Below are 72,089 nucleotides of genomic sequence, written 5' to 3'. Positions count from 1 at the left end.
CCCTTAACTCAAGCTGAGTACAAATCAGTGTCCCAATATTGAGGTCGAAAGAGTTTATATGAATAGCATCACATATGCTATCATAGTAGGTTCTTTGATGTATGCAATGGTCGGTACTAGACCCGACATTCAATATGCAGTAGGTCGAAAGAGTTCACATGTTGTAATCGAAGTATGCTATGATTGTTAGCATATCGAATTGAGCATGTTTGTTATGCCCAATTGTTTAAGTTAGTTTGTTCTCTAAGTTAACTTGTCTAATACGCTTGTGTGTAAAAACCCATTAGGTTAATATGTTAGTTTTCTTATAAATAGTATACTAGTCTCTCATCATTGTACAAGGAAAATTCTAATTAGAGTGGGAGAGATTATTTTCTATTCTATATAACATTTGTAATCTTATTTCAAAGAGAAAACAAAGAATAATAGTTTATAATCAATTTCATTGTATTTTTATTATTTTTTTCTTTTCTACTCTTATGAATTTTTTACCGATTAAAAAATCAAATATAATTTACAATTCCAATATTATTTTTCTAATAAATTTCGATGAGATGAGGACGAAATAATAAAGTTGAACCACACTATAATGAGACACATCAAAACATATTTGGCAGCAATTAGCTGATTAAAGACAAGGAAAATTAGGCTAAAATTTAGTTAATTTCTTTAGACAATTAAAAATTGATTCATGATAGGGTAATATACAATTAAAGTATAAAAAGATTTGTTGTATAGTAACATTATAAAATTGATTTTGCAACTATAATTAGCCTATCTTTTATGGTTGGTCAGTTGGTGATTGATATGCCATCATGGGATTAGAGAAAGTTTGAACCGTGTGCGAGGTCCCAAACAAACTTTAGAGGATAACACTTGGTTTGTGTCGGCTATGGTTTGTGGTTATTATAAAAAGGTTAATATTCAACTCGTGTTGTAAATGTGAAAAACACCTCTTAAAAAAACACTGATTTTTTTTATAGTATGAGGTTTGTTGAAATCTTATAAATATTCGTAGGCCATATTAGTAATGTATATTAAAATTAAAACAACTAATACTAAATTTCAAAATAAGATTTTAGTGTTAGAATGATTGGAGTCCTAAAACTTTAGAGAAAAGACAAAAAGTCTTGTCAATTTAGCAATATCGATGTCATTTCTCTCAATATATTATATTTATATTTTAAAGCACATTTGATAGTAATATTTTAGATATCAATTATATAAAATTTAAAATCATATTTAAATAATAATAAATTAACATCGTATTAAATATAATATTATACAAACTGTTTAAATGCTAGAATATCCCTCCCTAAGAAATTGTTTAAATTTTTATTTGAAGATTCATTCTTAAAATGCTAGAATATCCCTCCATAACAAGAACAACAATATTTAGTTATTTAAATATTTAATTTTTTTATAATATTCAAATTGTTTAAATGTGTTTGAATTAGTTAAAAAATTAATATTTAAGTTTGTTTGAATATTATTTTAGTTTGTATTATTATAATATATTTGGAAATTGAATATAATTAAAAAAATATTTAAATGTGTTATAATGCTATTTAAAAAATTAATTTTATTTTGTGATTTTTTTGGAAATCAAAATACTTTTATATATTCCAAAAACGATTACAAACCAAGGCGATCAAAGATCCTGCCCTCAAAGAACACAAAGAACCTAAATGGGCTAATACAACTTATGGCATCAATAGCCTCCTTATGCGGGGTCTTAGCCTAGGTTTGGTTTATTTTCTATAAACAATAGAATCAATGATTTGAGTACAAACAATGTGACTGCTAGTATCACTACCAAAACAGGTTTGATTCCTATGTTTCCAAGTTCCATACAAAGTTTCAATGAAGGAACACTTTAAGAGTTGTCTTTTCCAGCCTTTACCTTTGCAACTATCTATCACCCAATAATGAAACTCCGTCATTGCATATTTTCGGTCGAAAAAACATATCAAAATAAGTCAAAGAGGAGAAAAAATGAAGAATAAAGACCAATGAAAGATGCAAAAATGACCAAGTATGAAGAAATAAGGACTTAGTGAAAATCTGATGGAAAAAATAGCAAAAAGCATGCAGCTATTAGAATAATAACGCAAAACATCGCGCATGTGATAGAAACGTTTTGTCAATATCGCGTGCGCGGTGAAAGCTATCACATGCACGATAGGTCTTTTTTTGGGCCTATTTTGATGCGTTACAGACTAATTTGACATCTATAAAAACAAAGTTTTTGGCATCTCTTGAAGGGCTTTGTTATTTTTTAGTAAAAGTGATGGAAAAGAGCACGAAGAGGGCGATTTTGAGAGAATTGGAAGCTATGGAGGCCGGTTCTTCAAGGATTTCATATACAACCCTTATCTTATCAAATGATATTTAATTGTATAGTTATGAGTAGCTAAACATCTTTAAGTTAGGTTTGTTTGATGAACTTATTTTTACCATGTTGGGACATATGTTTAATTTGTCATTGCATGAATAATTTGAGTTATATTTCTATTATATGAAAATATGTTAGGTAGTCCTATAGATAGGAAAATTGAAAGAGAAATCAAACAGGAATATGAGGTAGTTGATGAAGGAGAAGTTGAAAAAGAGAAATAAGAAGAAAAAGTGCGGACCATGTGATACAGAAATATAAGCAAGAATAGAAGACGCTGATGAAAGAGGAATAATAATGCAATAGGAAGATTATATGCTTATGAGTTATTAGTGAAATAAATGAAGTATTAGATGAGATTTATGTCTTGTTCGATACTATAAAGCTGAAGAGAATATGGAAGAAAATCTTTCAATTCCTCAAAGTAATACCAAACAAGAGGAAGAAGGAGAATGATGTGTTTTTCATGTCATATATATCATCGAAATAAAAAATTTGAAATGTCAATCTTAAGACCTTAAAGAAATGCTTAATGGGAGGCAACCCATCTTTTCTAACAAGTTTCTTTGTTTTTGCAGAATTTAATTTATGTTTGGAGTTAGATTCAATAAGAGGAATTAGCCGCTCTCGCACGTATCTCAAACACTATCTATGTTGTCTTTATTGAATGAGTTTGCTACTGTTGTTCCGGTCAGATTTACAAAAATTACAATTGTAGCATCGAACAAATGAACCAAAAGCACCATCCGAGAAAACTTGATCACCAGGAAAGTAACTTATAACTTGAAAGTAAATGATGATAAAGGAATCAAGCGACTCACGCTCAACCTTCAGATACCTCAACTAGTACGGTTTGAGCCAAGCAAATTTAATTGTTTATTGTTCCTTTCATTAAGTGTTTCCATGCATTATTACTTTATCAGGTTTGAAATATTTCCACTTTAATTTGTCTGGTTTGATTTACACATACATATTCAATTGTTCGCTTTGAAATCTGAGCCTTTTTTACCACCCTATAGTAATAGGTTACATCCGTTTCTAACCACTTTGAGATTAGCCCTTCTTTTGGTGACTTAGATTTATTTATTCGTCATATGACTTGAAAGAGTTCATCTCTCCACCCTCTCTTTGGAGTTAGGTAGAAATGTTTAGTTCTAAAGTTGTATGAAAAAGAATAAGATTGAGTTACTCTTGGAAGTGAGCAAAGTTTAAGTTTGGGTTGGGGTACTAGAGAAAAACGGTCAAAATTCAAAAATTTGAGAAAATAAGGAGTTTGAATTAACGTTATACTGCATCGTTTAATTTCACTTACACTGGTTAAATAGGGATATGAGACCTCGTGTAAGAATTAATGAGTTATACACAAATGGATTGAGTATAGTGGTTGTGATAGTTTGCCTTTAAAATATAATTACTTTCTCATTCATGTAATGCATTAAACATCAACAGGGGAGAAATAAGGGATTTTATACAAAATCTGATTGCTTTCATATAATTATATACCAACTTTTATTTTTCACATCCAAACTCGACCCCCCCCCCCCCCCCAATTGTTACTTTTTTATACTTGCACAATTATTATTTTGTTAAATAGCAATCCTTATGGAATCAATATATTTTTATTACTACAACACTATCGCTACACTTGCTGAGAAGTCCATCTAGTTTTTGGCGCCGTTGTCGGGGATTGTTGATAATTTCAAAAGGCAACGCTTGGGAAACATTTTGCTAATTTAGTTTTAGTTTTTATTTCTTTTTTATTTTATTTTATTTTTAATTTTATTCTTGTTTAATTTTTTGGTCTAGTGCAGTGCTACTAAGGTATTCTTATTTTTATGTTGTATGCGAGGTGAAGACAGACATGCAAGATGAAATCTATGCTAACTTGGAAAAGTTTGAAGCTTATTCAAAGGAACTTGCAGCCAAAAATCTAATTCAAGAAAATGCGAGAAATTATTCAGAGCCAGAACCTTGCATCAACACTAAGCATTCATGTGAGGAGGGTTCATCATCTCAACTTGAAGAAACCTTGACTCAATTTATAAAGACGGCTCAACTCAATTTCGAGAAAATTAACATGCATTAAGAAATCATGTGAAGTGACATGGAAATATCCTTCAAGATTTTGGAGATGCAACTTGGTCAAGTATCTAGCCAATTAGCATTAAATTGAGATCTAGTGGAGATTTCTATGAAAATATGTTAGGTAGTCCTAGAGATGCGAAAATTGAAAGAGAGGTCAAATAGGAATGTGAGGTAGTTGATGAAGGAGGAGTTGAAAAAGAGAAAGAAGAACAAAATTGTACACCATATAATAAAGAAATAGAAGCAAGAATAGAAGACGCGGAGGTGAAATATATATGTGGGAAAAGAATAAGAATGAAATATGAAGATTATACAGTTTTGGATGAAGCTCCATATTCAATAATTCGTTTAGACGTATATGTCCAACAACAAAATCTTCAACAAAAGAATATTCCTATTTCTAGCAAAAAGGTTGATGGAAGAGGAGAAATAGATGAAGTATTAGATGAGATTTATGCCTTGTTCGATACTATAAAGATGAAGAGAATATGGAAGAAAAACCTTCAATTCCTCAAAGTAATGGAATTCCTACCAAACAAGAGGAAGAAGAAGGATGACGTGTTTTTTGTGTCATATATGTCGTCGAAATAAAAAATCGAAAGGTTAATCTTAGGACCTTAAAGAAGCGCTTAATGGGAGGCAACCCATATTTTCTAAAAAGTTTCTTTGTTTTTGCAGAATTTAATTTATGTTTGTAGTTAGATTCAATAAGAGGAATTAGCCACTCTCGCACGTTTCTTAAACACTATATACGTTGTCTTTATTGAATGAGTTTGCTACTGTTGTTTCGTTCAGATTTGCAAAAATTTCAATTGTAGCATTGAACAACATAACCAAAAGTACCATCCGGGGAAACTTGATCATCAGGAAAGTAACTTACAACTTGAGAGCAAATGATGAAAAAGGAATCAAGAGACTCATACTCAACCTTCAGATACCTCAACTAGTAAGGTTTGAGTCAAAATGAATTTCATTGTTTATTGTTCCTTTCATTGAGTGTATCCATGCATTATTACTTTATCAGGTTTGAAATATTTCCAATTTAATTTGTCTGGTTTAATTTACATATATGGCTGCAATTGTTTGCTTTGAACTCTGAGCCTTTTTTACCACCCTATCGTAATAGGTTACATCCGTTTCTAACCACTTTGAGCTTAATCCTTCTTTGCTGACTTAACCTTATTTATTAGCCATATGACTTGAAAGAGTTCATATTTCCACCCTCTCTTTGAAGTTAGATAGAAATGTTTACTTCTAAAGTTGTATGAAAAAGTATAAGATTGGGTTGCTTTTGAAAGTGAATAAAGTTCAAGTTTGGGATTAGGGTTGGGGTACTAGAGAAAAAACAGTCAAAATTCAAAATTTTGAGAAAAGGAGTTAAAAAAATGACTTCTTAAAACGAAAAAGACAAAAAGAAGGAAAAAATGAATGTTGAGGACCAAAATAGTAAGATCTCAAGTACCCTTGATAATGAAAAAAGTGGAACGATAACAAGAGGAGAACTAGGTACCTAACTTGAAAGATTTAAACATACTTTCCCAAAAATTTCCTACCCGAACATAAGCCAAAATTTAACTAAAAAAAGCCCTCAAATGTGTGTGTTTTTGATTAATTTGAAAAATTCTATTAGAACATGACCAAACTCGGTATAAACTATTTTGCATGTTGATTGAGATATTACCCTATAAATTGAGTGAGTGAGATGAGAGACAGGTTTAGTACTTGCCAAAAATTGAAGATATTTTCTTAATCTACCAGATTGAAGTGGGAAGCTAGAATGATGGCCAAGTAAAGAAAATGTCATATGGTTATGTTCAATTATTATTTTGCAATTTGTTTTTCTGTTTGGAATTGGAAGTACAAGCAAGTTACTTGAGGACAATCAACTGTTCAAGTTTGGGGTTGTGATGACACTCTGTCATTGCATATTTTTGGTCGAAGAAACAAATCAAAATAATTTAAAGAGGAGCAAAAAAGAAGAATAAAGACCAAAGTAATATGCAAAAATGACCAAGTATGAGGAAATAAGAACTTAGTGAAAATCTGAGTGAAATAAGAGCAAAAAATATGCAACTACTGGAATAATAACATGCAGCATCACACGCGTGATAGAAAAGTTGACAATATCGCGTGCGTGATGAAAGCTATCACATGCACGATATGTCCTTTTTTGGGCCTATTCTGATGTGTTATGGAGTAATTTGACAACTATAAAAAGGGAGTTTTTGGCATCTTTTGAAGGGTTCTACGATTTTTGACTGAAAGTGACGAGAAAGAGCACCAAGTTGGCAATTTTTAGAGCATTGGAAGCCATTGGAGTCAAGTTCTTCAAGGATTTTCATATGCAACCCTCATCTTATTAATTGATTTTGATTGTATTGTTATGAGTAGTTAAACATGTCTAAGTTAGGTTTTGTTTGATGAACTTATTTTGACTTTGTTGGGACATGTGTTTAATTTGTCATTGCATGAATAATTGGAGTTATATTTCTATTCAATTGCCTCTTTTGCCTAATGATTTTTATGTGAGATACTCTTTTAATATGATCTTGGGCATATAGGGAATACTAAGGATTAGTCTATATGTTGGAACTAGGGCAATTGTTGTACTTACACTGGTTGAATAAGGATATGAGACTCCGAGTAGTGGCATTTGGATTAACATTCTATTGCATCGTCTAATTTAACTTACATTGGTTGAATAGAGATAAGAGACCCCAAGTAGGAATTAGGGGGCTATACACCAAGTAATTAGGTATAGTGGTTGTGTTAATTCACCATGAAAATATAATTACTTGCTCATTCATGTAATGTATTAGACATCAACAGGGAAGAAATAAGGGATCTTATACAACACGTGGCCGCTCTCGTATAATTATAGAACAACTTTTACTTTTCACATCCAAACTCCCCCCCCCCCCCATTTGTTACCTTTTTTACACTTGCACAATTATTATTTTGTTAAATAGTTGTTCCTTTGGAATCAATGTTTTTATTACTGCGATATTATCGGTAGACTTGCCGAGAAATACATCACCAATCTTAGATCCTCATTCCAAGCACCATGAGTGTGGGAAAGCTACAAGCAGTTTAAAACAAAAATCCATATATTTTTCAGGGATGTGCACTTGAAGAATAAGTGTTGTATGGTTTCTTGTTGTCTGCAAAAACTGCACATGTCATTATCTATTAGACCAAATCTATACAACCTCTCCTTTTATTTTATGATTTTAATTTAAATATTATAAATCTAATTTTAATTTAAAAATTATATAAATATAATTTTAGTTTGTATAATTAGTAGAAGAATAAGTGTTATATGATTTGTTGTTGTCTGCAAAAACTGTACATGCCATTATCTATTAAACCAAATATATACAATCTCTCCTTTTATTTTGTGATTTTATTTTAAGTATTATTTAAATGTAATTTTAATTTGAATATTATTTAAATATAATTTTAGTTTGTATAACTATTTGAATATTCTTCTCAAAATGTCTCAAAAGCCATCAATGTGACAAAAATATTAATAGGGTTAATACCATTTTTCCCCTTCCATATTAGGCAAGCGGAAAAAACAACCTTATAAAGAAACACAAATTTCATCCTTGCCCTTACAAGATTCCTCTATTTTGTCCCCTAAGTGGATTTGGTTAACAAAATGGGTGATGTGGCATGTACACACTGGCTTTTTATTTATATACATATCCACATTGCATGACACAAGCTTTTAATATTTTTTCTAACATAATTTTATTTTCCTAATTACTAAAACATTAAAACAATTAAATAAGTAAAATTATTTAACCAAAACAAAAGTAGAGAACTATTTACCCCCAAAACCTAGAAAAGAAATACAAAAGTGTTCACCGTCTTATCAACAAGGTTGCTATGTTTCCATACCTCCTTAGTGAAGGTTTCTTCATTGCTTCAAAGTATGTAGCACTTCTTATGTCGTATCTTGTACATTCTCGTTACCAATGGTTTATTGTAGCATTTTCATTGCACTATTTTAGATATGGTTCTATTCAATTTTATCTTGCACAATTCAAACAAATAGTCTTATTTTGAAGCTCTGAGCTTAGAAAAGAATAAAGTTATGATGATAGTGCTGTTAAAATATGGAGAAAGATTGAAGGAATTGATGAAGGTTTCTTCCACCTGAATGATGATTCTGATGTTGCAGAAGTTGCTAATCATTCCATTTCTAACAATATTGATGGATATATGTGGGTGAAACATAAACTTGAAGACAATTCGAATATAATGCTCATTCCAAAATATGTAGTGTTAGTGACAAAAGTGATGAAAGCAGTGATGGTGATGCTATAGGGATATGATTTGATGATAGCGAGGAAGAAATAGCTAATGAAAACAATGAAAGTTTTGTGGTTGTTGAAGTTAATGAACCACTTGTAGATAATAGGGTTGAAATCAATGATAGGAAATATAGATACAAGTTAAAAGCTAACAATATTGGATCTATTGTAAGATCTTCTTCAAAAATTAGGCTGGTTGCTCCTTCAAGTGTTGGTTGAAAGTTCAAGAATGGATGGGAAACCAAATAATCAAGGTGTGTAGAAGATGATGGTGACTATGAAAGTGAAGAATTGGATGGATCAAACCCAGATGATAGTGACAACGAAAGGATGCCCAAATATAAGAAGTTTAGAGGAGATTTGCTCAACAAAGAATATGAGTTTAAACTAGGTATGAAGTTTAACTCACTTGTTGACTTTAGGGATGATATTGGAGACTGGTCTATATTGAATGGTAGAGAGATTAGTGTCATACGGTGAACTGACTTTAATGTGTTTTTTTTTATCGCAATGTCGCGGTTAGCAAGAGTCGCCACCGACTTTTCTTTTATCCAATAAGGAAAGGTGGAAAAGAACAGGAAAGACCTTAATTTAGATTCTTAGGTTCGGGAGGTACATTATACAAAGGGAAGGTATTAGCACCCTTTGTATCCATGGTTATCCATGGGCTCTTAATTGCTCAATCATTTATGTTTTTCTAGTTTGAAAAAGTGGTTGAGAAATGTGTAGGAAGTGTTTTGAAAGGGAGAATTTAACTTTGTAATGATTCTTGTATGAATGTATACAAAGTGGTTATCTCGTTTAGTTTTGAAAGTTGTTCAGAAAAATATAACTCGGCAATGATCCTAGTGCGGATGTATGCCAAGTGGTGATTTTCTAAAAAGATGTTTGGAAATGTGTGAGGTGTGAAAAGTATTTTAGGTTATGAATGAGCAATTAAGGGTTATACCTATCCGAGGTCTTTCCGGGCATTTCCTATCCTTATGAGGGTAAAACTGTCCTTACTATTGAGAAGTAAGTAGTTTTATCCTTTGGATGTAAAAGGGTCATCGTAGGGTCATCGATTGGTCATTGAAGGCAACAGTTGTGAGGATACCTTAGCATTCGAAGGGACTATCATCATTTAATCGTAGGCTATACCGAAGGGTCATCGAGGGACAAAGGCAACATTCGAAAGACTATGATGATTTAAACGAAGGGTCTTTGCTAAGTGCATCCCCACATTCGCGGGACATGACCGTACTACCGTAATATCGTAGGGTAACAAAGAGAGGTCCGAGATCACTTATTTAAAGGCAAAGTTTTACAATTAATGAGGTAGCCGTAATCAAGTAGGTAATTAGGTCCATATTAAAATCAATACATTAAGAACCATTAAGCCATTAGGATGGATCTTCGCCATAAAATTAATACATTAAAATCAATTGAGTAATTCAGGGTGAATCTCCATAAGGGTACCCCACAAATAAAGGGGGATACCTAACAAGCAATCCTTTCCTGAGGCACGTGAACCTTTACAAAACTCAACAAAACATGTCAGAACACCAAATCGGGGTGTAATCGAGGATTACACCCCAAGGGAAAAAAAAGATCACAACAGTAAATAAGGTCGGATAAATGATGCATGACAAAACATGAGTAAAAAATCAGAACAGAAAAGTCGGCTACTGTCACGTTCGCCCCTGCCTCGCCTAGCGAAGGCTTAGCGAATGCTCGCTGCATGCTCGCTTAGCGATGTGCTAGCGAGCGGACGCGGATTCTGGTTTTGATATCAGTATATTTTTAACCAATTTTATGCCTTATGGCTTTCATTACCGCAATTATATGGTTAATCATTTAAGGTATTCAGATACATATTAAAGTTCACATGCCAAACTTAAGCTATTTTCATAAATCTAATCATGAAGCCATATGTAGATTAAGAACATAAGGCAGTAATAGTAAGGCAAACCTGTTGGCAACTGAATTGCGACTTCGAATCGGCAAATCGGATTGAATTGGGCAGAGGTAGACCTTGGTGCCGCCGAGTTCCTTCAGGGTTCGTCTCCAGTGAGTATCAGGGTTTGCTTGCTAGGGCTCTCCTTTCTCCGTTTTCGTTCCCCTTTTCCGTGACTGAAGCTTGGCTATTTATAGTGATTGTGATGACCTAATGGGCTCAGAATGAAGCCCAGAAACTCTGATATTCGCAAGCTTCGCTAGGCGAAGGAGTTGCTCGCCTAGCGAGCAAGCTAGTTTGGGCTTTTACTGGATCTGGTGCTTCGCTAGGGCGAGTGTCATAACGAGGGGTTCGCTAGGCGAAGGAATTGCTCGCCTAGCGAGCGAGCTAGTTTGGGCCTTTTTCTGGAGTGGGTCTGTTATGAGCTGGGCTTTTGTCCCTTTAAGGTTAGTGCCTTGCAGAATAAGTCGAAGTACTTCGAGAAATGTTTTGCAAGATTAATGGGCAAATTTTGGGGTATGACAGCTGCCCCTGTTCAATATTCTTGAACCGAGAGAGTTAGGACGGCAAGTATGTCGTTCGCGGTCTGGAGGTGGAAGATTATTGAACATTAGAATGCCCCAAAAATTTGCACTTGTCAATCGAGAGATGGGCTTAACGATGCCATCCAGGAAGTTCGATGATGGGAGCTTCAGATTGTGTCGTACGTTAGACGATATCTGAAGACATGGGTGTCATACCGGGTCGTACGTTAGACCGTATAGTGAGTCCCCCATTATGCTGTCGACTTCGCTGGGGAGTCAGAGTGTGTTATACGCTGCTGGGGATAAGGGATCAGAATGGATCGTACGCTAGATCGTATCTGAGTTGCAAGATGAGCCGTCCATTAGGCTGTATCTGAGGATGAAAGGGTCAGAATGGATCGTACGCTAGATCGTATCTGAGTAGTAGAATGAGTTGTCCATCAGGCCGGTGACCCCGCTGGGGATGAAATACTGGATCGTACGCTAGACTATATCCGAGTTACAGAATGGGCCGTCCATTAGGCAGTATCTGAGAGGGGTAGTCGTATACTAGGCTACACGTCAGAATGTACCGTACGCTAGGTAGTCTCTGAGAAATGAAAGGTCCAACTGGGTCGTAAACTAGACCGTATTGGAGTAGTTGAAGGTCAGAATGGATAGTTCGTTAGATCGTATCTGAGTGGAAGGAGTCATATGTTGAGCTGAATCAGAATGAACCGTACGTTAGACTGTATCTGATCGTATTTGTAGATGCTGTATTTGCAATAAATGGTCGGGATGGGCTTAAAGATACCATCCTTAGGAGGATAATTAACCTGAAAAATAAAGTCAGCTTCATGCCATGTCATGATGCATGAGATGTTTTATGCTTTCGACAATAAATGCGAACAATGTATGCATGCGTATGCTGTGAAATGATGTAATGAATGAATTATGCATCTGAAAAGTTCTTCCCGAGGACTCTACTGGGGGGAATAAATCTCAGTCTTCTGGTTGGAGATACTGGTATCGGTGATCCTTTCTTAGCTGGTGATACTTGATTCTTGTCTGATGGTAGAAATATTCGACAGAGCCTGGCTGGGGATGGAAGAGATGACCAGTCTGTCTGGTGATTCTGACCTCTTCTGGGAAATAGCTGGTTTTGCCGGGGAATAATGCCAATTCCTTCTGGGGAATAACAGGCTTGCCGGGGGAATAGAATTGGTAATCGGACTTGTTGGAAAGCATGGTTAGACCTTTTCCTCGATCCTGAAGTCTTTTAGTAATTGATATTGCTGTTTTATGTATGTATTTTTAGTAAACATTGATCATATTCAAATGCATATATTAATTCAAATTAAATCAATGGACGTTTATGCAAACAAAACAGAAAAAAGTAAAACAAAAGCATCTTTTGAAATAATATTGTATGGATTTTGAAAGAGGGCCTATAAACAGGCCATTTGTGTACAAGGAGACAGAAATCCTAGTAAGAAGAAATCGTCAAGAAAACAAAGGAAAGCTATGAAGAAGAAGTCCTATTGATTTTAATTCTGCCACTGCCACTATGTCTTCAAGCATCTCATCTCCTGCTGTCGGATAGAAGTGATTGGCTTGTTCAGTCCCTTTGACTTGGATAGAGCTGTCTGAGAACGGGACATAGTCATACGCCTTTTAATCCCTAATTTTTTGCCTGGACTGCCTTTTCAGGTTTTCAGTCCACCAGGATACCCTTTTTTGCCCAAGCCGCCTTTTCAGGTTTTCGACTTGCCAGGTGTACATTTTTATATGTTTATCCCTAATTTTTGCCCGAACCCTTTTGGTTCGCCGGGATGCCCTTACTTGTGCCTAGGTACGTCGACCTAGCGGGTCTCTTTTATGCGTAGTATTTTTTGACTATGTCTGCGTTCACGGGGTGTGGGAAGTCTTCGCCATCCATTGTAGCAAGTATCATGGCTCCACCAGAGAATACCTTCTTAACTACAAATGGCCCTTCGTAGGTGGGGGTCCATTTGCCTCTGGGATCACCTGGTGGTAGAATGATACGGTTGATCACCAAGTCGCCGACTTGATACACCTGTCTTTTGACCTTTTTGTTAAATGCCTGGGTCATGCGCTTCTGATATACCTGCCCATGGCAAATAGCTGCGAGTCTCTTTTCATCAATCAAATTTATCTAGTCGAGTCGAGTCTGAGTCCATTCATCCTCGTCTAAACCTGCCTCTTTCATGATTCTTAGAGAGGGAATCTGAACTTCCACCGGTAAGACGGCTTCCATTCCGTAGACTAAAGAGAAAGGAGTTGCCCCTGTCGAAGTGCGTACTGAAGTGCGATAACCATGAAGGGCAAATGGTAACATCTCATGCCAGTCTTTGTACGTTACTGTCATCTTTTGTATGATCTTCTTGATATTCTTATTAGTAGCCTCCACGGCGCCGTTCATCTTTGGCCGGTACGGAGAAGAGTTATGGTGTTTTATTTTGAACTGCGTGCAGAGTTCAGTAATCATCTTGTTGTTCAAATTAGTACCATTGTCAGTGATAATTCTTTCAGGGATGCCATATCGACAAATAAGACTATTCTTGATGAACCGTGCCACCACGTTCTTGGTGACAGAAGCAAATGAGGCCGCCTCTACCCACTTTGTAAAGTAATCAATAGCAACAAGGATGAAACGATGTCCGTTAGAAGCAGTAGGTTTAATCTCTCCAATCATATCGATGCCCCACATTGCAAAGGGCCAAGGTGCTGTCAACACGTTCAATGGAGCAGGAGGCACATGTACTTTGTCCGCATAGATCTGACACTTGTGGCAGGTTCTGGAGTGATGGTGGCAATCAGCTTCCATGGTAGACCAATAATATCCTGATCTCAGAATCTTCTTGGCCATCGTATGCCCACTAGAATGAGTCCCAAAAATACCGTCATGCATGTCTTCCATAATCTTTTCTGCTTCCTTTCTATCCACACAGCGAAGCAGAGTCGAATCATGATTACGTTTGTATAACCCTCCATTACTCAGAAAGAATTTAGCGGAGAACTTCCTCAGGAATTTTCTGTCATTGATGGACGCCCCTTCAGGGTATTCCCGAGTTTCTAAATATCTTTTTATTTCATGGAACCAAGGTTTCTCTTCTACTTCATCAGTGTTAAGTTCATAACAATATGCTGGTTCATCTAGTCGTTCAATGGTGATCCTGGGGGCTTCATTGTCCCATCTGACTCTGAACATAGCTGACATGGTGGCCAATGCGTCTGCCAACTGATTCTCCTCTTGTGGAATATGTTCGAATGTAATCTCTTCAAAGTATGGGATTAATGTTAACACCCGCTCTCGATAAGGGATGAGATTCGGATGTTTAGTGTCCCATTCTCCTTTGATCTGACTGATTACTAATGCTGAGTCTCCGTACACACTCAAAAACTTGATTCTCAGGTCTATAGCAGCTCTGAGTCCCAAAATACATGCCTCATACTCGGCCATGTTGTTGGTACACTCGAAACATAGTCTAGCAGTGAAAGGCGTATGGCAACCCTTGGGAGAAATAATTACAACACCAACACCATTACCCAATGCATTAGAAGATCCATCGAAAACCATAGTCCATCGGGATCCCGGTTCGGGTCCTTCATCCGGTCCAGGTTCTTCATAATCAGTAACAAACATGACATCCTCATCTGGGAACTCAAAATTCATAGATTGGTAATCATCCACTGCTTGATGAGCCAAATGATCAGCTAGCACGCTTCCTTTGATTGCTTTCTGGGTAGTATACTGGATATCATACTCTGTTAAAATCATCTGCCATCTTGCTATTCTTCCGGAGAGGGCAGGCTTCTCAAATATGTATTTGATGGGATCCATCTTAGAAATCAACAAAGTGGTATGATTCAACATATATTGTCTTAGTCGGCGAGCAGCCCAGGCCAAAGCACAGCAAGTTCTCTCGAGCAGTGAGTATCTTGTTTCACAGTCGGTAAAATTTTTGCTAAGGTAGTATATGGCATGCTCTTTTCGACCAGACTCGTCATGTTGCCCCAACACACACCCCATTGAATTTTCTAACACGGTTAAATACATAATTAGAGGTCTTCCTTCAACTGGTGGTATCAGGATCGGAGGCTCCTGGAGATACTTCTTGATTTTGTCAAAAGCTTCTTGACATTCGTCATTCCATATCATCTCTTGATTCTTCCTCAGTAGTTTGAAGATGGGTTTGCAGGTAGCAGTTAAATGGGAGATAAACCGGGCGATGTAATTCAAACGTCCCAAGAAACCTCTGACTTCCTTATCTGTACGGGGCACTGGCATTTCTTGGATAGCTCTCGCCTTAGCTGGGTCAACCTCAATTCCTTTACCACTGACAATAAATCCCAAGAGTTTACCAGATCTTACTCCAAAGGTGCATTTGTTCGGGTTCAGTCTCAACTTGTATTTCTTCAACCTCTCAAACAATTTGTACAAATGATCGAGATGTTCTTCTTCAGTATGAGATCTGGCTATCATGTCATCCACATATACTTCTATTTCGTGATGAATCATATCATGGAACAAAACTACCATAGCACGCTGGTATGTTGCTCCTGCATTCTTCAAACCGAATGGCATTACTTTGTAACAGAAAGTGCCCCATTGCGTCACAAACGTAGTTTTCTCCATGTCTTCAGGTGCCATTTTAATCTAGTTATAACCCGAGAATCCATCCATGAAGGAGAATACTTTGTGTTGAGCGGTGTTATCTACCAGAACGTCGATGTGCGGGAGTGGAAAGTCATCTTTGGGACTTGCTTTATTCAAATCTCTGTAATCTACACACATTCGCACCTTACCATCCTTCTTTGGCACTGGTACCACATTAGCAACCCATTGAGGATAAGAAGTAACAGCCAGAAAACCTGCGTCAAATTGTTTCATAACCTCGGCTTTGATCTTCTCGGACATTTCAGGATGCATGCGGCGAACCTTTTGCTTAACAGGACGACAATCTTCCTTCGTTGGCAAACGATGCACTACTATATCAGTATCCAATCCTGGCATGTCTTCATAAGACCAAGCGAAGATCTCTACATAGTCATGTAACATCTGAATCAATCTGTCTTTAATACTGTTTTCCAAGCCTGCTCCTATTTTGACTTCTCTCTTGTCCACTTCAGTACCTAGGTTTACAATTTCGATTGACTCTTCATGCGGCTGTATAGTCCTTTCTTCTTGCAGTAACAGTCTGGAAAGTTCTCCAGGTACTTCACAATCTTCCTCACTTCCATCCTCGGCTTGGTAGATCGGATTTTCAAAGTCATAATGAACAGTAGTAGAACTATTATCAACAGGATCCAGGGTGGGTATGGATCTGCAATTCGTTACGTGAGTGTGTGTGAGAAAACATAGCTTTTTTTTTTGAAGACGATAGGAAAGATAAAGAGCGCAATATTTGAATGCAAAACGTCCATTGATTTATTGAATATGAATATGCGTATGAAATGACAAACCCTTAACAATTAGCTATTGTACCCCGGGCATAGACACAATGCTTTAAGAAGTTCAATTGTAAAAATTAAAAAAAATGCAACACTAAAACAGGCAATAACAATTACTCCTGACTAAAGGAAATCGGGATAGTGTCTTCAGCCTTCCAATTATTGAGTCCGTCACCAATTGTTGGGAAAATCCAGCTATCCAGATCGCAATCGCTATCAGCATCTTCTACATCATTAATTTGATCTTTGACCATCCTTTCAGAGTTAAATCCCAGACCAGACTTGTCAGACTTGTATGGTACGTTGATCAGTTGACCCCAACCAGTACGACCACCATTTCCAACCACGGCTTGAGCGTCCTTCAGAGAAATCATGGCAGGAGGGGCACGGATAACCTTGGGCACACAGGAAGTCGGCTTAAGGACAGGACTGGTCGGAGGAACTACTTCAAATGACTGAGAAGGAGTCTCCAAGAATTCGCCATCCATCTCGACGTATCTGAAGGCCTGCACACTACTGACAATATACTCTTCTTCTCCACACACAGTGACGATTTTACCCTCTATTGGATACTTCAGCTTTTGATGGAGAGATGAAGCTACATCACTTGCCCCATGGATCCAAGGTCGTCCCAGCAAGCATGAATAGGCAGGACGGATGTTCATCACGTGAAAGGTAGTATTGAAGACTTGAGGTCCTATCTTGATAGGGAGAACCACTTCACCATGGACAACACTTTTCGCACCGTCGTACGCACGCACCACAGTATCACTAGGTTTCAATTCGATGCCCTTACAATCAAGCTTATCGAGTACAACTTTTGGTAGCACATTCAAAGAAGAGCCATTATCGATCAACACATGAGCCAAGGTGATCCCCTTACACTCAATGGAGACGTGCAGAGATTTATTGTGATTCTTTCCCGCTGGTGTCAGATCAGCATCGGAGAAGCCTAAGCCATTGTCAACAGTCAGGTTGGCAACATAGTTTTCGAACTGATCGACAGATGTCTCCTGAGGTACATGGGCAGTCTTCAAGAGTTTTATCAACGCTTTGGCATGAGATTCAGAAGATAATAACAAGGATAACATCGAGATCTTAGACGGAGTATGCCCCAGCTGTTCTACCACATCAAAATCACTCTTGCGGATGATTTTCAGCATTTCTTCCATTTCCTGTTTGGCAACATCTTCGGGAGTAACTTCGACCGGTGTCTCTGACTGAGAAGGATTGACTGGTTCCTTTCCTCGAGTTTCAAGGACAGGAGGTGAGATTTCTGGAGAGAAGATCCTTCCACTTCGAGTAATTTTACTAGTCCCAACAATGCCATTAGGATTAGCAGAATTATCGATTTGCTTTACGCCATGGATGTAAACATCACCTCCGTAATTCCACGGAATAGCTTTGCTTGAGGAATACGGTACTGGGCCGGGTGCAGTAATGATTAGGGGAGCTACCTTGGGCTCAGCGGTAATCTTCACGGGTGCTCTAGTAACGGTAATCTTCACTGGAACTTTGGACCTAGCAATCACAGATACTTCTTCAATAGGGTTCTCCGCCTTGGGAATCTTTTCGAAGAGAATTGTACGATCATCTATCAGCCGTTGAATACCCTTCCTCAACTTCAAGCACTCATTGGGTCGGAGTATGCAGAGATCGCAATTTTCAGCACAGCCGGGAAATAAACCAGCTTGTACTAAATTCTTCTTGATGATCAGGAGAGGAGATGCTAAGTCAGCTACATTAGAAATGTGAGAATAGTCATCCACAACATTAACAGTTTTGTCGTGATTAGGCATAGGTGCAGTGATGACGTTAGGAGTCTCCGGAGGTTCAAATTCAATTTCTCCAGCTTCGATCATATCCTGAACCTTATTCTTCAATGACCAGCAATCGTTTGTATCATGCCCGGGGCTATCGGAGTGATATGCACACCTGGCATTGGGATTATAACGAGAAGAAGTAGTGTTGGGTTTCGCAGGAGGATCTTGTAGCACCTCAAATTTGCACCTATCATTGTACATATCATCTCATATTAGGTCATAGCTTATCATGATCCATTGCATAACATTGCATTGCCCCCAGTTGCCTCAAGTGCAAGCAAGCCAGAATTAGGTCAAACTGATCAGGAGATCAGTCAACCAATCAAGCAAAGGTTGTTCCTCAAGGAATCAAAGCCCTGGGGTTTGTCCAACAAGTTCACATGACTTGGAGGTCTATTTGAAGTGTTCAGGTCAAGGGTTGAAGGCTCAGAGGTCAGCAGTCAATGCACAGGCAGGCAGAAAACCCTAAAAAGTCAACAGTCAATCAAAGCAATGGATGGTGGCCATTCTTGTGGAATTTGGGCACCATGGTCAAATATCAATAGTTCATATGTCTTGGGACATCATTTGAAGTCAAGGTCTCAAGGAATTAGGGTTTGGAATTCATCAGAAGTGCACAGTCAAGTCCAAAACCCTAGAAAGTCAAAGTTGGTCAACTGTGGTTGATTCTTTGGATTTGATGGATGGAAATGGTTTGAAGGAGTTTATTCATGTCCTAATAGGCCTCGTATGTCATGGCAATCAATATCAGGGAAGAATTTGAAGCAAATCAGAAAATTTCCAGAAATAGAAACTGGACCTGTAATTTCAACTGCCAAAAATGGAAACTTCTTGATCCTCAACTTGCATCATGATACAAGCTTCAAATGAATTTTTGCCCAACATGAAAGTTGAAGGTCTTGTTCTCCCATTTTCAAAAAGTCCAAGAACATCAAAATCCCATGTGTGGTTGTCAAGATATGATCAAATCATTTTCATCAATTTTTGAACTTCAAAGGGCCATATCTCCCAAACCATAAGGCCAATTTTGGTGGGGTTTTTTCCTACAAACCACATTTTTCATCCTCTTTCCAAAAATATAAATTTCATGACCTAAAACCTTGCCAATCAAAATGGCATTTTTGGACCTTTCTCATTTAAATTCAAAGTTTGACCAAACTTTGACTTTTTGAGTTTTTGACTTTTTCTTAAATTGGCCAATTGGGAAATGTTTTAAGTCATATTTGAGACATGTTCCAATTCCAAAACCATGATCATTTCACCATTACATCACAATTGTGGACCAAAATGCATAATTAGGCAAATGGTGCAAATAGCTGTACAAATGCAAGGCAAAGCTAGCAATTCATGTGCATATCATAAAACAGCAAATTGCTATGTCCTTTACAGCATAACCAAAGCCCAATTCGTGGCCAATTGCACCTCCACTTACACTTATGCAAAGATTAGCAAATTTGCATTTTGTGCTCAAAAGACAAAATCAGTTTAGCTTTTGATTAAGCAAGTTTAAACAGCACATATAAACCTTTTTTCTGACACTTTCAAAACCCTAGTAGCAGCTGCAGACCTCAGAAAATCTCTTTGTCTCCTCTCTTGCATTTTGGCCATATTACTCTTCTTGCCCACAAGCTCTAAAAACTCGAGTACCCTTTCTCGTTTTCATCATACAGTCAACATTGTGAGCTCAATTCCAGCATGAAATACCAACTGTAATGGCCCATCTGGTTCTGTCTTCCCAAAGCTCCTTCCATGGCATATCTCGAGTGGAGCCCTCCTAGAGACTGTTAAGCTAAAACTCAGTGATCATTCATCAAAGCAAACTCCCTTGAACATCTGTTGCAGCCTTTCGAGACCAAACAACACTGGTAGCATCACTGTCTTGCAGGTTGAGTAAGTTTTCGATTTACACTATTCTCTAAACCATGCCATGCTTTAGCTAGTTTGTGATTTGCTGATCCCAAAACACTTTAAACCACTGCAAATGATCAACTAGGTTAAGAGAAATTTGTTTCTGAAGTTCAATATCCAAAATTGTTTTTGTTGATTCTGCTTTTGTGTGCTCAAATTAGTGGTCATGGATGCCATATCATGCTTGTGTTCAATTTGATGAATCGATTAGCCTGCTTATTGTTTGATTTCTGGGGATATTTTTCTGTTGTGATTTTTGAAATTGATGGAAGTCATACCCTGTTGCACATGCCTTTTACCTGCCCAGAATTTGCTCGAATGATTGTTGGTTTGGTTGTTGCTAGGATGCTGTATGAACATTTTTGTTTGGTTGCCATGCTGTGTGAATAGGTCTATTGGAATTTTGTTTATGATTGATGATTTAAGTGATGAATGATGATGATTGCTGTGGCCACCTAAAACCCTAAATGCATGAGCTCTGCCCAGAAATTCCATGTGATGTGTTTTGTTTGTTTGTTAGCTACTGTTGTTTAAAACTGATGCTTAATGGCCAAGCTTGATTATGGAGGTTTGTTCATTGATTCATGTTTGGATGTTGATGCATGATGTTGTTGATGATACAATGTTGAAAACCCTGCTGCTGTTTTAAATATGTCCAGAAAATCTCATGAATACGCATTGCTGTTGTTTATGATGAAAGCATGTAAATGCATGATACATACTGTTTGTTGCTGCATAAACCATACTGCTGTGTTTAAACCCTATCATGCCCAGATTTCCCATGATTTATATTTTGTTTTGTCTATTGGTTGATGTTGCATGATGAAGTTCTTGCTATGCTGTTGTGTGGTTTGGTCGAGTCATGTTTTGTTTGATGTGGTCGAACATGAGCAAATGCCCTGCTATTAAACCTTAGGTTGTCCAGAAAATCCATGTTGAAATATGTTGAATGCTGTTGTTTGGTTGCTGCATGATGATGATGATGCATGAACATGCTTATACCAATGCCATATTTGTTTGCCTTGCTTTTCGAGTTCAACAGATATTGATTTGTTTGATGCTGCTGGACATTGCTTGTTTGCTTTAAAACCTAGAAACCTGCCCAGAATGCATGAACTCGTGTTTCATTTGTCTGTTGTATGATGCGTTGCAGTAGCATGTTGTTGTGTTGGTTTGGTCGAATTTTGCTTGGCTGGTGTGATTGCAATTTCCCTGTTTCCAAAACCCTAGGGTTTATTGCATGAGAACCCAGAATTTTAATGGTGGTTGGTTGTTTTTGCCATTGCCACTGTTTCATTGGGGGCAGGCCAATCAGGACATTTCCTGGGCGCCCCTGAAACGATGCCGTTTCAATTAGTAATGCTGAATATTACACAATTGCCATCCGTTGACCTTGGTTTGACCACTTTGCCTTGCTTTTTGCTCATGTTTCACCAATTATTTCACTCAACTTCAATAATTAATTTCCAATTCATTTTTCATCCAAAAATTATGATTCTTTTTCCATGATGTTCACAATTGAGTCTAGTATTTAAATGTGAATTTTAATGATTTTTCCATTGGCTGGATTTTTTATGGAAATTATTTTCCCAACATATGTGCATAAATGATACATCTCACCATTTCAATTGTGAAATATTCATGTTATATCCAATGCCTTTGAGATTTTTTGTGGTGAAGATAGACTCCTTGACCTTCATTTCCATATAGACTTTGTGCATTTATCATTGGTGGATTGAGAGTTATGAATTTTTGAAATTGTGTATTGCATTGGGTGTCATACCATGATCATGTATTTTCACAAATTTTGTTCACATGCTTCCTTGCATCTAAATGGCCCCAAATTTTGCATGAACCACTCTTTGTATGTCTAGTTGATGTATGATTTTTCTTGGAATTAATCTTGCTGTTTTCCATTTGATTGTGAATTTTCTTCCATGCTTGGTCATTTGTTGACTTTTTGGTGCTATGCCTTGCCAAATCCTTTGTGAAATTCTCAAATCATATTGTATATCCATGAAATTTCATATGTGATAACTAGACTCTTTGAGCTTTGCATTGGTGTTAATCTCATTCATTTCTCTTCTGTTTTCAAATTGATATGATTTTTTGAAGTTGACCCATGCTTGTTGACTTTCACCATGCTTACTTGAATTTAGTTTGACTTCATGATTTTACTTGCCTGCCTTCCTCTCATCCAAATACCATGAAATTTTACATGTATACCATGTTAGATGTTAGGATTGAGTGTGATTTATTTCATGATTTTTGAGATTGCTTAGGTTGACTTTTGATGCAAGTCATTCTGTTGACTTTTGTATGCTTTCCTTTGCCTTGTTTTGATTTCAAATATTCATGAAATGACAATGATGCATGATTTGAATGTGGGCCCAAGTGTGTTAGCTTCCCAAATGTTTGACTTTGACTTTGAGTTGACTTTTCCTTGCTGCCTTGACTTTTTCTTTCATGTTTGACCCTAGGCTAGTCCTAGTGGTCCTTTGGACTTATGTTGAGTTCATCTGTTTCAGGTTGAGCACAATGCTTCAAAGATCACTCAAACTTGTTTGAATTTGATTTGTTTATCCCATGCTAACCTTTGTTTTGCAGATGGTTTGACTCATAACTTAAGTCTTATGCTTTGCTCAGTTGATCCCCTGTGTTGACTGTTTGCCATTTCTTTTGATTTAAACTTTTGACTTGTTTACTAATAAGTTTGACTTTTTCAGGTACTTTAGTTGCTTAAGTTCTCTGAACTTGCTTGCTTTGCTATTTTAGCATTTGCTTTTGAGGTATAAACCTTTCTTTCTTCATGTAGTCTGGAGACCCGGTCTGTTATTTGACCGGGCAAACTGTCTGAAGTCCTCCTTAAGAGGCAATGCCTGTGTTTGTTTAAAATTGTCCCAAGCAGGAAAAGTCCTCATTTGAGGCAATTGGTGGAAGGTAGGGATAAGCAATCTATCCCCCACTATTCAGTGTGTCCTCTCTCTGCTCCCATTACATGGTTGAAGCATCGAGATAAAAACCCAAGATCTATCGAGTCAATAATGGGGAAGGAGTTCCATCTTTCTGAACTCCCCCACTTTCTATTATTTGATGCTCTCCCTGATTAGGGATAGAAGCAATGAGGCACACCCCTCATCTCCTTTCATCTGCTTCACCTTAGCCTCTCAATGGCAAGGTTAAGAGCAACACTTACCCCATTCCAGTTGGCCCTAGTGCCTAACCTTTGATGTTTGAGCCCCCTTGTTGGTGTGTTTATTCTTATGCTGTATGTGTTTGTGATTGCCTTGTTTGCTTCCTTAGGCTTTAGTTTGTGCTTGCCCTTGTGCAATAGCTTTGTGCTTGACTTGCTTCCTGTGCAAGTCAAGTCTGTGTGGCTTAACCCTTGTGTGAGCCATGTTTAGGGTTGTTTGGCCGAACTACGGCAACTCTGATTCTCATGTTCAGATGAGATACGTAGGCACGAGACGCGATGTCTTGCCGAGTTTGACTGACCACTAACATCTATTTCTTTTCTCTCACCCCTGTTGTGACTGAGATATCCCCTTTCTCTTGCCCTAGTTGCAATCGAGACTTTGCTTTTTCCTGTGTCTGTTCAGGATAGGTTGGCCCTTGTGCCATTTAGCTAGAAACCTTAACTTAGGGTTGACTTTGCATGACAACATCTAGGCTCGAGTTGTAGTCTCCCTAGAGTTGTGTCTCCCTTTGTTATCTGGTTAGGCTAGATCCTTTGTCCCTGCGTAGGGGAACTACATCGCCCTGATCTTCATACCAGATGAAGTATGTAGGCAGGAGATTGAGCTGATCTCTCCGGGCGCTCTTTTTCTTTTTTGTGTGTGTTGTCTGACCGTTGCTAGGCTCGAGTGCCTGACTCCTTAGCAATTTGTTGTCTGTTTGTTTGAGTGTGTGCTTGACAGTTATAGGCTCGAGTCCCTGACTCCCTATTGACCTGTTGTGTTGTTGTGTGCTTGGAAGCCGATGTAAGTCCATCGAGTGGCATTTGGGTTCCAGTGTGTGTGTTTAGGTTCGGATGCTGACATAAGTCCAGCGATTGGCAGTCGGGCTCCACGTTTGCCTGTGTGTTTTGTTCACTTGTGTGCGTGTCAGCCGAGCTACGAATGCTCTGATCCTTCTCTCGTCCGAGAAGATACGTATGCATAGGATACGACATCCTAGCGAGCATGTGTCGTCTCCCCAGTCCGAACTACTTCGACTCTAATGTCTATGCCTGATAGACTAAGTAGGCCCAGGATGCGATATCCTGCCGAGTCAGTTTCAGTCAGTCTCTTTCGTTTCTTTCAGCCAGTGTGTGTGAGTTTGAGCAGTGTTTAGCAACCAATATTCTTTCCTTTTGTGCGTGGATCCCGTAGAGTACTACGGATGCGTAGGGTGCCTAACACCTTCCCTTCGCATAACCGACTCCCGAACCCATCCTCTTTGGTCGCGAGACCATGTTCTTTCCTAGGTTTACTTCGAGCGTTTCCTTTCCCTCTTTTGGGATAAATAACGCACGGTGGCGGCTCTGTTGTTCTTTCTTTTCCCGCCGGTTTTTCGCGCGATGCGACAGCTGGCGACTCTGCTGGGGATGTAGAGAAGTTGACCTATGCTGGTCCATCTTCCCTGAGCGAGTCTCTCCTAGCGCTCTCTAGGATTAGGGCTTTGGTTGCTTTCTGCTTATTGTATTTTATTGCATTCATTGTATATATGTACATTTATTGTTTGCATTGATTGTGTGCATTGATGTTTGCATTTCATATTCATTCTTCATTACTGGCTGGCTGTCTGTTTTCTCTATTGGGGTGGGATTACTCGAGGTAAAAGGCCCACTACCCAGGCTTGAGTGTACACATAGGTGTTAGAGTGGATAGTCATGAGGCTTGCGTGGTATGTTGCTACGTTAAGTCGTTCATGAGACCCACATTCCATACGAGGTTTCTTTTGGATATATTCTGTCCTATGGGTGTTCCATAACGACAGATATTCCTTTAGAAATCGTCGACTCTGGTGACCATTTCCCGAGAACTCAGTCGAGGCCTCTCCTCCGAGACGTGATTATGTTAGCTCTGGTGGGCGCATTCTCGCTGCTCAATCCGAGGACCCCGAGACTGGGAACTTGCTCTAGGATATCCTGTTGAGGGGAGTCAGCAGAGGTCTTTTATCCCGTAATAATGCCAAACCTTCAGTGGTAAACGTATTATTCTCGGCTGAAGGGCCGAAACTGACAAACTTCTGTTCTTAGAACCTACAAGTGAGGGGCGGGCTAAATTCAGGAAACCTTAACCTCCAACCAACCCGGTTTTCGGGAGCAGAGTTTTGGTCTTATATTATATTCCTCAGATGGGTTCAGATGGCAGTTCCTCAGATGACCTTGGGTTTCAGATGAAGTTGTGATGCCAGAGTTCAAGCCGAAGCTCCGACCTTGTGCCTTGAGACGCACAACCTGACCAGTCATGTTCATATCATTTGCATCATAGCATGTTTATTTGCCAGAAAAAATAATAATGCATGAAAAAAAAAAGTTAACTCGCATACGCATATCCTTTTCAGGATCATTCATGATAAAATAGCATTCGCATCATACGCATATCATGCACATATCATCCTTGCATTACAGACATGTTTGGGGACGTGACTTCTCACTTTGGGTTTTGACTGAGACAGGATTGTTGATCACCGTCCGCACCGCGACCAGACTCAGTCATCAGAGAAGTATGGATCAGGTTCAGACGGAATTGGCCGAGATGAGGGCAAACATGGCCCAGTTCATAACAACGATGCAAGGGGTTGTTCAGGGGCAAGAGGAGCTGCGTGCCTTAGCCCAGAGACTGGAAGCCGTGATTCCACCAGTCCGCCGTACTCCACCAGCGGATGTACCCGTTCATGAGAATGCTGCTGTCGCTATTCTCGTCGATGATTATGCCGTGGGTGATGAATTGAAGGGGATCAGAATCAGTGAACAGCCTCTTGCTGCAGAGACTGTTAATGTCAGAGCAACCCGCGCTCCGGTTCGCCATCCTGGCTCTTCAAGTTCTTCCAGTTCTAAGAAGACATACTCTGGGGCACCCAAAAGGGGAGAGATTGAAACAAATGCTGTGCACCGTCGGAGGAGTGCAAACGGAGGACGGTATCGTCAGGCTGCTGCTGTGACTATTCCAGCAACTCCACAACAACAGAGAAGACCAACTCAGCAGCATCAGCGTCCACAACGTCATCCTCAGCAGCAGGTTTCCCAGCAAGCTGGTACAAGTAACGAGAGGAAGAAGATCACTTTTGATCCAATCCCCACGTCCTACGCCGAACTGTATCCCTCTCTGTTAGAGCGGAACTTGATTACTCCCAGAGACCCGCCGCCCATACCCGTCAACCCTCGGTGGTGGTATAGGCCTGAACAGCATTGTGTGTATCACTCGGGTGCTCCTGGTCATGACGTGGATAGTTGTTTCCAGCTGAAGATGAAGGTTCAAGACCTTGTGAGGTCAGGTATTCTGATCTTGGAGGACTTAGGTCCCAATGCTAATCAAGCCTGAAGATAACAAGTCCTGGGCTGGCGCCGACTTTTTCTTCAGAAGAGTTGTTCAGAAAGCAGAAGCTGCTGATGCAAGAGATATTGACAGTTGTCATCCCTGGGGGGATCTATCACAATTGGGTCACTGTGGGTGTTCCTACAGTTGTTCATAAGTCTTTGTAATAATCACTTGGTTTAAAAACCCTTCTCCCATGCCAAAAGGAGAAGTGATGGCATTGTTGGCAACATTTTGTGCAATGATATTTTCATTCAAATAAATTCATGTTGAAACATTTGTTTTCCATTTATTTTCCCTTTTCACTTTTGCATGAAATTGGTGATCACAAAAAACCTTAAAAACAAGAATAAAAGCAATCTTTTCATCTGCATAACGATTGTCTTGTTTGATTTTCAAAAAGCTTTTCATCTCTAAATCTTTATGCAGGTTGTTTCTCAAACCCATTGAACATAATGATCGGACGTCATCTCCCAATTTTGAATTCCCTGTATTCGAAGCGGAAGAAGATGATGTTGAAGGGATTCCCGACGAGGTTTCCCGACTTCTTGAGCAAGAAAAGAAGATCACTCAGCTGCATCTCGAGAATCAGCAGAACAGCCAACTAGGGCATTATATCAAAAAAAAAAAAAAAAAAAAAAAAAAAAAAGAGAAAAAAAAGAAAAAAGAGGAGGGTGCAAAAACCAAAAGAAACCAAAAGCAAATCAAAAGAAAGAAAAAGAAAGAAATAACAAAAGAAAAATAGCACCCTCAAAGTCCCAAGTTGACTGATGCTGAATTCGATCGAAAAGAAGAGATCAACTGCCATGTGTCATGGTCAGTCATATCAGCAGAGAGTGAAAAGGCATTCAACAAGAAGGTCAAGCCTCGTGTGTTCCGAGAAGGTGACCTTGTGCTCAAGAAAGTCTTGTCTTTCGTGCCCAATTCCAGGGGCAAGTGAACTCCAAGCTAAGAACGTCCATACGTTTTCAAGAAAGCCTCTTCAGGCAGTGTTCTGACACTTACAACAATGGATGGAAGTTCACTCGTCCTGGGAACTCTGATGCAGTCAAGAAATACTTCGCCTAAAACAAAAAATCAAAAGCTCGCTAAGTCGAACACCCCAAAGGGCGACTTAGGCAAAAAGGAGCGTCTCGGTGGATTGAAAACCCGTAAGGGCGATCCAGGCAAAAGTTAGAGACATTGACAAAAAAAGAATTTGCATCCCGCTAGATTGATCACCTCACACTGGGGCAATCTAGGCAAAAATTAGGGATTTGGCAAGTAACTGCATCTTGACAAGACTGTGCTCTATATCTGTCATCCGTCAGGGATTCTCGACTCGTCGTCGACTGAAGCTTTGAATATATCGAAAATTCAGAATGGTAGAGGAAAGGTCATTACGTTCAATGTAGCCCTCTCCAATATACATCACCGATTTCAAACTTGTACAGATCTATGGAGTCTCGCCCTTTGCAGATTACCATTCCATTACATCTATTTGAGCTTTTACCCAATTATTTGCACTCTTATTTGTTTTCAACTCAACGAATGTTTTGCATGTTTTCATTGATAAAGTATCATTGTTTTCAAAATAAACAAATTTTTCAAAAAAATTGTTCTTAAACAAAGCGAACCTTCACAATGATGGAAAGAATACTTAGGAGACCCACAGTGCTCTCCCGGGGGTGGTATGATTACCAACAGGTAAGACAATTGTTCGTATCTCGAACATGACTGTATCTTTGTCCTGCAGAACCTCGTATGGTCTCTCCTCAGTGATTTTGCCCGATGCAGTGTTGGTTGAAGTTGTTCACCTTCATGTTCCCGGCAGTACAGATTCTTCCTCCAAATCCCTGTTAGCTCTATTGTGGGGCATCCCCAGTAGAGTGCTGTTTGAGCCCTATCGTGGGGCATCCCCAGCAAGTTTGCCGTTTCGGACATTATTGTGGGGCAGCTCCCCTAGCAGAGTGTTTACTGAAGACTTCAACTTTCCTCTCTCCAACAGAGTAGTCTTCCTCTCTCCCCCAACGTGGGTGTTTTTCTTTGAAGATTTAGTATTCGGTGGATTGACATCCCAGTACTATGTCATGCCCTCAGATGGATCCCCGAGCGGAGTTGTTGGCATGATGAGCTTTCTCAATGCCTATCTATCCTCATCAGAGATCTGGTTGCTTCTTGGTCTCCCTGATTCCCAGCACAAGTTGTTGTGGCGCATACGCCTGTATGTTGAACTCTTTTCTCTGGTTGTGACCGACGATCCCTCCGGAAGCCTTTTATGGCTCTTCCTCCCCTGCAGGATAAGTGTTCCCTGATATCCCAGTCCCCAGTGGATTTTCTTTGCTCTCTGGTGGCTTTGGTTTTCTCTCCGGACGGTTGATTCCCGGACCTGTGGTTTGAGCATGTCTGTTCGTCAGCATTCATCATACATTCATCATGCATAATGCATACATGCATAATCACAACATTCAGGTACTCATGTTGCAGCTGTTGCCGTGTATCTGTTGATGGTTGTCTCCCGCTATTTGTTAATACAGATCACTCCAGTAGATTTTCCTTAAGCAGATATGGGTGTGTCTGATCTCTCCATGTAGAGCCAACCCCTTAAGCAGAAAGTGTCTATCCTTTCCTGCCATTTCCCCACTGAGATACATCCTCGTGGATGACGGTTGCTTCCGTTCCCTCCCTACACGGGATGGGTTGTCCCTATTGAGTTCTTTCCTCATTAGGATGAGTCTTGTTCAGTCTGCCTTTTTGGATCAATCCTAAATTGGCTTTCTGTTGTCTCCTGTTCTTCCCTGGGGCATAAATGAATAGTCGCTCACTAACCGGCACTCATTCATCTTATCCTCAGCAGAATTTGTTGGCCTCTACCTACAAACCGGTAGCTGTAAGTCCTTTCTTTACGGTCTTCTACCCGCTACCCGGTAGTTGTAAATCCTTTCTCTCACTCTGTCTCTCAGCAGACCGTTTGTTGGCCTCTACCCACTAGCCGGTAGTTGTAAAATCCCACTTTCATCCCCTGGCGGATATTGTTTGTTGGCTTCTACCTACGAACCGGTAGTTGTAAGTCCTATCTTTGTGGTTTTCTACCCACTAGCTGGTAGTTGTAAAATCCCACATTCTCCCCTTGGTGGAGTTAACCATTTGTGCTCATCCCGATGATGACTGGTTACTTTTCCGTGGTTTTCTGCCTACAAACCGGTAGATGTAATCCCCTCTTTGCAGTTATCAGTATCCAGTTTGCGGTATTGATATTCTTTTCCCCTCTGGATACTTGCCTTGATCAAGCAGTATTGTCCCCAGTGGGTCTTCCCCTTCTTTTTGGATACTTGCTCCGAGTTAGCAACTTTATCCTCTTTTGATTGGTCGTCTTTTGCATACCTAGTCTGGTACCCAGATGCCTTTCTTTTCGGTCGTTTATCCATCTAACAACCTACGACCCGGTTATGGATAATCTTCCATGCGAGGTTATTATCTACGTTTTGACGGCTGTAGATAATATGTCTCATGCACTCTTTGGTCAATCTTTCGATTGTTATCTCCAGCAGGGTAAGATTCGTATTCCTTGTGGAATCGAATGTTCATCCTTCAACAAGATTACTTTTCTAGCCCTCTTCAGGATGTTGAGTGTTTTGGAACACAAACCAATTCACACTTTGGTCGGTCACCTGTTTCATACCTACAACCCGGTATCCATGGTGTTCCTTCCTGATTGCTCGCTGTCGTGACCTTGATCCCCGAGTGGAGCGGGTTTCATGAAATATTTCTCCAGCAGAGTTCATCCCGCCAGTGGATTGGACAGGTTTCAGTAGCAGGTCGATACCTGCATCCCCAGCTGAGTTGATTCTACTCGTGAACTGTGTGGGTCGTCCCCGGCGGAGTAGCGGTTATTTCCCAAAGCATAGCCTATTCTATCTGAGGTTTGTATGAGCCTTACCCCCAGAGAGTCGCCTGGTTTAGTTTCCCCAAGCGGAATTTGTGTGGATTGATTGGGCTATCCCCAGCAGTTTACCGTTGTTTTCCCTTAGCAGAGTTGCTTTATTACTCCCCAGCGAGTTGCCTTCTCTTCCCCTAGTGGATTTGTGTTGTTGGTTCCCCAGCAGTTGTGTTGTTCCCCCCAGCGGGATTATCTTGAAGATTCTTCAGCACAGTCGTCCTGTGTACTCTCCCCGCAGAGCTTACATCATTTTGCATTGCATATAGTAATCATTGCATCCTCAAAACTGCGTAGCATTTCCATTCCATATGGAGCATTACGCCATAGAAAAATTCAAACATATGCATTCATGTGTTCGAAACCACATCAGACCGTATCCCCGGCAGAGGCGGATCATTTTGTTCAACATCAGCACCAAGTCAGCTACAGTTGCTTCGACAGCATTCAGAATTGATTATCCCCACAGAGGTATTTCCTCACCCGATGGTGACAGAGGTTTATTTCCTCACCTGATGGTGACAGATAGTCTGTTTCTCCCCAGTGGGACCCCCAGCAAGTGATCAGTCTTGCCTTGATGTATCCCAGATTTGTTCTTTGTGATATCAGTAAGTGTCATGTCAACACCCGCGTGTGTCTTCTTTGTTTTGGTGTCGGTAAACACCATTGCTTCGGTGTCGGTAAACATCGAGTTCCGCCCAGTCATCGGTAAATGTCTGGTCATTTCTTTTGATGTCGGTAAACATCATCTTTCGATGTCGGTAAACATCAAGTCTCACCCAGTCATCGGTAAATGTCTGTTCATTTTTGGTGTCGGTAAACGCCATTGTTTCGGTGTCGGTAAACATCGAGTCTTTCCTTCAGTCATCGGTAAATGTCTGATAATCCCCAACAGAAATCCCCAGTAGAGTCATCTGTAAATGTCCTATCTGGTTTTCAGTTGCGAATATTTGTTTGTCTCTCACCAATAAATTTCTCATCCCAGTCATCGGTAAATGTCTGGTCATTCTTTTGATGTCGGTAAACATCATCTTTCGATGTCGGTAAACATCGTTTCTCACCCCAGTCATCGGTAAATGTCTGGTCATTCTTTTTGATGTCGGTAAACATCATCTTTCGATGTCGGTAAACATCGTGTCTCATCCCAGTCATCGGTAAATGTCTGGTCATTCTTTTTGATGTCGGTAAACATCATCTTTCGATGTCGGTAAACATCGAGTCTCATCCCAGTCATCGGTAAATGTCTGGTCATTCTTTGTTCTCTTGCCAATGAAATCAAAATCCCCAGAAGTCGTCGGTAAACGTCTTGTCTGGCGTCACCACAAAGATTTTGTTCCTCCCCAAGCGGAGATGCCATCGGTAAATGGCCCAGTTTTCTTTCGATATCGGTAAATATCGAGTCCCCAGTGAGGTTGCCACCGGTAAATGGCCCAGTTTTTTTTTCTTCGATATCGGTAAATATCGGATTCCCAGTCGCAGTAGCCATCGGTAAATGGTCGTGCTGAAGGTGATATCGGTAAATATCAAGTTTTAACCATCGGTAAATGGTTTTGTTTTTCATCAATCTGTTTCCCAGCAGCCATCAGTAAATGGTCTGGCTGAAGTTGATATCGGTAAATATCAAGTTGTAACCATCGGTAAATGGTTTCGCTTTTCAGAAGTGTTTTCCCCAGCCGCCATCGGTAAATGGTATCGCTGAAGTTGATATCGGTAAATATCAAGTCTCCAGTTTCCAACCATCGGTAAATGGTTTTGCTTTTCTGAAGCTGTCATGCAGTTTGTCATCGGTAAATGACGTGGTTCTTTTTGTATCATATCCAGGCGGTGCAAATTTCTACGGTTCTTTTGTATTCAATCCCTGCTTACCCTGAAAGTCTGACAGCCATTGCTATCATCCGTTCGGGTTCCCAGCTGATTGAATAGGGGCAGCTGTAGCACCTCAAATTTGCACCTATCATTGTACATATCATCTCATATTAGGTCATAGCTTATCATGATCCATTGCATAACATTGCATTGCCCCCAGTTGCCTCAAGTGCAAGCAAGCCAGAATTAGGTCAAACTGATCAGGAGATCAGTCAACCAATCAAGCAAAGGTTGTTCCTCAAGGAATCAAAGCCCTGGGGTTTGTCCAACAAGTTCACATGACTTGGAGGTCTATTTGAAGTGTTCAGGTCAAGGGTTGAAGGCTCAGAGGTCAGCAGTCAATGCACAGGCAGGCAGAAAACCCTAAAAAGTCAACAGTCAATCAAAGCAATGGATGGTGGCCATTCTTGTGGAATTTGGGCACCATGGTCAAATATCAATAGTTCATATGTCTTGGGACATCATTTGAAGTCAAGGTCTCAAGGAATTAGGGTTTGGAATTCATCAGAAGTGCACAGTCAAGTCCAAAACCCTAGAAAGTCAAAGTTGGTCAACTGTGGTTGATTCTTTGGATTTGATGGATGGAAATGGTTTGAAGGAGTTTATTCATGTCCTAATAGGCCTCGTATGTCATGGCAATCAATATCAGGGAAGAATTTGAAGCAAATCAGAAAATTTCCAGAAATAGAAACTGGACCTGTAATTTCAACTGCCAAAAATGGAAACTTCTTGATCCTCAACTTGCATTATGATACAAGCTTCAAATGAATTTTTGCCCAACATGAAAGTTGAAGGTCTTGTTCTCCCATTTTCAAAAAGTCCAAGAACATCAAAATCCCATGTGTGGTTGTCAAGATATGATCAAATCATTTTCATCAATTTTTGAACTTCAAAGGGCCATATCTCCCAAACCATAAGGCCAATTTTGGTGGGGTTTTTTCCTAAAAACCACATTTTTCATCCTCTTTCCAAAAATATAAATTTCATGACCTAAAACCTTGCCAATCAAAATGGCATTTTTGGACCTTTCTCATTTAAATTCAAAGTTTGACCAAACTTTGACTTTTTGAGTTTTTGACTTTTTCTTAAATTGGCCAATTGGGAAATGTTTTAAGTCATATTTGAGACATGTTCCAATTCCAAAACCATGATCATTTCACCATTACATCACAATTGTGGACCAAAATGCATAATTAGGCAAATGGTGCAAATAGCTGTACAAATGCAAGGCAAAGCTAGCAATTCATGTGCATATCATAAAACAGCAAATTGCTATGTCCTTTACAGCATAACCAAAGCCCAATTCGTGGCCAATTGCACCTCCACTTACACTTATGCAAAGATTAGCAAATTTGCATTTTGTGCTCAAAAGACAAAATCAGTTTAGCTTTTGATTAAGCAAGTTTAAACAGCACATATAAACCTTTTTTCTGACACTTTCAAAACCCTAGTAGCAGCTGCAGACCTCAGAAAATCTCTTTGTCTCCTCTCTTGCATTTTGGCCATATTACTCTTCTTGCCCACAAGCTCTAAAAACTCGAGTACCCTTTCTCGTTTTCATCATACAGTCAACATTGTGAGCTCAATTCCAGCATGAAATACCAACTGTAATGGCCCATCTGGTTCTGTCTTCCCAAAGCTCCTTCCATGGCATATCTCGAGTGGAGCCCTCCTAGAGACTGTTAAGCTAAAACTCAGTGATCATTCATCAAAGCAAACTCCCTTGAACATCTGTTGCAGCCTTTCGAGACCAAACAACACTGGTAGCATCACTGTCTTGCAGGTTGAGTAAGTTTTCGATTTACACTATTCTCTAAACCATGCCATGCTTTAGCTAGTTTGTGATTTGCTGATCCCAAAACACTTTAAACCACTGCAAATGATCAACTAGGTTAAGAGAAATTTGTTTCTGAAGTTCAATATCCAAAATTGTTTTTGTTGATTCTGCTTTTGTGTGCTCAAATTAGTGGTCATGGATGCCATATCATGCTTGTGTTCAATTTGATGAATCGATTAGCCTGCTTATTGTTTGATTTCTGGGGATATTTTTCTGTTGTGATTTTTGAAATTGATGGAAGTCATACCCTGTTGCACATGCCTTTTACCTGCCCAGAATTTGCTCGAATGATTGTTGGTTTGGTTGTTGCTAGGATGCTGTATGAACATTTTTGTTTGGTTGCCATGCTGTGTGAATAGGTCTATTGGAATTTTGTTTATGATTGATGATTTAAGTGATGAATGATGATGATTGCTGTGGCCACCTAAAACCCTAAATGCATGAGCTCTGCCCAGAAATTCCATGTGATGTGTTTTGTTTGTTTGTTAGCTACTGTTGTTTAAAACTGATGCTTAATGGCCAAGCTTGATTATGGAGGTTTGTTCATTGATTCATGTTTGGATGTTGATGCATGATGTTGTTGATGATACAATGTTGAAAACCCTGCTGCTGTTTTAAATATGTCCAGAAAATCTCATGAATACGCATTGCTGTTGTTTATGATGAAAGCATGTAAATGCATGATACATACTGTTTGTTGCTGCATAAACCATACTGCTGTGTTTAAACCCTATCATGCCCAGATTTCCCATGATTTATATTTTGTTTTGTCTATTGGTTGATGTTGCATGATGAAGTTCTTGCTATGCTGTTGTGTGGTTTGGTCGAGTCATGTTTTGTTTGATGTGGTCGAACATGAGCAAATGCCCTGCTATTAAACCTTAGGTTGTCCAGAAAATCCATGTTGAAATATGTTGAATGCTGTTGTTTGGTTGCTGCATGATGATGATGATGCATGAACATGCTTATACCAATGCCATATTTGTTTGCCTTGCTTTTCGAGTTCAACAGATATTGATTTGTTTGATGCTGCTGGACATTGCTTGTTTGCTTTAAAACCTAGAAACCTGCCCAGAATGCATGAACTCGTGTTTCATTTGTCTGTTGTATGATGCGTTGCAGTAGCATGTTGTTGTGTTGGTTTGGTCGAATTTTGCTTGGCTGGTGTGATTGCAATTTCCCTGTTTCCAAAACCCTAGGGTTTATTGCATGAGAACCCAGAATTTTAATGGTGGTTGGTTGTTTTTGCCATTGCCACTGTTTCATTGGGGGCAGGCCAATCAGGACATTTCCTGGGCGCCCCTGAAACGATGCCGTTTCAATTAGTAATGCTGAATATTACACAATTGCCATCCGTTGACCTTGGTTTGACCACTTTGCCTTGCTTTTTGCTCATGTTTCACCAATTATTTCACTCAACTTCAATAATTAATTTCCAATTCATTTTTCATCCAAAAATTATGATTCTTTTTCCATGATGTTCACAATTGAGTCTAGTATTTAAATGTGAATTTTAATGATTTTTCCATTGGCTGGATTTTTTATGGAAATTATTTTCCCAACATATGTGCATAAATGATACATCTCACCATTTCAATTGTGAAATATTCATGTTATATCCAATGCCTTTGAGATTTTTTGTGGTGAAGATAGACTCCTTGACCTTCATTTCCATATAGACTTTGTGCATTTATCATTGGTGGATTGAGAGTTATGAATTTTTGAAATTGTGTATTGCATTGGGTGTCATACCATGATCATGTATTTTCACAAATTTTGTTCACATGCTTCCTTGCATCTAAATGGCCCCAAATTTTGCATGAACCACTCTTTGTATGTCTAGTTGATGTATGATTTTTCTTGGAATTAATCTTGCTGTTTTCCATTTGATTGTGAATTTTCTTCCATGCTTGGTCATTTGTTGACTTTTTGGTGCTATGCCTTGCCAAATCCTTTGTGAAATTCTCAAATCATATTGTATATCCATGAAATTTCATATGTGATAACTAGACTCTTTGAGCTTTGCATTGGTGTTAATCTCATTCATTTCTCTTCTGTTTTCAAATTGATATGATTTTTTGAAGTTGACCCATGCTTGTTGACTTTCACCATGCTTACTTGAATTTAGTTTGACTTCATGATTTTACTTGCCTGCCTTCCTCTCATCCAAATACCATGAAATTTTACATGTATACCATGTTAGATGTTAGGATTGAGTGTGATTTATTTCATGATTTTTGAGATTGCTTAGGTTGACTTTTGATGCAAGTCATTCTGTTGACTTTTGTATGCTTTCCTTTGCCTTGTTTTGATTTCAAATATTCATGAAATGACAATGATGCATGATTTGAATGTGGGCCCAAGTGTGTTAGCTTCCCAAATGTTTGACTTTGACTTTGAGTTGACTTTTCCTTGCTGCCTTGACTTTTTCTTTCATGTTTGACCCTAGGCTAGTCCTAGTGGTCCTTTGGACTTATGTTGAGTTCATCTGTTTCAGGTTGAGCACAATGCTTCAAAGATCACTCAAACTTGTTTGAATTTGATTTGTTTATCCCATGCTAACCTTTGTTTTGCAGATGGTTTGACTCATAACTTAAGTCTTATGCTTTGCTCAGTTGATCCCCTGTGTTGACTGTTTGCCATTTCTTTTGATTTAAACTTTTGACTTGTTTACTAATAAGTTTGACTTTTTCAGGTACTTTAGTTGCTTAAGTTCTCTGAACTTGCTTGCTTTGCTATTTTAGCATTTGCTTTTGAGGTATAAACCTTTCTTTCTTCATGTAGTCTGGAGACCCGGTCTGTTATTTGACCGGGCAAACTGTCTGAAGTCCTCCTTAAGAGGCAATGCCTGTGTTTGTTTAAAATTGTCCCAAGCAGGAAAAGTCCTCATTTGAGGCAATTGGTGGAAGGTAGGGATAAGCAATCTATCCCCCACTATTCAGTGTGTCCTCTCTCTGCTCCCATTACATGGTTGAAGCATCGAGATAAAAACCCAAGATCTATCGAGTCAATAATGGGGAAGGAGTTCCATCTTTCTGAACTCCCCCACTTTCTATTATTTGATGCTCTCCCTGATTAGGGATAGAAGCAATGAGGCACACCCCTCATCTCCTTTCATCTGCTTCACCTTAGCCTCTCAATGGCAAGGTTAAGAGCAACACTTACCCCATTCCAGTTGGCCCTAGTGCCTAACCTTTGATGTTTGAGCCCCCTTGTTGGTGTGTTTATTCTTATGCTGTATGTGTTTGTGATTGCCTTGTTTGCTTCCTTAGGCTTTAGTTTGTGCTTGCCCTTGTGCAATAGCTTTGTGCTTGACTTGCTTCCTGTGCAAGTCAAGTCTGTGTGGCTTAACCCTTGTGTGAGCCATGTTTAGGGTTGTTTGGCCGAACTACGGCAACTCTGATTCTCATGTTCAGATGAGATACGTAGGCACGAGACGCGATGTCTTGCCGAGTTTGACTGACCACTAACATCTATTTCTTTTCTCTCACCCCTGTTGTGACTGAGATATCCCCTTTCTCTTGCCCTAGTTGCAATCGAGACTTTGCTTTTTCCTGTGTCTGTTCAGGATAGGTTGGCCCTTGTGCCATTTAGCTAGAAACCTTAACTTAGGGTTGACTTTGCATGACAACATCTAGGCTCGAGTTGTAGTCTCCCTAGAGTTGTGTCTCCCTTTGTTATCTGGTTAGGCTAGATCCTTTGTCCCTGCGTAGGGGAACTACATCGCCCTGATCTTCATACCAGATGAAGTATGTAGGCAGGAGATTGAGCTGATCTCTCCGGGCGCTCTTTTTCTTTTTGTGTGTGTTGTCTGACCGTTGCTAGGCTCGAGTGCCTGACTCCTTAGCAATTTGTTGTCTGTTTGTTTGAGTGTGTGCTTGACAGTTATAGGCTCGAGTCCCTGACTCCCTATTGACCTGTTGTGTTGTTGTGTGCTTGGAAGCCGATGTAAGTCCATCGAGTGGCATTTGGGTTCCAGTGTGTGTGTTTAGGTTCGGATGCTGACATAAGTCCAGCGATTGGCAGTCGGGCTCCACGTTTGCCTGTGTGTTTTGTTCGCTTGTGTGCGTGTCAGCCGAGCTACGAATGCTCTGATCCTTCTCTCGTCCGAGAAGATACGTATGCATAGGATACGACATCCTAGCGAGCATGTGTCGTCTCCCCAGTCCGAACTACTTCGACTCTGATGTCTATGCCTGATAGACTAAGTAGGCTCAGGATGCGATATCCTGCCGAGTCAGTTTCAGTCAGTCTCTTTCGTTTCTTTCAGCCAGTGTGTGTGAGTTTGAGCAGTGTTTAGCAACCAATATTCTTTCCTTTTGTGCGTGGATCCCGTAGAGTACTACGGATGCGTAGGGTGCCTAACACCTTCCCTTCGCATAACCGACTCCCGAACCCATCCTCTTTGGTCGCGAGACCATGTTCTTTCCTAGGTTTACTTCGAGCGTTTCCTTTCCCTCTTTTGGGATAAATAACGCACGGTGGCGGCTCTGTTGTTCTTTCTTTTCCCGCCGGTTTTTCGCGCGATGCGACAGATCTCTGAGGGTGATCAGATTTGCCTTTAGCATTCCCTGCAGTGCCTGTGCTAAGGTCATATTGATCCTGGTAAACTGCCTTCTTGGCTTGTCTTGTTTGGGCTGGAAGTTTTGAGATGGCGGTGCTGCAATCGTAACCGCTCCAATGGTATGGTCACGATTTTTCTTGTTACGACCCTTTTGACCGTACACAGCATTTGATTCATTCCTCCCCTGATAGGACCTTTTGGTGCTTGCAGAGGTAGCCGCCTGTATCTTTCCACTTCGGATGCCGCTTTCAACACGCTCACCTGTCAATATAAGTTCAGTAAAACCTGATGAAGAACTTCCCAGTAGATGGCTGTAGAATGGGCCAGTCAGTGTGCCCATGAACATGTCCACTAATTCTCGATCAGTCATAGGGGGTTTGACTCTGCCAGCCAAATCTCTCCATTTCTGAGCATATTCTTTGAAGCTTTCTTTGGATCCCATAGTCATATTCTGCAACTGTAGCCGAGTAGGCGCTAGTTCAGAGTTATACTGGTACTGTTTATAGAAAGCTATTGCTAAATCAGTCCAGGTGCGGATGTCAGAGCTCTCGAGCTGATAATACCATTCCAATTGTGTGCCAGACAGACTCTCTTGGAAGAAATGGATTCATAGCTTCCTATCAGTGGTATGCGGCTGGATCTTTCTCACATAAGCTCTCAGATGCATCTGAGGACAGGACGCACCATCGTACTTAGTGAAAGTGGGGATCTTGAATTTGCGAGGAATGGTCACATCGGAGACCAGACCCAAACTTTCGAAATCCAGACCGGGCGCCTTCTGACCCTCCATAGCTAGCATACGTTCTTCCAACAACTTGTACTTATCATCTCTTGGAGAGTACTGTTCACCTTCATAATCCTCATCGTCATCCTCAGGGTTGGAGAAATCAACATTCTCCTCCTCTGAATCATTCTCCGTCTCCTCTTCTGGACCGTTCGGAATTCCAAACTTGACTCCCGCGGCCTGTCTTTTAAGCCTTCTTCCCGTGTTGATGTAACTCACGGCTTTCTTGTCTTTCTTCTTTTCGAGCAAAAGAGCCTTCAGTTCCTCCTGCCCTTTGGATAAGCTCAGCATCATCTCCTGGAATTGAGCATTCTGAGCCTGGAGATCTTTGACAGTTTGTTCGAGGTCCATTTTTCTGTTTAGAGGGAAGACCGTAAGAACATTGATCTTTTAGAATACCTGTTATGCAATGTTATGTTATGCTATGCAATGTATGAAATGTTTTCAAGGACTTTTGGAATTTAACTTTGCGTAAACCACCAAAAAGAGAGGAACTTTTTATTAATAATTTCTTTAATCAGTGTTCATTACAAAAGGGAAAAATAAAAATACAATGAAAGCTCAAGTCTCCCAGGGACGGCTTCTTTTTGGGCAAAGATATGCATTGAGTCTTCGTTCCTCATTAAGCTGGCTGGTGAGCTCGAGTACCTTCTTCCTTTCTGCACTGAACTGGGCTTCAAAAGTATCCCTTTCCTCTCTCAACTGGATCCAGGATCTCTTCAATTCTTCAACATCGGTAGGCATATCTGGATAAGGAATGATCTGAGGAGTACCTCCTTCAACTTCTGGTTCAACAATCAGCGGTCCGACTGCAAGGTACGGCATGATAAGTTCACGAGCTCTTGCGCGTACCCATCTGAGATAAGGCTCCATAGGAATAGAGTTTTTCTGTCCTAAAGTGCTTCTTTTCACCATGCCCCAGGCTCGTACAAACCTTTGATGGAGACCTTGAGAATCACTGTCATAGTCAAACACAGTGCCCTGGATAATTATTTCATGTGGACCATCTCTTCGAGCATAACCAAACTGGCGTAGGGCTAAAGCTGGGTTATAAGTAATACCTCCTCTTATCCCCAGGAGTGGTACATTAGAGAATTCTCCACAACGGTCAATGAGGGTAACATTTCCTTCGAGATGAGGACACCAACGGATGTCTGAATGGGAGAGTGACATTATCCTTTGAGACCATTTCAAATTTTGATCATTCTTCAAGACTGATTGAGGGAGGTGCGAAATAAACCACCTAGACAATAAAGGCATGCAGCACATGAGAATCCCTTGCCTTTTCATAGTACGAGCGTGAAGGGAGTGCAAGATGTCTCCAAGCAAGGTAGGCACAGGGTTATGAGTGAGAAATATCTTAATAGCATTCATGTCTATGAATTGGTCTGGATTAGGGAATAACACCAAGCCATAGATTAGCAAAGCTAGAACATCTTCAAAAGCATGGACATTCATAACTTTTAAGAACTCTCGGGCCTTATTTATCAGAAACTTGGCAAGTAAACCCTTAACTCCACTTCTTGTTACGTAATTGGTTTCAATATCGGACTTTGTCATGTGTAAAGCCGCGACAACTTCTTCGGACTTCAGAATCTTTTCTAAACCACTGAAAGGTGTTTGATCAAGAATAGGTATCCTAAGCAACTTGGAGAATTCTTCTAATGTGGGTACCAACTGATAATCTGGGAAAGTGAAGCAATGATGTTTAGGATCGAAGAACTGGAATAGAACTCTCATCATATCTTCTTTGAAACCAGTGGTAACCAAATTGAGGAGATGACCATGTTTCTTGATGAACTGAACCTGATCGGGAAGTTCTGACACTAAATCCTTGAGTTGAGGAGAGATTGCCACAAGATTAATCCGGATAGTCTTCCTGGGAGCCATAGCCTTACAAAACAGAGCCAAGTTAAATCCCTAAGTCCTTGAAATGGTTAGTACAATGCCATATGTTATGATGTTATGATGTTATGATGTTAAATAAATAACAAGCACAAACAAGTCAAACCACAATCATTCCTAAGTTTTAAGGCTTGCATGAGTTCCATAGGTAAGTACCCTCCCCACTGAAGTTTGGTTGGTTCAACCTGTCCTAGAATAGTAACCGGGTTCTAGAAGGATCTCCAATCATTGACCTTCCTTTAAGTCCACTTCAGTGCAACACCAAGTGGTTGACCAAAGCTTCCCTAAAGTCCAATCTCAAAGAGTGTAGTATCGAGTCTCAACCAACCCCAGTCGGAACCGAAGTCAGTTATCTCACTACTTTCTAATGGCTAGGATGAGTCAATTAGGGTTCTAAAGGTCTGGTTAATGCTTTGATGACACCACACGAATGCCAAATTTTTCCTCAAGTGATCATGAGGAACATCAGGACATCCAAAGTGTCACATTAACCGTAGCCATCATTTTAACCATTCCAGTATACGCCGGATAGTCGTGATGATCTATTGCTACTTACCTAAGGTACACTAGATCCGGGTGTAGGATCTTTCACTCAAAAATACCCTTAAAAGAAGGAACAATTTAAAAACATAAATGATTTTTTAAGGTGACCTCTCTTTGTCATCCCCAGCAGAGTTGTCAGTTCTGTCATACGGTGAACTGACTTTAATGTGTTTTTTTTTATCGCAATGTCGCGGTTAGCAAGAGTCGCCACCGACTTTTCTTTTATCCAATAAGGAAAGGTGGAAAAGAACAGGAAAGACCTTAATTTAGATTCTTAGGTCGGGAGGTACATTATACAAAGGGAAGGTATTAGCACCCTTTGTATCCATGGTTATCCATGGGCTCTTAATTGCTCAATCATTTATGTTTTTCTAGTTTGAAAAAGTGGTTGAGAAATGTGTAGGAAGTGTTTTGAAAGGGAGAATTTAACTTTGTAATGATTCTTGTATGAATGTATACAAAGTGGTTATCTCGTTTAGTTTTGAAAGTTGTTCAGAAAAATATAACTCGGCAATGATCCTAGTGTGGATGTATGCCAAGTGGTGATTTTCTAAAAAGATGTTTGGAAATGTGTGAGGTGTGAAAAGTATTTTAGGTTATGAATGAGCAATTAAGGGTTATACCTATCCGAGGTCTTTCCGGGCATTTCCTATCCTTATGAGGGTAAAACTGTCCTTACTATTGAGAAGTAAGTAGTTTTATCCTTTGGATGTAAAAGGGTCATCGTAGGGTCATCGATTGGTCATTGAAGGCAACAGTTGTGAGGATACCTTAGCATTCGAAGGGACTATCATCATTTAATCGTAGGCTATACCGAAGGGTCATCGAGGGACAAAGGCAACATTCGAAAGACTATGATGATTTAAACAAAGGGTCTTTGCTAAGTGCATCCCCACATTCGCGGGACATGACCGTACTACCGTAATATCGTAGGGTAACAAAGAGAGGTCCGAGATCACTTATTTAAAGGCAAAGTTTTACAATTAATGAGGTAGCCGTAATCAAGTAGGTAATTAGGTCCATATTAAAATCAATACATTAAGAACCATTAAGCCATTAGGATGGATCTTCGCCATAAAATTAATACATTAAAATCAATTGAGTAATTCAGGGTGAATCTCCATAAGGGTACCCCACAAATAAAGGGGGATACCTAACAAGCAATCCTTTCCTGAGGCACGTGAACCTTTACAAAACTCAACAAAACATGTCAGAACACCAAATCAGGGTGTAATCGAGGATTACACCCCAAGGGAAAAAAAAGATCACAACAGTAAATAAGGTCGGATAAATGATGCATGACAAAACATGAGTAAAAAATCAGAACAGAAAAGTCGGCTACTGTCACGTTCGCCCCTGCCTCGCCTAGCGAAGGCTTAGCGAATGCTCGCTGCATGCTCGCTTAGCGATGTGCTAGCGAGCGGACGCGGATTCTGGTTTTGATATCAGTATATTTTCAACCAATTTTATGCCTTATGGCTTTCATTACCGCAATTATATGGTTAATCATTTAAGGTATTCAGATACATATTAAAGTTCACATGCCAAACTTAAGTTATTTTCATAAATCTAATCATGAAGCCATATGTATATTAAGAACATAAGGCAGTAATAGTAAGGCAAACCTGTTGGCAACTGAATTGCGACTTCGAATCGGCAAATCGGATTGAATTGGGCAGAGGTAGACCTTGGTGCCGCCGAGTTCCTTCAGGGTTCGTCTCCAGTGAGTATCAGGGTTTGCTTGCTAGGGCTCTCCTTTCTCTGTTTTCGTTCCCCTTTTCCGTGACTGAAGCTTGGCTATTTATAGTGATTGTGATGACCTAATGGGCTCAGAATGAAGCCCAGAAACTCTGATATTCGCAAGCTTCGCTAGGCGAAGGAGTTGCTCGCCTAGCGAGCAAGCTAGTTTGGGCTTTTACTGGATCTGGTGCTTCGCTGGGGCGAGTGTCATAACGAGGGGTTCGCTAGGCGAAGGAATTGCTCGCCTAGCGAGCGAGCTAGTTTGGGCCTTTTTCTGGAGTGGGTCTGTTATGAGCTGGGCTTTTGTCCCTTTAAGGTTAGTGCCTTGCAGAATAAGTCGAAGTACTTCGAGAAATGTTTTGCAAGATTAATGGGCAAATTTTGGGGTATGACAATTAGGTTTGTGAAAAATGAAAGTTATAGGCTTAGGATGGAGTGTAAGGGTAAATGTAATTTTTTTAGAACTTTGTAGTAAAGTGGAAGACAAACACACATATAAAATAAATACATGGTTGGGGACACGCACATGTGCTAGGGTTTGAATAATAAGTCAATTAATTCAAAGTGGATGTCCAAGGTTGTGGTTGAAAACAGATAGTTAAGTGGGAAGGTTAAGGTATTATATCTAATGGCAGAACTAAAAAGAAAATATTCATTAGGGATTATAAAGAGAAGAGCATGGAGGGTCAAGAATATAGATGAAGAAATTATTGAAGGTGACTCAACTAAACAATATTCATTTTATGGAGTTATGGTGCATAATTTAAGAAGCAAAGTAGTGGAAATATTATGGAAATCAATATGGAGAGATTAATTCCAACCATTCCACCAAGGTTTGGTAGTTTCTATTTCTATTTTGATCATTACAAGAAAGAGTTTTTTTTAATGAATGCATACTCTTTATTGGTGTGAATGGGTTTAATTTGAAGACAAAGTATGATGATGAATTACTTAATGTTGGAATGTTGTGGCCATGGATCCAAATGACCAATACTTTTCTTTATCATTTGGAGTTGTGGCTAGGGATCCAAACCCATTTTAATATAACATGTTAATAAATGCTTACAAATGAGGGTTTAATAAATATAAACTATTGTGGTTGAATTGGAATGACCATATGTCTTACCTCACCTATGGTTTAGGGTTTGAACCCCTAGGCCAAAATTTTATTTTTATAAATTAAAAATGTAGTAATATTTTTTTAGTATTAATTATTATTCGAATTTTAACTAATTAAAAAAATAAATAAATAACACATACATAGCCACATTACATATTGAAAAGAAAACTATGAAAAATGTCATGTAATAGTGTCACATTGCTATTATTATTGATTAATTTTTATGGACTTTTAAATGGAAGAATCTTCATATTAAAAGATTTTTTTTGGTTTTCTTACCTGAGCATTTTTCAAATTCGCCCAATATTAAGTTTGATTGATGGATCACAGGAGTAGAAATCAGTTTTAAACCAAGTAAGTCTAAGTATATTAATAGATCAATGAAGTGTTTTCTTTAGTCCAAATATATTCCTTGTTTAGTTTGTTCCATCTCCAAACCTAATAAGTATTTATGATTTCAAATATCTTCGGTCTTAAATGCCTGATTCAAAATATTTTTCATACGTTGAAACTAAAATAGAGAGATTCCTACTAAAATGACATCATCAACAAATACAAGAAAAATTGTAAATGGTAAGGTATTTCTCTTAATAAATAAAGAATGATATGAAGTAGCTTGCTTGTTACCATGATGAGTGAGAAGAGAAGCTAGTTTCTCATATCAATGCTTTCTTTTCTGTTTAATACCATATAAATATTTAATCAATTTTCACACTTAATTATGTTTATAAGGTTTGGCACCAAGTGGAATTAGCATGTAGACATCTTCATGTAGCTCACCATGTATGTTCCATTTGTGGAATTATGATGTATCTACAATTTGTGATTTTATGCTAGAGCTGTAACAAGCCTGCCTATGATGAGTTTGGAAACCGGTGAATAAGGGCCCTTTGAAAGGTTTTTAAAAGCTGTTTTTCTGTATTTAAAAACTAAAAGTTTTAAAATTTATTTGTTGAACTTATTTTTAAAATTTGTTTTTCAAAATTGTTTTTAATTTTCTATTTTTAAAATTGAAAATAAGAAATAGCTAAAACATATTTTTAGTTTTATTTTCAATATTTTACCTTATTGAAAACACACAGAAAATACGATGAATTCATTCATTATATTGTAGTAAATAAATGGAAGAATATTATAAATGAATATAATGTTAAAACTGATTTAGAAGTTGCTTCCTCTACAACTTGTTTTTCTATAATAATGAATAATAAATCATATTCAATAATATTTTTAAAAAAATAAACAATCGTTATTGTTATAAATTTGTTATAAAAATGTTAGTTAATAAAATTAATATTTTTTAAAAAATAAACAATCGTTATTGTTATAAATTTGTTATAAAAATGTTAGTTAATAAAATTAAACTTTTTGATCAAATTTTGATGACAATGGAGTTGAACGTGATTTCTTAAAAGAATAACTAATATAAAATATCAAATTGTTTTTAAATGTTTTTAATTAAAACTTACATAAAATTCTTTTTTAACATTTATTTGAATAGGCACACACTCGCACATACACATATATATACCGGACAAACCACAATGATCCTCAGACGACCACTCTCAAAAGGTTACAATCCTTTCATGATTTTCTTAACACACGAGAATTATCATATAGAAAAGTACATACAATCCAATTCTCAAAAATAGATAAGTGTGACATTATTCCCATTATTATTTCGCTTAATAGCCTAAACGCGTTATAGTGAAATCGGTTTTCGCTAACTTTTATATATATATATATATATATATATATATATATATATATATATGAAAGCGGACGCCTTGTTGAGTTGGTGTGTTTGGTTTGTTCTTCAAACTCTGTAGTTTTAATTGCAGTCTCGTCGTTACTATCTCCGATTGAGAAGAGTTATTATGCTTTATCGACGTCGCTAGGACCATCTCCGCCCAAAGATTTTTTAAACTCTGAATTTATTAAAAAAATTGTTTTCAATCAACAATTTTCAAATATCCACAATTCACCTCTCCTTTTATGTATATAGTCTCATATCCAAAACAATGTGCCGCTATCTAAAGTTAACAATCTAGATATATTATGTTTTTTTATCTCTCAAATATTAATTATTTATAATAAATATTATAAAAGTCAAAGTTTAAAGTTATGAAAAAAATGTAAAACAAATCATATATGTTTGATAGGTTTCAAAATAAAATTTTAAAATAATTTTTTCAAATAAATTTTTCAATTTTCAATTTGTAAAACTATTTTCAAAAACAAGACTACCAAACAGTTTTAAAAAAAAATTGTTCTTAAATACAGTTCTAAGGAATCTATACCTTCTATCTGGTTATATAATTTGGCAACTAATCTTGCTTTGAGTCTCTTTATACTCTCATCTAGCCTATGTTTAATATTATAGAATAATTTATATCTTATTGGTTTAAGATTGGATGGAAGATCAATCAGTTCCCAAGTTCCATTTTTATCAATACCATCGAGCTCAGCTTCCATAGGTTTATTCTAACATTTAAATTTTCTTGCTTCATCATAGGATTTGGGTTTAATATGGGTAGTTATTGAAATGCTAAAACTAAATTGAGAAGGAGATAATTTTGAATAAAAATGAAATTGGAAAAAGGATAAAAAATATCTAAAGAAGATTGATTTGATGTGTCATTCAATGAAACACATATATAATATTTGATATGTGATTGTTGGTGCTTTAATTTTGATGATACACGAGGATTTTGAAGTAATATATAAAAGATTTACCATTATGAGTAATATGATTAACATGATCTATTATAGGGTTTGTAGGTATGGAAAATGAAATATGTGATTCAGGTATATAATTATTTGGTAAATCATGTAAATGGAGACTTGTATTTGACTTGTTGTGCAAGTCACTAAATTCTACTGTATTTTTTGTGGGGGAATGACCTCTTCTGTTACAATATGTACAAATTCTACTGTATTTTTTGTGGTGGCTTTAAAGCCATTAGAGATAAAGGATTTACCATGACCACGTGGTTTCCTAAAATCACATGCATTAATGAGTGTATTAGACTCTACAAGAATAATACTATTATAAATTTTAGGGAGAAATGCCACATTACTATTTTCTTCTTAAATAAACATATAATATATTTTGTTTATTGAAGGTAAAAGTTTCTCCATTAACAATGCTTGAGTTTTAATAACTAGAAATTTGTCATTCAAACCTTTCGAAAATTGAATTATTTGGTTTTCAAGATGAAAGTCACACGCATAACACATTTCTTCCCATATGCATTGATTAACGTACATACAAATTGGCATAGGTCTATAAGAATCAAGCTCTTCCCAAAGTCCTTGCATCTTAGTGAAATAATAAAGAACAAACTTGGATCCTTGCTTGAGGTTGCTAATTTCAGCATGAAGATTTGAGACACGAATTCTGTCAGCTTTGGCAAAATGCTCCTTAAGATTAACCCACGCGTCAATAGTTTTTTTCCCAAGAACACAATTGTTTAAGATATTATGTAATGACATAATTCAATATTCATGAGTGAACAAGGTAATTACATCTTTCCCACACACTTCTGTTAAGATCGACATGGTCATGAGCAATAATGAATCGATCAATGAAAGCTAACTTGTTTTCAGAGCCAAAAGCTTGTTGCATTGGTCGAGACCATGAAAGGTAGTTTAAGCCATAAAGTTTAGGTTTAATGTTTACAGAATTTGGACCTTCAGTCGAGTGGTCATAATAGACATAATCAACATCTCCATTTGAGATGCGAGTTGCAATAGCGATAACTCATTGTGGCACAATGTTGGATCAAAGAAAAATTCATAGAGAAATTTAGAAAAGACAAGAAATCAATGGAAAATTACAAATTATACCATATTAGGAGTTAACAAAATCAAACAACTCATAACAAACTTGGGCTTTAATAGTGAATGAAAGCAATTATTTTCTCTTTTATTGATCAAGTAAGCAAATATATATATATATATATATATATATATATATATATATATATATATATATATATATATATATATATATATATATATATATATATATATATATATATATATATATATATATATATATATATATATATATATATATATATATATATATATATATATATATATTTTACATCCCGTAATTCTTAAGGTCGAGTTATTAAAGTCGAGTATGAAGAGACAACATGTTGAGCTGCATAAAATGAATAAGTCGGACTCTGGTTATGGGAGTGTTGGAAGATGACATGATCAGGTCGGATTCGATCTCACAGGAACGCTGATAGACGACCTGAGTAGGTCGGACCCGGTCTCATGAGAGTGTCGACAGACGACATGAATAATCATGCATAATGATTACAAGATAGCTCTATGATTGCATGGGAGTTACAGAAAATGATGGAGGAAGTGTTATATGATAGTAAAAACGGACGAAAGATATTATCAACACCATTTAAACATGGGATTCAAAGGAACACTCTTTAAATGGGCCTTGAAGGCATGATAGGTATAAAAAGGCTACCCATCAATGAAGTAAGATGAACGAAAAATACCCCCTACAGACAAGACGATTGTGATCTCACATGACTCGCCTAAATGAGATTAACCAAATAGTATTTATGATGAACATTTGACTCCCACCATGGGGCCTCGGTAATACTTTCTCAGTCTCATAAAATAACACATTTCACCATAGCAATACGATGCATGGATCATCTCCTAGCAGGAGTGAACCTTGTACCTTACCAGAAATGGCATAACTCCTTACAATTGTGGACAATCTGTGTTAGCAGAACCAATATTTGCAAGAAAGTGTCCAAGCACTAAAAATGTCACAAATCACTAAGGAAGATGAAGAGGAGGAGGAACTTCTTGATCCTCAACCATTTTTAGAGGTAATTTGGGGTGATCAAGTCCTAGAAAACTTCAAACCACCATATTTGTCGTCCTTCAATGGGAAAAGTAATCTGTGGGAGCACATAATATCAATTAACAATCAAATGGAAATAGTTGAGGCTTCCGAATTTTTAAATGCAAGCTTATGGCGGAAATGTTCAAAGATGTGGCATTTCGCTGTTACATGAGTCTTCCACTATTATCAGTCATAGGTTACCAAGATCTAACCAGGAAGATAGTACATCATTTCTCTATCAACAAATATAGAAAGGTGACCACTATCAACTTGTTCAACGTCCTACAGGGACCCTCTAAATCCCTTAGAGAATATATGGCGTGATTAAGTGAAGAAAATATAAAAGTCTCCCAACCGAATAAAGAGTTATTCGTGGGAGGCTTCCAAAATGGCCTAAAAGTCGACCATTTCAATGAATCATTGCACAGAAGCCAACCACCAGCATGGAGAACGTAATGAACAAAGAAAAATGTTATATCAAGGGGGAGGAAAGAAACATGGAGAAAAGATCCTGAGATTCTAAAGAAAAGACACAATCTAGGCATTGACGAATAAGGGCTCAGGAAAGAACATCACAAGAAGGGGTCGAGGGAAAGGATGACGATAAAGCCTTCTCGGAGGCCATACGACAATTCACCAAGAAATTTACCCCACTCAATGCAAAACGTGCTGATATTCTGCGAGAAGTATATAATCTCAAGCTAATACCAAAACATACTCATCCTAAGAGAGTCATTGATGTTCTAGGAAAAGATGAGGAAACATGTTGTGCGTATCATCATTTGAGAGGCCAGCATACTGAAGATTGCCATTATTTAAAAAGAGATATCGAGATCCTGATCCAAAGAGGCCAGTTGTTGTCGTATATAAAATATGGGATATGACAAGTAATGAGGATACTAGTGTCCACCCTAAACCTAACCCTGAACCCACCCAGTTGATAATTGGAAATATTTTTTATAATTTATAATATTAATTATTTGGTTAATATATTGATATTTTTGTTTGTACTTTATTATTTTAAACAAGAGTTTGAATTTTTTTAAAGATTATTGTAGCCGTAAATTCATGACCATCAAGCTATGGATAAACTTGACGTCAATAAAACTAGAGTCGCAACCACGCTTTTATTGTTTCCAAAGGAAAAGGGAAAAGTCCGAACAAAACCCAAAGATAAGAAGTTTTCAAATAAAAACTAATAAAAGGCCATAGATTACAGATAAGGGGGTTGGTTATACAAAGGGAAGGTGTTAGCACCCAAAGTGTCCTAGGTACTCCTAGGGAGCCCTTTTTGTGTGCATATGTTTTTGGTATAAATGATGTTTGATAAAATATAGAGTGAGTACGTGAGAAAAGAATTCATTGATTATATTTTTGTATTTTACAAGACCTTTGGTCTTATGCCTACGTCCCAACATAAAAATGAGGGATCAAAACCCCGTAGTTCGTGGTAAAAAATTCAAAGAAGTTGGTGAATTGATTTTAACAAAAGTTTAACAAGAAAATGACACAAAAAGGCCAAACATTTGAATGGAGTTGTTAGTTCTTTTTGTCTTTTGAAATTTAAGTCAATATAGTTAAGTTTATTTACAAGTTTGATTTAAGAAAAAAAGTTTAAAATTCAATGGCATAAGGCCAAAGTTTCTAATCATTAAAACATGTCTAGTTTGAAACCATAAGCAAAGAGAGTTTTTGGAAAGAGGGAAAGATTTTAAATTTAAGAAGTGGTAGGAGATGAAGAGACTAACCTAAGCAAAAATTAAAAGTTTAAGAGTTGAAAAAATCTGACCAATGAGATGCAATCCAACAGACAAGAATGTCATATAGAAACCCATTTTCCTTTGGACTTTGATCAAGTAATAAGCAATAAGCAATGAGCAATGAGCAATGTCCATACATATATAAAGATCAAGGCATCAAATAAATATATCCATATCCAAGAAAGAACTCCAATAGCTAGTAGTCTTCAGTGTCTTCCAATGTATAAGATGAAATATTCCTTGATCAACTCAGAGCAAAACATCAGACATTAGACAATAACCAAAATAACAATAAGCACAAAGACAAAGTAATAGATGAATAAAAGAGATCCAAGGTCTTGCATCAGATGAAATTCGTTGTCAAAGATATCTCAGTCTCAGATGTTGGCATTGGCCAAGTCCTTTAACATAAGGAATGTTGCCCAATTCTAAGTCCAAAGCTCAAATCAAGTTCCAACAGTCCACCAAATGTTTTTTAGGGTTTTGTTGTTATTAGGTGTTTTAGGGTCCTAAGACTACAAACAAAATCAAAACACACAAATAAATATATACAATCACAAGATATGACTGAAGTGAGCAAAGTAAAAAAGGGACTTAAACATAAACAAGTTGTATGAATTGTAAATTACAATGAATGATAAATGACTGAAATTTAAATTGCATAAAGTAAATGACTTGAATGTAAAAGCATAATGAATAAGAGTTAATCAATGGTTAGTCAAATGTTAGTGGTGAATTTTAATTGATTAAGTCATTCTTTGGAGAACACTCAACCATTCATTCACAAGTATGAATTCTTGAACCAAGACATCTTCCATGAGAAGGGCTCCAACTTAGATAATTTAACAAGTATGCCACTAGCTCTCATGAAAGGAAGAAATGTCAAGTCTCCATACAATGCCATGAAGAGTGGGAGACTTACAATCTCACTTACTAGAATGATATGCTTTGAGGGTCAAATTTAGCTCTATGTTAAGCAATCGTAATTGGACTTATGTAGAAGTCACAACTATCTGAGGCCGAGTAATAAAATTATAGGTGTTAATGCATGTTAGAGACTTGGTACAAATAACCAAACTCCTAAAACATACCACACACTAAAAGAAAATGGGAGGGACCTATTTCAGTCAGACTTGTAATGATTCATTTGACACAAGGTCATTGATGAATCAATTAGCATTTAGGCATTAAATATTTCATTGGCCAAATGAGGGAATGAGGAAGAATAGGGATGAAGATGAAGAGGGAGGAGGAAAAATAGAAACACAAATTGATCATGAGAGGAATTTCATCAGATCAATACCATCCATTCATTTTGGGAGATGAAATGTAGATTTCATCAATCCCCTAAATCCAATGGTTTTGATCAAACAAAAGGCAAATCAACCATGACTAATGCCCAAACAGAAAGTCAAACATCACAAAACCATAAAAATGGATCAACAATATTTTTAAACATTTAATCAATTAAAAATCACATTTAAAATGAATTAAAATACATTTTAATTTGGTCAAAACCTCAAATCCCTTCAAAATACCAAATAAATGGCCAATGGATTTATCCTAGATCAAACAAGGTCAAAAGACCTTAGACAAAACTTTTTAGAAAGTCAGAAGTATTTTTAAACAATTAAAAATATGCAAAAAAATATTTAATTCATGAAAAATATCAAAGTTAATCCAAAAAATAATTTTAATTCAAAATATGGAAGACAAAAATATTTAAATATTTTTGGTGAAAGTCCCATATTTTTTGGATTAAAAATAAAATTCCTATGAATAAAATAAAATAAGTGGATTAAATGGAAATTCAAAAAAGACAAGAAAACAAGGGCCATCAGATCTTCCTCATTAATTGAGGTGGCAAATCTGATGGCCAAGCGTGCACGTTCCATGGTGAACCTGAGTCAATGCATCACACGCGTGGTAATCAGAACCAAGTGCTAAGATTAAAACATTTCAAATGGATCAGATGGTTTGGAAGGTGCCAACGCACCACCAGAGCCCTAGCTCCGGTCATTTTCTCCGGTGGACCTCACCGGACTGGTCCACCATAAACCATCACAAAAATGAAAACCAAGGACATGATTTTAAAGGAAAAATGCGCATGAGCTCGAATATGACTTTCATTTCATCCACTTCCAAGTATATTGAAAGATACATGGATTTGAAATTTGAGGTTCATGATCTGAGTTGCTTCGATTTGACCTCAAAGCAATTCAATCTTGTTGCCTACATTGGTAGGAATTCAGCCAACCAAAAATCAAAGAGAATAGTGAAGAATTGAGAGAGAATCGAAGCAGAGAAGTTTAAGAAAATCACCCCCGGGTAGCTTCAATTCAACTTGATCTTTCTTCCAATTGGCCTTGGCTCGACTCTAGAAGCTCGCAGGAAGTGAAATGGATCAAAGAGAGGCTTGGATTCTTGGAGTTTCAATCTCAAAACAGAAGAAGATTTGAAACTCGATTTCAAGTGAAATCGTCAAGTTTATCCTTTAATGGAGGTTATGGAGGAAATGGTTCAAAGCTTGGGCAAGAAAGGATCCCCCTTCTGATCACAATGGTCATGTATATATAGCCTAACAAGTTACTTTTCACACACTTTGAAATTTTGCCAATTTTAGCAACTTTGGTGTATGGATGCATGAGCAATGACTTGGACCCAATTCATGATGTAATCTTGATCCAATTCATGCACAATGGATCCTAAATCATTAACATGTAAAATGCAATAGGAAATGGACAAATGAATTCAAATCTTGCCAAAATAGTCCTATGAAAGAAACCATGCGCAACTCCCTCAAATCTTGTCCAAATGAAGTGATCTTGGACTTTTTGAAAAGATGACATCAAGGGGAACAACTTTGATGTTGAACACGTTTCCATTTGAAGTTTGTATCATGATGAATTTTAAGGGGGAAGTTTGATAAATCAAACATAATTGAAAATTTTCTAAGTACCAAGTCAAATGTCCGCTTCTTCCACCATGAATAACTTTTTCTATGAGCTTCTAAATGAAAATCGTTCCTTCATAAAAGGTGCATATATTTAAATACTATTCAATCTGGTCACAAATTTGACCTCATTTGGATTTGGCATGAGATAATTATTCATTTTAGAAGTTGGGGAAAATTGCTTGTTCAATGGTAATGGCCCAAAATGATCTATAATGTTTCCTCTTGGCACATGCCCTTGCAAGATGAATTTGAATTTTCTAAAAGATTAAAAGTTGGAGAGGATATCTTGAAATTGATCATAACATTTTGATGGCCTTCATCTAATAAAAATTGAGCAAGTTATGGTCCTTGGAAGTTGACATCCTAACTAGGGCACAAACAAAATGACCTATAATCTTTCACCGTAAAAACGACTTTCCAAGAAAAACTAGCTCTTGATGCCAATATGAAAGTTGTTTGGAATCACATAAGGAGTAAATTGCCTCTTGGAATCATTTTCATATGACAAAAATTATAGGAGATAGGGTCTAAGGAACCCCAGTTTTGACCAGTTGACTTTTTTGTGGTCAACCTCTTTGAACCAACTTGCAAACTTGGAGTTATCTTGATATTTTGGACTCATGGAGGATCATATATGCATAAGATAATGTATGCTGAAGTATACCTTGATATATTGGACCATTTATTGAAGAAACTTACTGAGGAAGTCACACAAGATACCCAGATGAATTAGGGTTTTCAAGGCAAACAAGCTTCAAACTCTTGATGATTTCTTGATCCAAATGATAAATGAAAAACATGGGGATCCATATATGATGTCTAGAACCATTTTGAACCATCATATGATTGATCTCCTTGCACTAAGGGTCTCAAACCCTAGTTGTGAGCTTGATGAGGCATTGGTGGATGCACACACTACCTACAAAAGAAACAAAGCTATACATAGACATATTTAGACATATATTTTGGTATTTTGGTTAGTAAACAAAGAAAAATGGAGTATGATACAATCAAATATGCTTGGTGATCTCTCCTAATGCAAACCCAATGAATGAGGGGTAAGGAGGATGCCAAAGTGTGATTCCAAAGCCAATGCAAATGATGAGATAGCATGAGGGATCTTAGGGTCAAAATTGGGGTCTTACAACTGCTCATATTTAAGGACATTCTAACTGAGGATGTGAAGGTTAAAATCTTCGTATCGACTCAGTAGAATGGACTTAAATAAAAACATAAAGAAACAAATTGTAGGTGTTTGATTGGCTGCATTATATGGTAAAACACTAATGTCTTGACTGATGTCATGACATGTATATGTGACTACATTGTAGTTACTGCAGGACTAGCTAACACAGGATTATTGAATGCTGTGACATTCATACCTGTCAACAGATACTAAGGAACAGAAGTTCTGTTAGAACTTAGTATTCATTTGCAGTCTGGTTATCAAGGAAGAACCAGACCTGGCATAAGGCCTACTGACTGAATGTCAAACTGGATGTTGTGACATTCATCATTGTCAGCAGCTACTGAAGATTAGGCAGAGTGGTGTTCTGCTATACTTCAACATAAAACTTAGTTTGTTCTTCAAGAGAATAACAGAACTAACTTAAGGCCAAATGTATAAATGTTAAGTTGGACACTTTGACATTTATTAATGTAAGCTGTTACTGTAGTACAGTCATTTTGATCATGTACAGGTCAGCAAAATTGTACAGTCTGTTTTCTGGAAAAACAGACTCTGCATATGGACCTTGATGTCAAGCTGAATGTCGTGACATTCGTGCCTGACAGCATATGCTAAATTGTAGGTTGTTCAGTTTTCTGTTTCAGCTTTTTCTCAGGCTATTCTTTAGGGATTCAACAGCTGAGAGAAAATCCAGGAAATCAACAACCAAGCTACATTCAATGAACCTAACAAATAGCCTATTTGTTAGCAACCTAAATGTTGAATTTGAGGGAACTTGTGTGACCTAAAATTCAGGAAAATACAGGTGCAAAAGCCCAGGTGCTGCAATATAAAAAGGAAGGCATTCCTTCATTCAGCTTCGGGGATTTTGAGGCGTGAAGATTTAGTGTGTCCATCATACTTCACTGCTGTATTTTGTGAGTCTTGTATTAGACGTATCTTGTAAGCCAAGCCATTATCAAGTAGATGATTGCTTTGGCATAGGGTGTTCATTGAGTTGTAAGTGTTGTGTCACTCAAAGCTTTTAAGCGTGAGTGCTGTGTATCTTGATTTAAGCTGTGAAGCATAATCAAGAGTTGTTTTTGAAGTGTGACTTCAAAGTGTCTTTAATATCACTGAGGTGATTGAGGGGGAGTGAGTAGGAACTCTGATCTTAGGTTAAGATTGAAATTGCATTGGGTAGGGATTAAGTGATAAGTTGTAAACGGGTGGGTTTAGCTTTGAATTGATACTACTAATAGTGGATTTCCTCCCTGGCTTGGTAGCCCCCAGATGTAGGTCATGTTGGACTGAACTGGGTGAACAATTACTTGTGTTATTTACTGCACTTACTGTTAAGTTCTGCATAATCCCTGTCTGTGCAGAATTGGATGTCATAACAACCAGTGTGACATCCAAAGTCTGATAACTAGAATTTCAATTGGCATCAGAGCAGGCACCCTGCCTGTGAAGTTCTGGGTGAGATCTAGGGAAGTTACTTTCTAGTACCATGGACAAGGATTTAGGACACTCAAACAGACCACCCATGTTGGATGGATCTAATTATGATGACTGGAAGCCTCGTATGATAGCCTTCTTAAAGTCTCTAGACAGCAAAGTCTGGAGAGCTGTCAACAAGGGATGGGAACATCCAACGAGGACAGATGAAGATGGAGTCAGTGTGCAGATTCCTGAAGAAGATTGGGACAAGGAACAAGAGGCATTAGCTCTTGGAAATTCCAAAGCCTTGAATGCACTGTTCAATGGAATCACTAAGAACATCTTCAGGCTGGTGCACCATTGTGAACTAGCTAAGGAAGTCTGGGATACCCTCAAGGTAACTCATGAAGGTACTTCCAAGGTGAAGATGTCCAAACTTCAGATGTTGACAACCAAGTTTGAAAATCTGAGGATGAAAGAGGATGAGACTATTCATGACTTTCACATGAATATTCTTGAAATTGCAAACACCTCTGGTGGACTAGGTGAGAAAATGACTGAAGAGAAACTTGTAAGAAAGATTCTCAGGTCCTTGCCTAAGAGGTTTGCTATGAAGGTCACAGCCATAGAGGAGGCTCAGGACATCAGCAATATGAAGGTAGATGAGCTCATTGGTTCTCTCCAAACCTTTGAAATGAGCTTAGGTGAGTATGCTGAGAAGAAGAAAAGCATAGCCTTTATATCTAATGCTGAAGAGGAGTCAGAAGAAGGATATACTGGAGGTGATGAAAGTATATCAGAAGCCTTAGCCATGCTTGGGAGGCAATTCAACAAGTTCATGAAGAAGATTGATCAAAGAGGTAGACCTAATGTCAAGAACATCCCGTCTGACATTAAGAAAAGATCAACTTCTGAGGAGAAGTTCAACCATGGGAAGGGAATCCAGTGTCATGGTTGTGAAGGGTATGGACACGTCAGAGCTGAATGTCCTACTTACCTCAAATTGCAAAATAAGGGGCTAGCTATCACATGGTCTGAAGGAGATTCTGAAAGTGAATCTGAAGGAGAATCTGCCAAACATGTCACTGCACTAACCAGTGTTTGTGTCTCTGAAGATGACACAAGTGCAGATGAGCTGACATTTGATGAACTTGCTGCAGCATATAAGAAGCTGTGTACCACCAGTGCAGAAGTGCGTGCACAAGGAGAAAAGCAGAAGAAACTCATCAAGGAACTGGAAGATGAGAGACAGAAGCAACTGTCTGCCATAGAGGGGCTAAATGGTGAGATAGCCCTGCTGACCTCCAAGCTGAACCAGATGACCAAATCCATCAGAATGATGAATAAGGGAACTGACACCTTGGAAGAGATTCTAAAGGTGGGACAGCAGTCTGGAACCAAATCTGGGCTAGGATTTGGAAAAAGAGCTGAACACAAACGCCCAAAGGCTAGAGTTCAGAAGTTCAAGCGGATGTCAAAGCCAATGTCTCAACATCGAGGAACTAGGATGAATGATCATCAGAAGAGGAAATACCAGGATTGGAGGTCATCACTGTGGTAGGCTTGGACATATAAAAGCCTTCTGCTACTGGATTCATGGTTTCCCTAACAGAGCCTCACATGTCAGACCTAAGCATAAAACACGTAAGCGATGTGTTCCCATTAAGAAGCAACAATGGTATGCTAGGATAGCACACACTGCCCTAAGGGCTTCTTCCAGAGAAGACTGGTACTTTGACAGTGGATGCTCAAGACATATGACTGGTATGGAAAATCTACTGGTAGATATTCAACCTCACACTACCAGCTATGTGACTTTTGGTGATGGTGCCAAAGGAAAAATAAGAGGTGTGGGCAAACTGGACTGTTCTGGAGTGCCAAAACTGAATAATGTGCTGTTAGTAAGAGGACTAACTGCAAACCTCATCAGCATAAGTCAGCTGTGTGATCAAGGTTTTCATGTTCAGTTTACTAAGGAGCTGTGCATTGTGACAAATGGTGACAATCAGGAAGTTATGAGAGGAACCAGGTCCAAAGACAACTGCTACCTGTGGGAACCTGAACTCTCTAACTTTTCCACAACATGCTCCTCAGCCAAGGAAGAACAGGAGGTGAAGCTGTGGCATAGAAGACTTGGACATCTCCACTTACGGGGAATGAAGAAGATCATATCCAAGGAAGCAGTCAGAGGAATTCCAAAGCTTCTGATTGATGAAGGAAGAGTCTGTGGAGAATGCCAGGTGGGCAAGCAAACCAAGATGTCACACCCGAAGCTGGGACATTCCACAACCTCCAGAGTTCTGGAACTGTTGCACATGGACCTAATGGGACCTATGCAGGTTGAAAGTCTTGGTGGGAAGAAGTATGCTTACGTGGTGGTTGATGACCATTCCAGATACACGTGGATAAGCTTCATCAGAGAGAAGTCAGATACATTTGATGTCTTCAAAGATCTGTGCATAAGACTTCAAAGGGAAAAGGACAGTTGTGTGGTCCGGATTAGAAGTGATCATGGTACTGAATTCAAGAATTCCAAGTTTGATGAGTTTTGCTCGTCTGAAGGAATAAGCCATGAGTTCTCCTCTCCTATAACTCCTCAGCAGAATGGAATAGTTGAAAGAAAAAATAGAACTATCCAAGAATCTGCCAGAGCAATGATTCATGCAAAGAAGCTCCCTATGCACTTTTGGGCTGAAGCAATGAATACCGCGTGCTATGTTCACAACAGAGTCACCTTGAGAAAAGGAACCTCCTCCACTCTGTATGAAATATGGAAGGGCAGAAAACCCACTATGAAGTACTTTCATATTTTTGGAAGTAAATGCTACATTCTCACAGATCGTGAACAGAGAAGGAAGCTAGATCCCAAAAGTGATGAAGGCATATTTCTGGGATACTCCACTAACAGCAGAGCCTACAGAGTGTTCAACTACAGGACCAATGTCCTGATGGAATCCATAAATGTCATTGTGGATGATAAAGAGGAAGGAACCGATGTCATGGAGGATGTTGAAACATTCCTTGACAGTCCAACTGACAGTCCAGTCAAGTCTGAAGAAGTACAGGAACCTCCTCCTGAATGTGAAGTAGAGGCACCCTCCAAAGTGCCATCTATCAGGATTCAGAAAGACCACCCTAAGGATCTTATCATAGGGGATCCCACCAGTGGTGTAACTACCAGGTCAAGAGGAATAAACTCAAATTCCTGCTTTGTTTCCAAGGTTGAACCAAAGAATGTGAAAGAAGCCCTGACTGATGAATACTGGATCATTGCCATGCAAGAGGAACTCGAGCAGTTCACAAGGCATGAAGTATGGGAGCTAGTTCCAAGACCTGAAGGGTCCAACATCATTGGTACCAAGTGGATCTACAAAAACAAATCTGATGAGAAAGGAGTAATTACTAGAAATAAAGCAAGACTAGTAGCTCAAGGATACACTCAAGTAGAAGGGGTAGACTTTGATGAGACATTTGCTCCTGTGGCTAGACTTGAGTCCATCAGATTGCTGTTGGGGGTAGCATGCATCCTGAAGTTTAAGCTATTCCAAATGGATGTGAAGAGTGCATTCTTGAATGGTTACCTGAATGAAGAAGTTTATGTGGAACAACCCAAAGGGTTCTGTGATCCTAACCAACCTGAGCATGTATACAAGTTGAAGAAAGCCTTGTATGGGTTGAAGCAAGCACCCAGAGCTTGGTATGAAAGGTTAACCGAATTTCTGACCACAAATGGATACAGAAAGGGTGGCATAGACAAAACCTTGTTTGTGAAGGATGAAGAAGGCAAAATCATGATAGCTCAAATCTATGTTGATGATATAGTCTTTGGTGGAATGTCAGAACAAATGGTTAACAAATTTGTTCACCAGATGCAGTCTGAGTTTGAAATGAGTCTAGTGGGAGAACTGACCTATTTCCTTGGAATGCAAGTAAACCAAATGGAGGACTCTATGTTTCTCTCCCAAAGCAAGTATGCCAAGAACATAGTTAAGAAGTTTGGTATGGATAATGCCAGGCACAAGAGGACTCCTGCTCCTACTCATCTGAAGTTAACCAAAGATGATGGAGGATCTAGTGTCGATCAATGCCTGTACAGAAGCATGATAGGTAGTCTGCTGTATCTAACTGCAAGTAGACCTGACATTTCTTATGCAGTTGGAGTGTGTGCCAGATACCAAGCAGAGCCCAAGGTGAGCCACTTGAATCAAGTCAAAAGGATACTCAAGTACATCAATGGGACGTGTGACTATGGGATGCTGTATTCACATGGGTCTGAGCCTGTCCTATCTGGGTACTGCGATGCTGATTGGGCTGGAAGTGCTGATGACAGAAAAAGCACATCAGGTGGATGTTTCTTCTTAGGAGAAAACCTCATATCGTGGTTCAGCAAGAAGCAGAATTGTGTCTCTCTGTCCACTGCAGAGGCTGAATACATAGCTGCAGGAAGCAGTTGCTCCCAACTGGTCTGGATGAAACAGATGCTCACTGAGTACAATGTCTCTCAAAATGTCATGACATTGTTCTGTGATAATCTCAGTGCCATCAATATCTCCAAGAATCCCATCCAACACAGCAGGACCAAACATATTGACATTAGGCACCACTTCATCAGAGATCTGGTGGAAGACAAGGTGATCACTTTGGAACATGTAGCCACGGATCTTCAACTGGCTGACATATTTACAAAGGCTCTGGATGCTACTCAGTTTGAAAACTTAAGGAGCAAACTGGGAATATGTCTCTCTGAGACCTTATAGCAACCACTGATGTTTGGGATAAATTGTTTAATATCTCTGCCTATTAAACAATTTGTACTAGGCTATGATGGGTCAACAAATCATAGCTATGCTGCTTACAACAAGTGTGGATACAAGAGGGTAAGGAGACACCCTACAGAGAGGAGGCCACTGTACCTGCAGGAGTTCAAGGATGCTGTTCATGCAGGAGTGGTTCTGGATGTCAGAAACAAAATCATGGCATCTGATATGGTGGTACCTACTGTAAAGCAAAAGTGGGTGATTACTTGATCGAAGCTGTGAAGCAAGATCAAGTGGATATGAACTTGGTTGAAACTGTGAAGTAAAACCAAGTCTGGAACTCTGTCAGTGTGCTCTGGCTATGTTGCTGGCTTTGGTAACATTTTTGACAAAAAGGGGGAGTAATAACCACCAATACCCCTGACAAACAGAGTGGGTCTCTACAACAGACTCTCATGACAGATCTGAAGATTCCCCCCCTGCAGCTGATGTTGAAGTTTAGGTGCAACTTCTAATATGTGTGTGCTGCTATGTGAAGTTTTATTTAACTTCCATGTGTGTGAGTGTGCTGCCACTCTGAGTGTATTAGCTAGTACTATTCCGCTGCTATGAACTCTGTTATGGGGATCAAAGTGTTTTAGCCAAAAATTTGCCAAAGGGGGAGTTTGTAGGTGTTTGATTGGCTGCATTATATGGTAAAACACTAATGTCTTGACTGATGTCATGACATGTATATGTGACTACATTGTAGTTACTGCAGGACTAGCTAACACAGGATTATTGAATGCTGTGACATTCATACCTGTCAACAGATACTAAGGAACAGAAGTTCTGTTAGAACTTAGTATTCATTTGCAGTCTGGTTATCAAGGAAGAACCAGACCTGGCATAAGGCCTACTGACTGAATGTCAAACTGGATGTTGTGACATTCATCATTGTCAGCAGCTACTGAAGATTAGGCAGAGTGGTGTTCTGCTATACTTCAACATAAAACTTAGTTTGTTCTTCAAGAGAATAACAGAACTAACTTAAGGCCAAATGTATAAATGTTAAGTTGGACACTTTGACATTTATTAATGTAAGCTGTTACTGTAGTATAGTCATTTTGATCATGTACAGGTCAGCAAAATTGTACAGTCTGTTTTCTGGAAAAACAGACTCAGCATATGGACCTTGATGTCAAGCTGAATGTCGTGACATTCGTGCCTGACAGCATATGCTAAATTGTAGGTTGTTCAGTTTTCTGTTTCAGCTTTTTCTCAGGCTATTCTTTAGGGATTCAACAGCTGAGAGAAAATCCAGGAAATCAACAACCAAGCTACATTCAATGAACCTAACAAATAGCCTATTTGTTAGCAACCTAAATGTTGAATTTGAGGGAACTTGTGTGACCTAAAATTCAGGAAAATACAGGTGCAAAAGCCCAGGTGCTGCAATATAAAAAGGAAGGCATTCCTTCATTCAGCTTCGGGGATTTTGAGGCGTGAAGATTTAGTGTGTCCATCATACTTCACTGCTGTATTTTGTGAGTCTTGTATTAGACGTATCTTGTAAGCCAAGCCATTATCAAGTAGATGATTGCTTTGGCATAGGGTGTTCATTGAGTTGTAAGTGTTGTGTCACTCAAAGCTTTTAAGCGTGAGTGCTGTGTATCTTGATTTAAGCTGTGAAGCATAATCAAGAGTTGTTTTTGAAGTGTGACTTCAAAGTGTCTTTAATATCACTGAGGTGATTGAGGGGGAGTGAGTAGGAACTCTGATCTTAGGTTAAGATTGAAATTGCATTGGGTAGGGATTAAGTGATAAGTTGTAAACGGGTGGGTTTAGCTTTGAATTGATACTACTAATAGTGGATTTCCTCCCTGGCTTGGTAACCCCCAGATGTAGGTCATGTTGGACTGAACTGGGTGAACAATTACTTGTGTTATTTACTGCACTTACTGTTAAGTTCTGCATAATCCCTGTCTGTGCAGAATTGGATGTCATAACAACCAGTGTGACATCCAAAGTCTGATAACTAGAATTTCACAAATTTTGGTCCCTAAGAGACCTCATGATGCATATGATATGGATGTTAAAATAATCTTTGTGGGGAATATATTGCCCCAAAGGAAAAGAATTTGGAGAGCCTAAAATTCCAAAGGAGCATAATACATTCCATAAGAAAAACTCACCGAGGAGACAGAGACTCTAGGGGATAAAATTCTATGTGTAGGCCAGTTTACGACTTGAAAATTGTTGGGAGACGCGAGGGGATGTCCATGAAAATAAATCAATGGAAAGACTCGGTCCATGGATAAGGTTATCTGCAGGGGATGGCGACTTCACTGAGGAAATACGTGCTTAAACTCAACAGGGGAAGAACCAACTTCAACACAAGAGTAAAAGAGATGTATTATCTACTACCAGTTACTGGGTAAGAAGATCAATACACTCGGATAGAGGGACATCCGTTACCGGTTAGGGAAAACATATCAAGGATGACTCGCTGAGGAAAAAAGGTGTATTCATTACCAGTTACCGGGTAAGAATAACCTACCGGGGAGAAAAAGATCAAATAGGATTTACAACCACCTATTATTGGGCAGAAGACCAAAGAGAGAGTACCCGTCACTGGTTTAGAGTGAACATATCAAGGATAAACTCAAAGGAAGAATATCTGTCATCGGTTAGGATGAACATATTAACGATATGCCACCTGGGTAAAGAGGAAGAATATCTGTTACGTGTTAGGATAAACATATCAAGGATAAACTACTGGGGAGAAATAGGAATTACAACTACCGCTTACTGGGTAGAAGACCAAAGATAGAGAATATACGTCATCGTTTAGGATGGACATATCAAGGATACTTAGCAGAGGAAATGGGATTTACAACTACTGGTTACTGGGTAGAAAACCATAAAAAAATAGAGAGAATCCGTCACTAGTTAGAGTGAATATATCAAGGATTAACTTTGAGGGGAAAAGTAGGATTTATATCTACCAGTTATTGGGTAGAAGACCACAAAGAGGAGAAAATCTGTCACCGGTTAAAGTGAACATATCAAGGATTAACTCTCTGAGGAATAAAAGTAGGGATTACAACTAAGTTTTTACTGGGTAGAAAACTACAAAGTAAGAATATTCGTCACCGATTAGGATGAACATATCAAGGATAGAATTACCAGGGAAACGTGAAAACAGATATGTTGGGGAAAATAAAGGAAGTAGATTACTTTTTACTGGGTATTGGGTAAAGGTAATGTACTCAACACCAATAATAATATTACCAATTACTGGGTAATAGACTCTTGGAGACCAAAATATCTATCTAGGCAAGAACTGGAAAGAAACGATCAATCAAAGACTCAACCCAATGAGGATATAACTCATGGGGGGTGGTTCTATCCAGATAATAAACTGGGGAGAAAATTGAAGTAATCATCATCCACGAGGAAATAACTCAGTGGGGAATGAGAAAGGATAAATTCTTTCTGCTTAAGGGGCTAACACTCTACAATTGAAGGAGGACAGACACGCCAAATCTGCATGGAAAAATAATATCACCAAAGCAGGGGATCAGAAGGAAAATCAATGTGATAAAATGCACAATGAAATATCTAATTCTATTTTATATGCATGAATATGTATGTTTGTGATTATGATTATTCCGACAGAACAACACAAAGGATACAAATAACAAAGATTTGATTCATCACTACAACACTCGGCTAATCTCAACAAGATGGAAACACCAACTGGAGAATCTGCTAGGGATTAAAATAAATCATCTAACTCCGAATAAATCAACTCTGGATGGGAAATACATGGAGAACATGCTCCTAATCAATCATGGCAAATTCCATGGGGGGAAGAGAGCACTGCTGAAGGATGAACAACCAAACATGCCGAGGATAGAGAAGGATTTGCTGAAGATCCAAATAAATCAACACTACAAGGAATTTTAAGTCAACACCCTGTCAAATGGGAGAGAACCTTGCAGGGGACGAAATCAAATACTGCTCTGAACCAAACACTGTCGGGAAAGAGGGAACTTCTATTAGAAGATGAACTCCGCCAAGGAATATAAGAGATAAAACTATGAATGAGGAATCGAGCAAATTGTTGGGGATGCTGTGACTTGCTGGAACAAACCAAAGACCGTCACATTCCTCAATAATCATCAAATTCTTCTTGGAAATTGCGAAATAAACTAATCACAAGGCAAAGATAACCGGATCTGACTCACACAGGGGGAAAACTTTCGCGGTTGTGCAACACAAACATATGCAAATGGGGAATATGGAGACCAAATAAAGGTTCCGGGATATCCAGGATCCAATCATCAAATCACAAACTGGGGGATGTAAAACATGAACACCTCGACTGGGGAAGATGAATTTGCAAAATGGACCAATCATCAGCTCAACCAGGGATAATATGTTTCTTGGGAAGCAATTTCTTAACCAAGTAAGGAAATGAGGGGATGTTTAACCACTCCAAAAATTTATCTGTCTATTTTCTCTTTTATCACCTCCCTGAGAGATGTATTGTCATCATAAAATAGGGAGGAGAATGCGTATCTATGTGCTTGTATGAATTATCAAAGTGATCACTACGCCAAAAAGCGCTTTTAACAGCGCATCTTAGACAGCGCTTTTAACAGAAAGCGTTGTCTAAAGTTAAAATTAAAATAAAGCGCTGAAAATGTTCCAAGAAAATACTAAAAGCGCTGTCTAAGGGGGGGTCTTAGACAGCGCTTTTTAAAAGCGCTGTCTAAGACCCCCCCTTAGACAGCGCTTTTAGGAAGCGCTTTTTAATATAGACCTTAGACAGCGCTTTTGATAAAGCGCTGTCTAAAGTCTTTAAATTAAAAAAAAAATTAAAAAACAAAAGCGCTGTCTAAGGTGGGGTTTAGAAAGCGCTTTTGAAAAGCGCTGTCTAAGGCATACCTTAGAAAGCGCTTTCCACAAAAGCGCTTTCTAAGGTCTAATAAAAATAAAATTTCAGACCTTAGCGCTTTCGTTTTCTGTTCATTTGTTTTCCCTCTCCTTCACTCACGCAGTCGTAACCTTCTTCTCCTCAGTCTCCAACAGCCATAACCTTCTTCTCCAAAACACGACATCACGCATATCACCCTATTTTCCTTCAACTTCCGAAAACCCTAGTTTCTGCCTTCAAGGGTCCCTCCGCCGTCACCCGCCGCACTCGCCTCTCACCTCCGAACCTCCGCCGTCACCCAAACAATCAAAGGTTGCAGCGCAAGGAGACACTTGAATACGGTACGTTCTGCTCTAATGCACTTCCTCTTCTTCCATTGTCAATTACAATAAGAAAAATTAATGAACTCAGTGGGATTTCTGTCATAGAATGAAGTTAGAATGTTGGAGTGTTCTTGGATTTGTTACTGCAATAGTTTCTTTCTTTTATACTTGTTGCAGTTGTATGTTTTGCCTATGTTAATTGCTCTGCTTGAATGGACCCGTTGTTGTTTATTATAGCCTTGTATGTGTGCAATTAGATCCATGGCTGAACGTATGTGTATGGGTTGGTGTTAGCATATGGCTGCCCTGTTTCAAGATACTTCTTTTTCGTTTTTATTGTTTTTCTTGTGTTTGTGTGTTTTTTCTGAGCTAGGGTGATTCTATGAGTACCATGTTCAATTTCTAAATTGTTTGGAGCCTCCTTAGGTTTAAAGTTTTTGCAGGCAGTTTATTTATTTGCATGCGCACTTGTGAGACTTTTTAAAGAACTTATGGAAACAACTTATAAGTTATAACATGTCCATAAGTTGTTTTCAGCTTATTTATTTGCATAGAGTATAATAAGTGCTTATGCCTTAAGTACTTATTTATTGGATATAGAGTCTAAATCAAATATTTGAGAATTAAAGTGAGGATTATTACAGCATATAGGATGGTAGAAAGCTCTTCTATTGATTGTATCTTCCACTTTTCAAAATCATTTTCTGTAAAGGCTGCTATGATCAAGAATTGGATCAATCCAAAGAAACATGTGAATGAAGTCATTGTGAGTTTAGCTGGATACTTTTTCACAACAGGATCCTGCACAAAAATTTACAATTCTTGTTATAAAATTGATAATTGAAAATGTTTAGGGTTTAAACTTTAGGTATTTCCCGGTGTATGATTATTGATAATTATACCTGAAAAACTATCCAACCGGCCCATGATAAACAATGTCCAAGCAAGAATATGCAACCCCATGTCCAATTTTGATTTTTTGTTGAAGAGGTGATGTTTTCTTGCATTTGAATAGGTAGTTTTTTTTCTTTTTAACTGTGAAAGTGTTGTTCATCTCACTTTCATTCTAAAGTAGGAAAACCATGGATAAAACATGGATCTGTGCCGATCGAATGACCAAAGAGTACGAGAGTGGGGTTTTGGAATTCGTTAAGTATGCTGTTCAACACGCTGAAAACCCCAGACGAATGCATTGTCCTTGCTTGCGTTGTTGTTATATTGGTAAGGTTGACGCACATGGATTGAAATCGCATTTGCTGAGGCATGGAATTGATCAAAGTTATCAGTGTTGGATATTTCATGGTGAGAAAATTAACGAGAATGTTGAATCGAGTGGAAAAAGTAGTACGACCTATGCTTCATACGACAAAGACACGGAAACATACGATTGTGATCGAGTTGAAGAGATTGTAGAAGCACTGGAAGAAGATCTTCATGATTGTCCTGAAATGTTTGAGAGGATGGTAAGCGATGCTGAGAAACCGTTGTACAAAGGTTGCACTAAATTCTCAAGACTTTCTGCGGTATTAAAGTTGTACAACTTAAAGGCGGGTAATGGATGGTCGGATAAAAGTTTCACAGAGTTGTTGGCCCTTATGAGAGAAATGCTACCGGATGATAATGTTCTTCCTAATCGAACCTATGAGGCAAAAAAAATGTTGTGCTCTATTGGCATGAGCTATGATAAGATACATGCTTGTCCTAACGATTGCATTTTGTTTCGTAACGAATATGCAATGTTAACTGAGTGCCCTAAATGCGGTTTGTCTCGATATAAGAAAAGATTATCTCCCGCAAAAGTCTTATGGTATTTTCCGATAATTCTGAGATTTAGGCGCATGTTTCGTAGTGAAACCGATGCAAGACATCTTACTTGGCATGCAGATGAAAGAATTATTGATGGAATGTATCGGCATCCGGCTGATTCACCACAGTGGTCGAAGATTGATAATGATTATCCTGAGTTTGGATCAGAAGCAAGAAACCTTCGATTGGCATTATCTACTGATGGAATGAACCCACATGGTCTTCAAAGTATCTCACATACCACATGGCCTGTGATTCTTATGATTTATAACCTATCTCCGTCGCTATGTATGAAGCGTAAGTACATGATGTTATCTATGTTAATCTCTGGGCCTAAACAACCAGGGAATGACATAGACGTATACTTGACACCTCTGATCGAAGATTTAAAGATTTTGTGGGAGAACGGTGTGGAGGTTTATGATGGATATAGGAAAGAAAGTTTCAATTTGAGGGCGATGTTGTTTGGCACAATTAATGATTTTCCAGCATACGGGAATCTATCTGGGTATAGCATTAAAGGTCAACGTGCGTGTCCTGTTTGTGAAGACGGAACCGATACGATTCGATTGGAACTTTGCCAGAAGAATGTGTTTCTCGGTCATCGTAGATTCTTACATTCTAAACATCACTACCGTGGGTGGAGAAAAGCATTCAATGGAGACACCGAACATCGTAGAGCTCCACCCGCATTGTCAGGTGAACAAGTTTTTGAAAAGGTGAAAGATGTGCGTACTGAGTTTGGCAAGCCTTTTGCACATAAGATTGTGAAAGGTGGGTGGAAGAAAAGGTCGATATTTTTTGAATTGCCATATTGGAAGTCTTTGTACGTGAGACATTTTCTCGATGTTATGCATATTGAAAAAAACGTATTTGAAAGTGTTATCGGTACATTACTCAATATAAAAGGCAAGTCTAAGGATGGCCTTAAAGCAAGGGAGGACATGTTAAAAATGGGAATGTGAACTGAATTAGCACCCGTGAAGAAAGGAAGACGAACATATCTACCACCTGCTGCTTTTACTTTATCTAGAAAGGAGAAAAAAATTTTGTGTAAGTCTCTGAGTGAAGTTAAGGTTCCAGAAGGATACTCATCTGATATCAGAAGACTTGTTTCTATGAAAGACCTCAAGTTGAAGAATTTGAAGACACATGATTGCCATGTTATAATGGAACATTTTCTACCGATAGGTATACGTTCTATTTTGCCAGAAAAAGTAAGAAGTGCCATAACTAAATTGTGTTTTTTCTTTAGGTCAATTTGTAGTAAGGTGATCGATCCCGAGATCTTACCAACACTACAAAAAGAGATTGTAATTACCTTGTGTGAGCTTGAAATGTATTTTCCTCCGTCTTTTTTTGACATAATGGTTCATTTAGTTGTTCATCTTGTGAAAGAGACACAGTTGTGTGGACCAGCTTATATGAGATGGATGTACCCTGCTGAACGGTATATGAAAATATTAAAAGGGTACGTGAAATCCCGAAGTCGACCAGAGGGTTGTATTGTTGAACGATACATTGTTGAAGAAGCTGTTGAGTTTTGTACTGAATATTTGTCTAACGTTCAATCGATTGGACTCCCCAGAGCTCAGATTTTCGACAAAATGGAAGGTAAAAAATTAATTGGGAATAAAATTGTGACAATATCAAGGGATGAACGGGATCAAGTTCATTTGTATGTTCTGCACAATAATAATGAGGTTGAGCCATATGTTGAAATGCACAAGGATGTACTCCGAAGGTTAAATCCGAACAGAAATGAAAATTGGATAGTTATAGAGCACAATCAAAGTTTCATACAATGGTTGAAGGATCATATTTATTTGAAGCGCTCTTCAGATCCTTCTTCGGTAACAGAAAGGTTGAGATGTTTGGCGTATGGTCCAAGTTTGCATGTGTTTTCTCATAGCGCATATTCAATTAATGGATACACATTTTATACCAAAAAACAAGATGATAAGAGTACTATGCAAAATAGTGGTGTCACCGTGCTAGCTGAAGCAATGCATATATCAAGTATGAAGGACTTAAACCCCAAATATGCAAATTTGTCATATTTTGGAGTTATTGAGCATATTTGGGTGTTTGATTACGAGAAGTTTCAGATTCCCGTCTTTGGTTGCAAGTGGGTGAATAGTAGTGGCATACGAATGGATAAGTCTGGATTTTTGCAAGTTGATTTTACTAGGGTGGGGTACAAAGATGAACCTTTTATTCTAGCATCTCAAGCTAAACAAGTGTTCTATGTGAATGACCCGAAGAGTACAAAATGGTCTATAGTGCTTTTCTCTAACAAAGTGACTGATGATAGCGGTGTCGATCAATGTGATATTGATGTTGAGAATGAGTCATGCATTAGACGGAATGAGTTGAATAGAAATGATGAAGTTGAGGATCTTATACCGGATGAGTCATATATAAGAAACGATCATAATGAGGGAATTTGGATCAATTCATCCGTACGCATTGCTAAGAAACAAGTGATTAATATTCCAACAAAGAAAAGAAAGAGATGTTAGTGACTTAGGTAAATTATCCATGGTTTCTTTATGTTTTTTTTCATTTGTTTTGATTATAAGTTATATGTGGTAATGCATGATTTCATTATATTTTTGTATTCAATTGCTTTGATTATAAGTTATATCTGATAATGCATGATTTCTTTATTTTTTTTGTTTTCAATTGTTTTGATTATAAGTTATATTTGATATTTGATGGTTTCCTTGGTTTATTACAGGTTAGACATGGCTGATGACCAACATGAGGAAGTTAGTAAAGTATCCGCGGAAGAAGAAATCCGAAGAGGCATCACAGTAATGCGAAG

This window comes from Lathyrus oleraceus, chromosome 5, assembly GCF_024323335.1.
Source record: "Lathyrus oleraceus cultivar Zhongwan6 chromosome 5, CAAS_Psat_ZW6_1.0, whole genome shotgun sequence".
Taxonomy (NCBI): Eukaryota; Viridiplantae; Streptophyta; class Magnoliopsida; order Fabales; family Fabaceae; genus Lathyrus; species Lathyrus oleraceus.
This window is presented reverse-complemented; position numbering follows the sequence as displayed.